Source organism: Orcinus orca, chromosome 13, assembly GCF_937001465.1.
Source record: "Orcinus orca chromosome 13, mOrcOrc1.1, whole genome shotgun sequence".
NCBI classification, from domain to species: Eukaryota; Metazoa; Chordata; class Mammalia; order Artiodactyla; family Delphinidae; genus Orcinus; species Orcinus orca.
In genome coordinates, this window is record NC_064571.1 from 87,473,500 (window position 1) to 87,545,588 (window position 72,089).

Here is a 72,089-nt window from a genome sequence, read left to right on the forward strand (position 1 = left end):
CTAAGGCTTTGAGTAATGAGCCTCAGAATCCAGGGGTCTTCCAGGGTCTGGTAGGAAGGCTCTTACCTTTCCAGTAAGAAGACGATGTGTTTAGATTTGCACTTCAGGAACACAAGCAGCAGTGGGATGCAGGTTACACAGCCTCTGCCCCAGAGGGTTGAGCAGCCTGTTGCTTTTCCAGTACAGCTGAAGACCAGGGCCCTTCTGCGAGCACTGCTGGGAGGGGAAGGTGGGTAGGTGGAGGAGGCTGGGTCATTGTGCAGCACTCAGAGATGCCCCGGATGTTCCTTGACAGATACAGCGATGGCTGAGTCATCTGGGTGCCCATGCCTCAAAACACCAATAGGAGAACAAAACCAGGGTGATGTAAAAAAAAGGAAGCCTTCTCCACTCACCTGGAATGTGCGAAATGAGCCAACGTTAGACCTTCCTGTTTTGACCCTGCCGTGCCCTGTGAGGAGGGGCAGCAGCAGGGTTGTGATGGGGCTGCCGTCAGGGAGGAAGGAGGGCATTGAGCCCCTTCTTCTCAGTGGCCACGGAAATCTCTGATAATTTTGCAGATCCAAAGAGAGCCTTGAGTGGAGGGAGCGGAGAGTGGATTGGCATAAGCACTGGTTAAGCCAGCCTGTCATTTTGTCATATTTTACAGCAAATATATAGATTTATGTAAAGGAGCTAAGGTTGCTGCCATGCTATCAATCCTGTTAAAAATAGAAGGCTTTTGGATGCTTTGTGTCACCCTGGAGATTACATTATGAGGCCAGAGGGTGCAAAGTCAGTGACCTTTGCCTTGGGAGAATTTCAGGACCATGACTTTTGTATGAGAGCTTTCACTGTGCAGTTTCTGGTGTCCTGAGAGTACCGTCGGCAGCTGGGGACGTCACAGGAGGAGCTGGCACTCATCTGGGCTCTCATGGACTCTGTGCAGTTTCACAGGTGAATATGCTGAGTCACAGTTATGACACAAGATGCAAATTTCAGCTTTGAGAATGATGAATGGTTTCCAAATCGTATCTATCAAACTGTATATAATATTTATAAACACGTTGAAAATGCATAAATGGAGTGATTGTGCTGGAAGTAGATTATTTCAGGTTAGACTGAGGAGAGATGTCATTAAAGGTTAGATCTTTAATGTCCCTAAAAGACAAATAAGCTTTTCTGAAACCCCATTTATTCTCAAGAGGAGACAGGTAACATCCAGACAGGTGATGTGACTTGCTGAGTGCTTACTAGGAAAGTGTAGTGAGAGGGTAACCAGTGGGTCATCCCCGAGGTACCAGTGGTCGTAATCACTGGGGGAACATACGCAGACTTTGTCATGTTTCCTCCTTGCTGACTTCAGAGGAAAGAAGGTCAGATGGAGAAAGAGAAGGGTAGAGGCGAGAAAATCATTACACTCGTTCTTGATCCTAAATTGTTCAGGCCTCCTGTCTACCATGCAGACTCTGAATCAAAACCTAGGCCAGTAGTCTTGGGTCCTCATAAGCCTCAGAATCTGGGGGTCTAAAACATATCAGAAAATGGACAAGAAAAAACCCAGAGATACAATAGATCACCTTTTCCGCAGCTGAAGATTGTTCTCGAAGTAAAGCTTTTGGAAAATGGAAAAAAAATGAAATGTCTAAAAGGGCAAGTGTCTGAGCTCCACCATTTTTCATTGCAGCCATGGCACCAGGCTTCCTTTAAAAACCATTCCAAATATCTGCTCCCAGGATCTCCCACAATTCCATCAAGGCTTTGCAGAACTGATCTTCATTGAACTCATCATTGTATATCCACTTCAGGTAGAGTGAGATTTTGCGATTATTTTAATGAAACAATTTGGGGCATATATAGGTACAAAGGCAGTATCTATATGGTAAATATATACATAAGTAATTAGGTGGCTGCAAAATTATATAGAATGCTGTTTAAAGAAGCAAAGTGTTCAAAATTGAAATGGAAGCCTGGTAAATAACCCATTATACCCAAAGAAATCCTGATTGCCTATTCATAGCTGGAATTTACATGAACCCTTGTTCATTAAAGAATGAATAGCTGCTAATTTGCAGCATTACCAAAGCAAAGTTCAGATGACAGAATAAAAAAAATAAATCCTCTCAAATCAGAAGTCTACCATCTGTCCCACATAAACACCACTGTAACTTTCTTAATATATGGGAGACCCTATTTTTAAATTCTACTATCTAATTAAAACACCCCAGAGAAAAAAGATGCAGATTGCAGAAATCAAAATTTAATAATAATGAAGAAAGTGGGAGGGAGAAAATCAATCCATTTGTTAAAACAATTTCTTAAAGTGTTTTCTTTTGAGCATTTATTTAAGCAGAAGAAGCTACCTGAGTATTATTCAAGGAAACGGGTTCAGGTTCTTATTCAGATCTACCTGTTAAGAGCTTAAAGCGGGGAGTGGGAAATGTGATAGGAGTGATCAAGACATGATTTCTTCCCCTTAGAAACTATAATCCAGGGAAGGAATCAGACAAAGGAGGGAGATGTGGCTTGGGAAGCATTTGGTGAATGTGAAATGCCCAGCTCTGAAGGGCTGTCACTCTTCCACACAAAGCCTCAAATCTCTGTGTGCTGGAATCACAGCTGAAAGGCACTGTCTGGATGGCAGAAATCAGCTACTCCTTTCTCCTGGTGAGGAAACCCAGGGCGGGCGTTGCTGTGACTTCTCCAAAGTTACACAGAAAGCATCAAAGCTAGAACCTGACCCACAGCTTATGATCCTTAGATGTTTACATTTCGCTTATAGGTAATCAGCTTCTCACAATGTATCATTCAAAGGTTAAAGGGCAAAGAATACACAACCTGCCCCTCCACCATCACCACCATACACAACTGGCAATAATCTTAAAATAATGAGATTTCACGAATCAATACCAAGTAATGTGAATACCAAGAAAAAGCACAGGCGATGTGATGGAGTACAAATAACACAAGCTCTAAAGTACCCATCAAATTGTGACAAAAGTTTATTAGTTCCCAAGAAAATGTACATTAAAATATAATACAAATTAAGGCTCATGTGTCACTTGCAAATTTGACAAAAATAAATTATGATAACCAATGTTAGAGAAGCTTAACAGAAAATGGACACTCTTTAACCTTGCTTGTGGGAAGGTAAATCCTACTGGCTTCTCTGAAGGTCAGTATGGGATCAGATATGGACAACCAGAAAGATATTCATTTACTCAACCAACTCAACTTCTTATAAATTTACCAAAGAAAATCATCAGGCAAGAAAACTGAGATGTGTGTATACAAATGTTTGTAATACTGAAAACTGGAAACAGCCAACCTAGCCAAAAATAAAGAACAATTAACTAAATTATAGAAATACAAAGTTTGTGTACTCCAGATTACTTTATTATAATCCTGTATCATATTGGAATTAACAGCTCTAGAGTTTGAGAAGATCCTGGCTCCACACAATACTCTTTGAGTGATGCTGGATAAGTTACCTAATATTTCCCTTCTTTGGAGTCCTCATCTGTACGATGGGGAAATACTATCACCTGCTTCAGAGGATTCCCATGAGGATTAAATATGTCAACACTCTTGAGTGTAAAACACTTAGATTAGACTCTGCTACATCATGTGTGTATTAGTCAAGGTTCCCCAGAAAAACAGAACCAATAGGAGAGAGAGAGAGACAGATTTAGTAGAAGAATACGTCAAGAAGTCCCACCATCTGCTGTCTGCAAGCTGGAGAAACAGAGGCAAGTCCTAGTCAGAAGGCTCAAGAACCAGGATCGCTGATATCTCAGGGCAGGAGACGATGAATGTCTGGACTCAAGCAAAGAACAAATTTGCCCTTCCTGTGCCTTTTAATTTTACTCAGGTCATTACATATCGGCTGATGCCCATCTATACTGTGAGGGTGACATTCTTTACTTAATCTACGGATTCAAATGCTATTCTCTTTCTGAAACACCTTCACAGACAAATCCAGAAATAATATTTTTTTCCAGCTCTCTGGCATCTTTTAGCCCAGTCAAGTTGACATATAAAATTAACCATCATGTGTTCAAAAATATGACTAATTAACTACTTTACTATTATCACATAGTCTCAATAAATAATATTGTCAGAGTAGATTTTATTTTCAAAATGCTTTCAAGCTAAAAAAGAGCCTAAGGAAGTAGACCAAGATATTAAAAAATGTTCATATCTCTTTATGCTTATCTATATTTTCTATTTGTATATAATTAATGCATTGTCTGTATATTAACATCACTTTAAGAACCCTACAGATATTTTCAAAAGTTTGCTATGCAAGCAAAGAGGACATGAAGTTCATGATAAAGTAATAATGTGTTGTGTGGTAGTTAAGAGCTTGCATTGTAGCGATGAACGTAAGTGTGAATCCCTGCTCTGCTGAACACGTACTTATTGTAGACCCTTGGGTAGGTTTATTTAACCTCTTTAAATCTCGATGCTATAACAGCAATAGAGCTGTTTGTGGATTAAATGAGATAATCCATGAAAAATTTCTAACACCAAATATGAAGCATATGTTCTACAAAAATATTAGCTAGTCTTACTACTCAGCACACATCTGTTATTATCAAATCTAATCATAAGAATTCTACACATATATTACTGGATTGAGCTATGCAGTACCTAGAACATGAAAATCATGTCAGAGGTGACAGACCAAGGAACAAACATCCAATTCAGATCCCACCCAATTGCTAATATGCCATAGAAATTGTTGGATATACCTCCTACACTAAAATATATAGCATTTTAAGAATATGATACAGAAAAATGTTTTGTTGTTTTCAGTTCTCCATAGGAAAACAATCCTCATGAGAACAAGACATAAAACTATGGAAACACATACGAACGCCGCTCATTACAGATACCATGGCCATTTGTTCATTTTGCTTTCATTACATTAAGTACAATTAAAACAACTGGCCGCCTGAACTAGCAAATGTTCTCATCCAAACTTACTTTAAAATGCAGCAAAATAAATAAATGAATGAATGAATACATAAATAAATAAATGAACTGGATTATGAGATGTTTAGGGAAGAGATAGAAGTTAGGCTTAAGATAAAGGAAATATAGTAAAAGATTGACCATAGAACGTAGATGGTGAGTGTATGGCTATTTATTCTACACGTTTTCTTCTTCATCATTCAATGCTGGGAAAAAAGAAAAAGTCCCATGAAATGCATGCATTGGACTCACTGTTGAATCTGGGAGTGTGAGGCAGTCTTTCTAGGAGGAGAACCACAGCTGTGTACTCCAAGCCTGACTGTTTTCACATCGTTGCCATAGACATGCTCTTTTTCTCAATGGTGGGTGGTGGTAGGAAGCTTAGCTTGGTGACTTTGTGGTGATTATTCCCAAAGCACATTTCCCTTATCAATCTGGAAGATAAATGAAATGGAACAGGCTTGGATTTTAATTAAAAAAAAAATGACACCATTGTTTTAGGGATTGTTTTTTTTCCCTTCTACCCTCTAAACTTATTCTTCTTTCAACTGACTTTTAATGGAACATTTCATTCTGCCTTTGAACTTTCAACATTTCAAGGTAGAATCAACTCTGGGCCTTGCTGCCAGCGTCTGGTACTGCCCACCTGGGAGAAATCATCTCCTAGTGGCCCTGATCCTTGGGATGCATGTTTCTTGAGAGAGATGCTTGGGGAAGTTTCATGAATAGGGTGGAATCCTTCTCAGGCAAACATTGGCCATTGGCCATTCGGAAATCTTTCCTTTCTGAACCTCCCCCTCCACCCGTGCGCACACGTGCACGCACGCGCACACACACACACACACACACACACACACACTCCCTCCATGGCTGTTTCAGTTATGCCAACTCCCCCTTTGGCTGACTGCCATCGTGGGCTCATTAAGAAACAGTGGCCAAACCTGTCTTCCCTGTGTTACTCTACATTTTGATAGAGAGGCTGCATGAATGACTAATGTAGTATCCACTGTGCTAATGTAGAAATGGCCTGAATATGATCGTTTAACAAATAAAGTACTCACTCGTCTAGAATTGCATGCAAGACAAGAGGTCGCGCATTACTCATGCTTTGATACCCTCCTCTCATGCGGTCTTCAAGCTGACTTCAAAGAGATCTCATGTGGGTATTCTGTGGGTTTCTAGGCTGGAGAGTGGACAGTGGTGCTGAGTGGCTCATTGCTCTGATGGTGACTGGAGTTGTGTATGTAAAGAACAATCAAATGTTCATATCAAAGGAAAACAGAAGAGCGTGGAATGAATGTAACCTGTCTTCCTGTCCAACCCCCAAATCTATGCTTTATCTTGAAAACATACCTATTCGATATAAATAATATTTTATTAAGGGACTCAAAATATGGTTAAAAATGTCACTATCACTCAAAGATATAGCTTTTGATTCTTTATGCAGTACATCATTTACACTTAGGGAAAATTATGACGAGGAAATTATATTCCATGTTGGGAAGTGAGCTAATGATTCTCATAAATAACCACTTACTAGGTAAATTGATAAACAGATCAACTGTACCTATTATACAGATTTATAAGAGTACCAAAGGATGACATAGGTGCTGCTAAGACCTGAAATCAGAGAAAATGAGCTAAAATGAAATGGAGATAATCACCTTGTGTAAAATGATGCAGCAGTTGCTGTCATTGCTTGCTCTTACCCCTGCCCCCTTGCCATTTGGTGCCCAGAAGTCACCTTCCAATGTCATCTCATTGGGATGTTGTCATCCTTCTCTGGGACCTGAAGGATGGGTCAGCACCTATTTTGAAAGTGGTTGATGATAGTAGAAAGAGCTTAGGGCCAAGGTGCTGGCTCTTTTTCCATCAGCGTCAGGTTGAAATCAGTGAGATAGTAACAATGAGAGAAACTGCAGGAAGCAACTCTGGCAGTCAGGGCTGGAGGTCATCAGAACCTAGACCCTCGGGGCAGTGCCCGACGGAGCTGAGATTCAGACTTTTGCGAGTGGGTGCTATCCAGTAGTTTCTGCAAGTGTGTGAAAATTCTGGAGACTGGAACCAACTGCTGTTGGAACAGTTGCTGCTTTGTGGGTAAGGAACTTTTGTGAAGACTGTGTTTACAGGAAGGATAAGCAAAGAGAGAGAAGCAAATCTCTTGTCCTGTCTCCTGCCCTCTGGTCTCTCTGATGTTCCATAATGGCATCACGCAAAGCACACTGGAGAAGTGAAATAGTTTGCAGAGTTCCAGCCCCTGTACCACAATAGGATATAGAAGGATAGTTTTAAAGCTGAGAAAACCTAACTCTTAAAACTGCTGACATGAAAAAATCATTAATCCACAATTTTCAAGCACAAGTCACATGGCTACAGCTAGGTTCAAAAGCGTGGAGAAACCAGATATTGGTCAACAGTAACAGAGTTTACTATACCAAGTAAGATCATAAAGTGAACCTCAGTCTTAGAACCACGAGCTAACATCAACCATCTGCCGGTTCTGCTAAGCCATTTTGAGTCAGTCATCCTGAATTTATTTAAACCATATGACGGCAGTTTATAGTTGTCATTTTGGCAATATTTGAAAGGAAAACAGTCAAGTACTTTATTAATATTTGTGAAAATGAGACTGCTTTTCAGGTTATGTGCTGTGGATGAAGAGGTTAGGGGAGAATAGGAGTCCCTTCCTTCCAGGAGTTTATCCAATAAGACACAGAGTTTTAAGTAAGAAGATGAAGCTCTTGACATGTAACACTGTGTAAGTGGTATGGATGAAGGGCTGAGGGAACATAGGAAACAAGGGGGTTTGTTTTAGGTGTTGTAAGTCATGGACAAGAAGGGTAAATGGGAAAACTTTACGGAAGCGGTCAGAAGGGTCAGAGCTGGACAGCAAGGCTGACTTTAGAATACTGGGGAGATTTGTGGGGGTGCAGTTAAGAATCTGGGGATTTCCTTCAGCTTTTACAAGTCAAAGAAATTTGGGGGGTCTATTTTGGGGGCATTAATGAATAATTCAATGTTTTCCTTCTATACAGTTTTCATAATTAATGTTTTTTTTTTTTGTTTTTTTTTTTTTGCAGTACGTGACCTCTCACCGCCGCGGCCTCTCCCGCTGTGGAGCACAGGCTCCGGACGCGCAGGCTCAGCGGCCATGGCTCACGGGCCCAGCCGCTCCGCGGCATGTGGGATCTTCCCGGACCGGGGCACGAACCCGTGTCCCCTGCATCAGCAGGCGGACTCTCAACCATTGAGTCACCAGGGAAGCACTAATATTTTAAATTTTATCCTCTATTCTTCCTCCACATTGGTATTTGTAAACAGAGGTGTTCATTCCTCTTATTCTGCCCTCCTATGACTCCCTTAGACTTTTGAATTGTGTTTCTCAGGCCCTGACCTTTCTTTACTCCAACTGGCCTTTCTTAGAATCAGCAAGCTAGATCCAAACCAGCATGGTGAGCACAAGAGAAAATTAGAGCATTCTTTTTATCTCCCACATTAGTCCATATGGGGTCTAGACATTTGGAAATTAAGAATAGGGCCTGTGTCATATTTCCTTATTAATGTTCAGTGCCATATTGGTAACCCATGGTCTATTCTATGATGGGAGGTAGAGGAAAACACAAACAAATTATGAAAAGCCAATTTACATTCAGGTTTTTCAAGAATATTTCTAATTGGTGGAATGAGACATGTCTATCAATAAGAAAATTCACCTGAGATTCCTTATGAAAGGTGTTTGACTCACTGGAGATTAGTTTTTATTTTTATTTAATGTTTTAATCTTACTGCATCTACAGCAGCTTTATCTTAATATTGTATCAATACTTAGTTATTTTTCCATGTAAGGAGATATGAGCTTCATGTGTCTTTTCTTATGCAAAATTTTATTTATTCCATAGGTAAACTTAAAAAAAAATGGTTTATTTATGTTTTTCTTCCTGGGTGAGTCTTTGAGAATGGGGACTGTACATATTTTTTTAATTGGTTTGACTGGAATTACACTGATGAGAAATTATTAATAATTCTGTTGTTTTGTGTTCCTAACCATCGTTTATTTCTTCCAATTATTCACCTGTACTTTTAATTATTTATTTTCAAGAGCCAATGGGTTATGGTTCAAACCAAATTATAAACTCTTTAAAGGTAGAAGACAAATTATATACTGAGGCATAAAATATTAGCAGTAGGAGAGACTGAAAAATAAAATTGAGCTGCCTTAAGAGGCCATGTGGATAATGTAAATAAATAAAGTTGATCAGATGTAAATAATAGAGTGGACTGTGGTAAATGGGAGAGTTTTTTTTTCTCTTTTTTATGTATTTGTTGCCCAAATAAAAACTTTGCAGCTTAGAAAAAACTCTGCCTGCCAGCTGCCCGTTGGTAGTCACAGATTCTAGTATAAATCCTCGATTTATAGGTTAAAAAGAAAAAGGGCCTGGAGAGATTAAGTGATTTCCTACTCAAAAAGCAAATTAATAACAGAGATCAAAACAAAAAGACCAGTTCCCAGTATGGAGATCTGTGCACCAACTATTTCAAATACACAGATCTGATGGGGCCTCATGGACTATCAACCTTATTCATACCTCACATTCTACTCTGTGACTTCTGATAAACAAAAATATTTTAAAAATTGCATGTTAGTTTTTGCAACTCACATCTTTAACCTAGCAGGTGCTTATCACTCAATACACTAGGAAGAAGAATCCTCTGCTCCAACGGGCTTTAGAAACAATATCGTAAGTCATTTTACAAATAATTCATAGAAGTTAGAAACAAAGGGATAGTAAAATTTAACCTTATTAGAAACTTTAATAAGAATTTGAACATAGAAAACCCAAATTTTTATTCTTATTTTTTCTGGTTTATATAATCACATGGGTAATGGTCTTTGAATGAAAGTAACCTCTCACCAATGGGCACAAACAAATAACATATTTGTCTTGTAAATAAATAAATCCAGCCTTCAATGCATTGTTAATGCTTCTTATTCTTGCAAAAATGTAAAAAATGTAAAAATCTCAAAAGAAAGGTTAAATTATAAAGTTAAAGAACTCTCTCAGAATGAGAAAGACAAAATGATGAAAAACAAGAGAAAAAGGATAAAAAATTGAGAGGTCAAAGCCAGGAAGTTTAACATCCAAATGACAGAATTCTTTTCTTTTTTTTTTTTTTGCAGTACACAGGCCTCTCACTGTTGTGGCCTCTCCTGTTGTGGAACACAGGCTCCGGATGTGCAGGCTCAGCGGCCATGGCTCACGGGCCCAGCCGCTCCGCGGCATGTGGGATATTCCCGGACCGGGCATGAACCCATGTCCCGTGCATCGGCAGGCAGACTCTCAACCACTGCGCCACCAGGGAAGCCAGACAGAATTCTTGAAAGAGAGAAGAAAGTAAATATAGGAGAGGAAGCCATCACTGAAATAATCAAAGAAATAATAAAAGACAGTTTACTAGAATGAAAAGTGCTTCTTGATTGGAGAGACCATCATATGCACAATAAAATATATGAAAACTGACTTAATCAAGTTATGTCCTTGAGACATTTGCTTTCCCTGAACACAAAAATAAAACTATATACATTGCTAAAGGAAAAAGAAGTTATAGAACCAGATCAGTTTTAGTCATGTCTCCAGAAATTAGGAAAGGGAAAATGCTAGAAGACAGTAGAGCAGGGTTATACAGGCTCTGAATAAATTTTCATGATATCTTTTCAAAAGATAAGCTACAGGAGACTTGTCATGGCTTTGGTCCAGGACATCTTCCTAGCCCTCTTCCAAGGGGGTGAGAGGATTTGTCTTTTCCCATTGCATATATCTCCACAGTTTTTTTAGACCTTATTTTAAACATCTTTTAAAAGCTTCAAAGAAGGCATGGAAGTAGAATAGGAAAAAGTTTATAAACCAAATTTTTTCAGAATTGACCTTTAAAGGTCTCTTCTGATTTTTAATATTTAGGATTTGGAGACTGAAAAGTGAAACAATATCCTCTGTAGTGTTTCCAGTTGGGATTCTATTCATAAACTGATTTAAAGTTAATAACCTCATAATGTGGAATATCACAAAACATTAATGAGCTATCAATGCACAATACGTATTTCTCCTAAGCGGTAAACTTGCCAGCTAAGCACAGCTGAGATACAAATTTTTTTCAAGCCAAAAGACCTTTACAAATTGTCTGTAAAATCCTCCAGAGTGTTTACGATATTTGAATACTTCATGAAAGGTAGTTTCATTCTCAAATGTGTTTAATGCCATTTTATACATTATTTGATTCTGTGATTGAACACAAAACATTGACAAAAACAATAACATTCCCCAGAAATGAGCAGCTGTTGAACGATACCTCACAGAGGATAGGCATTTGATTATTTCTGTTATCAGCTTGTAGTAGCAATGCTATCTTGTCTTCTCTCATTCTGTGACTGTTGTGGAAATGACATTGAGAAAATGAGAATTTTTATGTAGAGGCACATAGACTGAAGTTTAAAATACCCCAAATAGCTCAATCTACCTAAAATGTTCAGTATCTACCTGTTGTATTTAATAAAGCATTTTACTCTCAAACCACTGTCTTCTTCCCAATGACCCACAATCAAACAATTTTTCAACATACCTGGACCTGACCAACCATTGAGCCTGCCATGTTGCCCTGTTTTCACACTCTCTCACCTTCTTCTGCTCTTTATTTTTTGGTTACCCAGCTTAGACTCTAGAGTCCACCATTAAAATCTCTTCCTTGCACACCTCTTCTTTCGTTCTAATTTTCCTGGCAAAGCTCAAACCGTGGCTTAGTCCCCCCCACAAGTACCCCCAGCTTGCACTGTACAGCTGAGTGATGGAGAGAAGGACAAAAGAGGAGACTGATCTCACTTTAGCTGCCCCTAGTTTAAGTGAACTCCTAGGGCCACCACTGACTGTTACTGCATTTCCCTGACCCACCCTCTTTTCCACTCTCCTAAATGTCTAGTTCCAGCCTGTCCCTTCACAAACCTTTAAAACTTTGTCGTCATTGTCATGTTCAGCTGATGACTTTATTTCCTTTAACAGTGAGAAAGTACAAGTCAGCAGGATCGAAATCCCACATGCTCCCCTCATCCCAGCACAACATTCCCACTGCATCAACGTTCATACGCTTTCCTTCTCGCCCGGTGCTGTGTGTGTCTGTGCTCCTAAGTCCAGCTCTTGGCTCTGCATGTTTCATCCCATTTCTCTCTCCTCCTCAATATGGTCATTTCAGCAACTCTCCCCTCTCTTTCCTGTATCATCAACTTCTCTTTCCAAAGCCTACAGACATGCATTTAGAGTTCACACCTAAATAAAACAGAACAACAAAAGCAGCCTCTTCTGCACTCTTTCCTCTTTTCAGAAACATTCCAAGATGGAGTTGTCTATGTATAATCTTCTGCCCTCTTCTCTTCTTTGCTTGGACCTATTCAAATTAGGGCTTCATCTCAATTATTCCATCAAAACAGTCTTCCCTCTTCAAGACTCCCAATGACATCGGCACTAAACCAAAGAATCAATTCTCAGTCCTCATCTTAAAGGTATTTTGACATGGTTTGAGTACATCTTCCTTAAAATTATTTTTCCCTTTGTCTAAGACTACCTTAACTTTGTTTTCTTTTATTTTAATTTTTTTTCCAGATTTTTTTCAATCTGGAAAATTCAAAAAAGTAATTGACACATACAATTGTATATTTTCATTTTTCTTTTAACTTCCTGACTGTTCCTTCCCCCTTTGTTTTGTGGTGTGTCTCATGCCTCTAGCCTCGAAATGTTGGAATATGGCAAGGCTCATGTTCTGACCTCCTTTTTATCTGCCCTGAATGTCAAGGAGATCTCAATTTGTCTCTTAAAATATTATCTATAAGTTGACGAAACATGTGTTTATATCTGTAGCCCCTGAAGTCCAGACTCATACATCTGACTGCCTTCTTAGCATTCTACTTAATGTCTAGTATATAGTAGAAATTTCAGAGTTTAGTTTTGAGCATCTCAATTCGCTTTGCACTAACCAACAGCTGCAGCAATATCCCCCCCTCCCATTCCCCAAACAAAAACAAAACAAAAATATCGTTTCTCCCATATTCATCCACATCTCAGTAAGTGTCAACACTGCCTTACAGTTGCTCCGACTAAAAGTATTGGGCTCATTTATGTCTGTACACCTACATCCAATCTATCAGCAAATACTTGTCTACCTCCAACCTTCTCACCATCTCCCTGTGTCCACCACCCATGCTTGAGTCCATCTCAGTTCTGGATTTAATTCTTAATTGGTCTCTCTCTTCTCTGCCCTGGCTTCACTCCATGTAAATTTGCGTTCAGAGTAAAACCGAAATGCCTGCAAGTCCCCATTACTTGTGCCACTGATGCACGAGTCCTCCATTCCCTTCCACCATCCTCTTCTGTCAATTTGTTCTACTTCACAGTGACTTCCCGCAGGTCCTGAAAAGTATCAACCGTGCTCCCAACTCATTGCCTCTGCATTATAATTAATATAATATAAACAGTATAGTGAACATTCACTTAATGTATCTGGATTAATGAATTTTTTGAATGAATACTTGTAATCCCAGTATTGTTGAGTTACTGTACTTCCCACTTGCCGATAGAAAAACTGATTGGAGAGTTTTGTTGTTGTTGTTTTTTAAGCTAGTCAATGATGAAACTGGCTTTTAATCACCCAGGTGATTTCACAGCCTCTGCTCTGAGCAGGTATTCTGACGTGTCTTTGATGTGAGTTTATTTACACAGAGACCTCCCAACAGGGAGTGGGGAGGGGGCACATGGGTTGGGGACAGCTTCCTACAAAAGTGACTGTTGACCTGAATCCTGAGGACACAGGGGAGTGGCCCTGTGGAAAGGAGGGCAGGCCCAGGCTTCGTGGTTTCTGGAGGGAGGTGTGGAGAGCGTGCACAAACAGCCTATTCCCGGAGTGCATGTGGTTCTAAGGGCTGCAGCCTACAGGTGCGTGTGTGAGAGAGTGTGAACGTATCTATGCGTGCACTTACAGCCGAGCACCATGGTGACAAACGAGGCTGAATGGACAGATCAGGGCCACTGACTTGACTTATTTTAATGCGAAAAGTATGACTCTCATTTTTAGACAGAGCAAACGGCCATAATCTGAAAAGGGAAGCAACTACGGTTTATGTTTGAGAAGACTGGCTCTGCTTTCCTTGTGAAGGATAGTTTAAATGGAAAACTGGAGGCTTCTCCAGTGTTAAGTGCAATTCCTAATGATTCTTAGGTCTATAAACTGAGGCATTGTCACATGAAAATTTTGATTTAGCTTGGCTTCTTGGAGTTAAAAACAAAATACATGAAAATCAAACATACTTACCCTGTACTAGGGAATTATAATTTTTTTGTAATTCATAAGCATTAAATTATTTGTATTGTAGTTACTAGGGCTGCCATAACAAATCATCACAAACTGTGTGGCTTAGAAGAACGGAAATGTATTCCCTCACAGTTCTGGAAGCTGGCAGTCTGAAGTCATGGTATCAGGAAGGACTTGCCTTCACCAAAGACTCTAGGAAAAATAAATCATTCCTTGGCTCTTCCTAACTTCCAGTGGTTGTGGGCAACCCTTGGTGCTTTGTTTTTAACTCCTTGGTGCTTTGTTTTTAACTCCTTGGTTTGTAGACTTATCACTCCACTTTCTGACATCACATGGCTTCTCCCCTCTGTGTGTCTGTGTCTCTACATGGCCTTCTCAGTCATTTAAGGTCCACCCTAACTAATTACCTCCACAAGGACCCTACTTTCAAATGAGGTCACATTCTGAGATTCTGGGTGGATGTGAAGTTTGGGGTGGCCAAAATTAAATCTCATTTTGAAAAACAAGATAGGAAAGATTATTACAAACAGACAAACGTTTCAATTGACAGTGAAAAGCAAATAGAATCAAATTAATGATGGTCTAAGGATTCTTCATCCTCGGGATATTTCTCACCAAGTGGTATGTGTGTGTTTGTATGTGTGTCTCTGTGTGTGTCTGTGTGTGTATTTCTTTTTTAATATCCAAGGATGTTTCCAATTCCAGTGTTGTAGTTTATGTCATAATCTGTCACTGTAATTAACAGAGTAGCTATTCACAGTCAAATTTTCTCAGGTTTGTGAACATAGTTTTTCACAGCCACATTTTATGTCTTTTTCATCATAGCCTCATAAAGTGCAGCTGCAATTACCAAGTGTATTTTTATGGAAGCCACTTTTGAGCATGCGATCTGTGTTTGCTCTTATATCATCTTGTCTGGAAAAGTCAGGAGAAATTGTTGTGCAAAAAAAGATAGGATCAACTCATGAGTCTAAAGGTCTGAAAAAAAAATGCCCTACAGGAAAGATGGTGAATGTTTAGGAGCCATAACTCTCAGCTAGGGAGTGGTTTCACCTTTAAGAGGCAACAGTGAAAAATTAATGAACCAGGGGCTCTAATGAATGAGGCATGTTGACATGAAGACAGATTCATGGCATAAGTGCTGAGTAATGGATATGATAGAACTGGAATTGGCTCTGGGGGCCTATGAGAAAGGATTCCTGCACTGAGCTCCTGGTATGTGTTTAGTCTTTTATGGCTTTTCCTGAAGTTTTCTCTAAAGCGGAGGCTAATTTTTCTCTCGCATCCCATGTTCCTTAATGCCTAGAAGTGACATAAAACTCCTGCTTGCTTCCATTACACTTTGCAATAACTTTTCCTTTCTTCTTCAAAAACCATCTCTTTTTGAAGCCTGTGCTCCGTGCTTTTGTGTCTGTCCCCTGTTCTCTCCATCTCTCCCTTGCTTGCTGGAGACCACAGCACCTCCAGTGGTATGACTCTCCATCCCCTTTCTGCCATATTTCTGGGTGGCTTCCTAAGCCACAGGGACGACCCTGTCAACATTCCAGTCCCTTCAAGCTCCTCTTCTCCAGTGAGTCCACTTTATTTGTGCTCAGTCCTCATCACACCATGAATCTTGTCACCCCCGAAATAAACCACCATTCAAACCTGACCACCAGGGCTTCCCTGGTGGCTCAGTGGTTGAGAGTCCACCTGCTGATGCAGGGGACACGGGTTCGTGTCCCAGTCCGGGAGGATCCCACATGCCGTGGAGCGGCTGGGCCCGTGAGCCATGGCCGCTGAGCCTGCGCGTCCGGAGCCTGTGCTCCGCAACGGGAGAGGCCACAGCAGTGAGAGGCCCGCGTACCACAAAAAACAAACAAACAAACAAACAAAAAAAACCTGACTACTGATGCTCCATCCTTTGAGCTCATTTTTTTTATACTCTTAATTAGACACCACAAACATAGCTTCATCACAGGCTTATTTATCATGGTAAAATATTTGAAATGGTTCCATAAATCACGATCTATTTATTTGGAACATTAAAATGTATTACATGAAATTTTTACTAATACAGAGGTGTGAATAAGCATAAAGTATTACATTTTAAGAAGTTAGGAATCAAAATTGTTTGCTGGTGATGAGTAATGAGATGGCAGAAGAAAATGATGGAAAAGAAGTATAGCAAAATATTAGCAGTGTTTATGTCTGGTTCTTGGAGTTAGTACTTTATTGTATCTGAATTTAAATAAGTAAATGTAATTATATAGTAAAATAAATTAAAGTATTTTAACTCAAAAAGTATTTACTTTGGGACCATTATTTCTAAGCTCTCTGTTACCATTGGTGGCACAGAGATGAGTCCGTTTCCTATGAAGCTCTCGATAGAGAGATGAAAATATCATATAAGTAAACATTTTATATTGTAAGAGAAATCACATTTGTTGTTGTTTTATTTTATTTTTGTAATTTTTTTTTCAAATTTGTTGTTTTAAAGCACTAACTTTATTTAAGAAAGGGTAACTCTTGGGAAGCTGAAGCACACACACACACCTGTTTGTGCATGTGTTATGTTTATATGTTTACCTACATATATTATTCTTCACAATCAAAATTTGATTATCTCATAAACTTGGTGTAATAGTTTAAACTCTGACTCTTACAAAAAGGCATGGAATAAATTTGGATTTGGAATATGTATTAAAGCAGAGACGGGCCACCTGATCTGGCCCCAATTCATTCCTGAAAGACATTCATTGCAAATGGTGTTATTAACAAAGGAAGAGGCCAGGTGATGTTTCTTGTTTGTGGGGGGCTGCTCCCTGAGGATCACCTGACTGGCTCCATCCAGTGTCAGTTCAGCATCTGTAACTTGGGGAAAGGGAAGTTGAAAAACTAAAGTTAGATTTATCATTTTGGAATATTTTACAATTTTTATTTTATGTTTATATTGAAACTGGAGTAATAACCAAGTTATCACTTGGTTAATAACCTTTAAGATGTTTACTATTATTTTTTAATATTAATATCAATAAATAGTATATCTCCATTAAGGTAGTAATTTGCCTTATGATGAATAAAATAGTAACCAGTAAGAAAGTAAAGCTATGGTAAAAAGAGAAATGAGAATCTATGAGAAAAAAGTGAAACCAAGGGAAGCCTGAAATTTGCCCTTTTTCAGCCAGAAATTTCAGTAGCCCAGTTTTGATTAATTAAGTATTCACCATAAATCCCTAAACATATCCTGGTGCCTGTGTGTGTGTGTGATATTTATTCACTCATTCCACAGACATTCACTGAACACCTTCTTATAGTTTACATTTTAGCTTCTAGAGAATCACAGATTAAGCCACGACCCCTGCTACTTGGGAAGTTAAGAGTCTAGTAGGAGATAGAGGAATGTAAATATGTATGCCTCATGGCCTGTGGGCACAGTGAAGAGAGCAACACACAAATAAAATTAAATTAAATTAAAATAAAATAAAAAAGGAAAAAAGATGATTGTTAGGCGAACTAGTTAAGAATGTTGTCCCAAGGAAAATAGGATAAATTAAATATTGAGCTAAATAAGAGTTCCCAAGGTGGGAAAAGCATTCCTGGAGGAAGGGCAGCAGTGCAGAGGGAAAGAGTCCTAAGAGCACAGTCTGCTCTGGGAAGTACACACAGCCACATGGAGCTGAGCGTGAAAGGGCTAAGGATCCAGCCCAGTGTACTAACCCAGTCTGGAGAACAGGATGGCAAAGGGAACTTTACAGGTTCAAACTTTTCTCCATCATAAATGTTCTTGGTACTTTGTGTTTGATCTTGTTTATCCTGCTATGTGTGGTAGCATAACATTTTATAATGATGGTCTCAGGGCAGTGTAATATGTAAACACCTGGACTCCACCGCTTGGCAGCAGTGAGATTGTGAGCAAGTTCCCAAGGCTCCTGGCGTCTCCATCTGTGACTTGTGGGTCAGAATCATGCCCCAGTGGGCTGTGAGGATCCCAGGAGCCGATGCGCAGTTAGCAAGGTTGCTTCGCACATGGCTTCATGCAAACGTCAGCCCTAATTACCACTACTGTGCAGTAACTGAGTCAGGGGGTTATGCTGAACTCCACTCAGCTTGTATGGACTGGTGTCAGGATTTGAGCGCTGACCTCATGGAGCCCATGCTCCTTCCATCACTCTGTGCTCAGTGATGCTCAGGTGTGAAGAAGATGGACACTAACTGTTCTTCTGCTTCCTAAGGACAGGATAAAAGAAGAGAGTGAAATTGGGTCATGAGGGAGAATTAGATAGAACTCTCTACTAGAAGAGAAGGCTGTTTGCTGTAACAGGATGCTACAAATCATTAAGTTTTTCTTTGATGTTTTTTTTAAAAGTAAGAGGTGAATGCCAGCCTCTGACTCTTTTAAGACAAGAGAGTCCGAAAAACCTAAGCTCCTGCCCGGTGGGAGGAGCTGTAAGACAGGACGGCATTGCTTTGATACCATATGTTTTATAGAAGCGGGACTGCAGTCCTCGAGTGCAACAGCACAATACATTGACGAGGTTGGATATAAAATTTTGGAAAGATTTTGAATAAAGGGCAGGGAAAGAGTAATATTTTCTACTAAAGTGGAGGAAGAAATTTGAATAGTTATCCACAGGTATAAAAATCAATTATTTTCCTGAGAATAAAGATCAAAATGGTCAAAAGAAAATCTTGAAAATCAAAGCAGAAAACAAGAAAACTGCACTATCTTTAGTTTTTCTGTGCCCACCTCCACCTCCGCCCCAACTCTCTCTCTCTCTCTCTCTCTCTCTCTCTCTCTCTCTCACACACACACACACACACACACACACACACACACACACGAGTACATGTGAGCCTCAAACATACACAATAATGAAGAACTCTTAGATTCAAGCAAGTCATTATCACCAGTAAGCTAATTTTTTTCTTAATTAAAGGCTTGGAAGTCAGGAGGACCAAAAACAAATGCAACAAAATGTGCCGGGAAAACTAAATGCTCGACAGTGCTTTTTATGTCAAAGGCTCAGAATCTGGCTAAATGAACTTGAGGTCTTTACGGGACAGAAGCAAATAAAGCCATGCATTTGCCACACAGTGAGCATCTTCATTTTGAAAGCTTCAAAGGGGGGATATTAGGTGCTTTAAAATCTTCTTTGTTCTCTTCTAAGAAAATAATTACGGCACAATTTATCCTAATTCAGATTTTAAGCCTTGATTAGAGATGTGCAATCTTACCTTCAAATAAAATATAATTTTCCACAGAGCATGCATTCATTCACTCATTCTTCTTTCTAAATTACAGCAAATTGCTCCAATTTTAGTTTCCTTGTAGTGTGCATTTACGCCACTCTGAATCCTGCCTGCCCTCCACCTATGTGTGCGGTACAGTCGCTAATAGAGAATGTCATTTTCATCAAGAGGAGTGAATTCTGCCATTTGGCAGGGCCATTCAACACAAGCACACATCTCCATAGAAGGAGGTGGGAAGGCAGGTGTCTTGTGGAAGCCTCCTGTTTGGCAGATCAAGAATTTGCCTGTAGCTTTCTGGAGATCTCCCTTGCTGTAATCTGCTTTGTAACAGTTTTTTATCCAATAATGTTTAATTTATTTTAGGTCCACAATTGTGTGAGTGCCTCTGAAGAACAGGGGACTGTTTTTGGAGCCTGGAGAGGGTTCAGGTTGGAGGACACCTGATGAGACAAGTGAGATCCTACCCCGACTCATCATGTGAAGCTGAGGGGAGAGAGGGCAAATTAAGAGAAACTTTATTCCTGACTCTGTGATGAGGACAGGATGATGTGGTTAGCTCCCCTATTTATCATAACAGAACCATGTACCAGGTACTATTCTTATCACATCAAGTCCAACTTCCTGATGAGGAAATGGCTTGGTAAACAGCTGGTAAGTGGCAGCCCTGGATTTGAACTCAGAACTCTGAACTCAGAACCCATGGGTATAACCACTGGACTATCCTGAAGGAAGACTAAACCATTTGTGAAAGATCAAATAGTATGGTAATCAGTAGTGGGACTGAAACTAAACCCAGGCTTTTCTGCTTTATAATTGTTCATGTTTTCTGTTGCACTGGATTTCTGCAACAGACTCGAATTTATACTTGAAAATTGTTATTTCTTTGCTATTGTTATTGGCTACACAGATGGAAGGGTTGACTTATTTTAGGGGTGAAAACTTAGTTTTACAAGCATAAATGTCCAATGAATCCTTTTCAACCTTGTAATATTAATTAACCTATGTATTTATTTATAAAATGCATTACAGGTTTACGTGGTTTAAAATTCCAAAAATACAAAATTGTCAGTAATTAAGATTTTCTGTCTCTGCTCCCTATCCCTTTGCAGTCACCCAGTGCCCCTTCCTGCAAACCATCTACTTCACCAAGTCCTGTGTGTCCCTTGAGCTATGATATGTATATATGGACAAACAAACACATATATTTTGCCCAGTTTTATACAAACAATAGAATAATAGACATATTATTTGGGGCTATGCTTAGTTCACTTAGTAATAGACCTTGGAGTTCATTCAAATGAAAACAGAAATAGTTTCTTTGGTCCTTTTTGATGGCTTCATATTTTTCCATTTTGTAGATTTACCATAATCTATTTTACAAGTACATATTGTTGGTATTTAACTTATTTACAATATTTTGCTATTAGAAAAATGATGTAGCAAATAACCTCTCACATGTGTCATTTTATATACATGCAGAGGAATAAATTTCCAGAAGAGGAACTGCTCAGATAAATTATATTTTAATATTATAGAAATCATCAAATCACTCTCTAAAAAGGTTAGGCCAACTGCCTTCCCACTGAGCAACTGTGAGATTGCAGCATTTCCCCGCACCCTAGGAAATGCACTGCATTCAATTTATGTTCTTTGACAATCTAGGAGATGAACTTGACATTTGAGTCATTTTAATTGGATTTCTTTTATTATAATAATTGAAACATCCCTTTATACATTTAAATCAATTTGTTTTTTCCTTTCTTTTGAGCTATCTGGTAATTTTTTTTTTGCCATATTTCTATTGATTTGTTGGCATTTTTCTTAGAAGTTCTGTATGTATTAGGGACATTAATCTTTTATTGTACTATTCTTTTCATTATTTTCCTGTATTTTAAAATTTTGCTTATATTTTTCCACTTAGAAAGTTTAAGTTTTATGCAACAATTAGTCTTTTATAACTTCTGGGTTTTGTTTCACATGTATAAGGTCTTATTGTACTAAGTATTATGAAAGAATTCTGCAATGGTTTATTCTAAGTAGATGTATAGTTTGAATTTTTGTGTTTAAATCTTAGATCATTTTGTAGTTTATTCTGTTGTAAGTTGTGGAGTAGAAATCCAGTTAATTTTATTTTTTCCTAGATTACTATCTTACTGATTTAAAACAGTTTACGTTCTTTCTTAAATAATATATCGTTAAAAAAATAGAATGTTTTAAAGTATTTATCTTTCCCCAATAATTTGATATGACATCTTTGTCATATACTAAATCCCTTTATTTGTTTGGATTTATTTCTGAAATTTCTACTCTTTTATGTTGATGTTTCCAACTCAAGTGCCACTAAAATAATGTATAACTTAATATAATTTTATGGCATGTTTTGATATCTGAGAGGACTATGTCTTTGTTTACTTGGCTAATGTAATAAAATACCTTAGACTGGCGTTTTAAACAACAGACATTTCTTACAGTTCTAGAGGTTGGAAGTCCAAGATAGAGATGGTGGCCAGCTTGATTTCTGATGAGGAACCTTCCTGGTTCAGAGACAGCAGCCTTATTGCTCTATCTCCACATGATGGGCGCGAGCTCTGGTGTCTTCCTCATCTTGTAAAGGCACTAATCCCATCAAGAGGGCTACTTCTCAAGACCTCAGATAAACCTAATCAGCTCCCAAATCTCCCACCGCACCCCCCAAGTTTCCCCTTTGACAACCATAAGTTTTTCAACATCTGTAAATCTGTTTCTGTTTTGTAAATAAGTTCATTTGTTTAAAATTAGATTCCACATATGAGTGATATCATATGGTATTTGTCTTTCTCGGTCTGACTTACTTCACTTAGTATGATAATTTCTAGGTCATCCATGTTGCTGCAAAAGGCATTGTTTCATTCTTTTGTATGGCTGAGTAATATACCACGTCTTCTTTATCCATTCCTCTGTTGATGGGCATTTAGGTTGCTTCCATGTCCTGGCTATCATAACTAGTGCTGCAGTGAACATTGAGGTGCATGCATCTTTTTGGATTATGACTTTCTCTGTTATATGCCCAGGAATGGGATTGCTGGATCATATGGTAGCTCTATTTTTATTTTTTTAAGGAATCTCCATACTGTTCTCCATAGTGGTTGCACCAATTTACATTCCCACCAACAGTAGGAGGGTTCCCTTTTCTCTACACCGTCTCCAGCATTTATTGTTTATAGAATTTTTAATGATGGACATTCTGACCGTTGTGAGGTGAAACCTCATTGTAGTTTTGATTTGCATTTCTCTGATAATTAGTGATGTTGAACATCTTTTCATGTGTTTTTATAATCTCTTTCTGTTGCATCCCTTATTTTATGAGAGGGGAGAAATATTAATATCTTTCTTCTTGAATTGGAAATGTAATTAATTGATTTATTTTTCCTATAATTTTTGTGGATGTTTGCCTTAAGATTACATATTTTCAACTGGACATTGCTTTATCTGTGGCCCAGAGATATTGAAATACATGGTGTTTAATATTGTTATATTCCAGATATTTTACAAATTCAGATGGATTTTCTTTCCAGCTTAGAATTATTTTCCCATATCAAGAGTTAAGCACATTGTTGAGTTTTGGCTCTGTAATCAATTACTGGCCTTATCACATGGTAATTAGAGTATTCAAGGCTAAAATATATTTCAACTCTTTGAAAAGTATGAGTGAGTCTGTGTGTGTGTGATGTACTAGTGTCAATTTTTGTGAATGTTCTATGTTACTTGATATAAATATCTCTTCTCTTTTATACTATAGATTTTGATATATCTGTTAGATTTATGTTTTATTTAGACCTTCCATATTTTTTATCTTTTTTTGTTTGACAAAAAAGAAATCGGGCTTCCCTGGTGGTGCAGTGGTTGAGAGTCCACCTGCTGATGCAGTGGACACGGGTTCGTGCCCTGGTCAGGGAAGATCCCACGTGCCGCAGAGCAGCTGGACCCGTGAGCCATGGCCCCTGAGCCTGTACGTCCGGAGCCTGTGCTCCGCAACGGGAGAGGTCACAGCAGTGAGAGGCCCACGTACCACAAAAAAAAAAAAAACAAATGAATGAAAGTCTCCATTTTCTATTGTGCTTCTATTTCCCTTTTTAATCATCTGTATTTTACAGAATGAATATTAATGCTAAATTTGTTAGTGCTATAACTTTAATAAAGAAAATATTTACTCATATCATATGATTTATATATGATTTTTTATTTAAAGTCATGTGCTATTAACATAAAAATATTTATTTTTTATTTGGATTTTTCCTTTTATAATTTCTATATTTTCAAATATGCATAATTAATTGCTTTAGTAGTGTTTAACAAATACAGACTAAAGTTGAGTTTTGCTTAGTGATCCAATTTGAAGTTGTTGTTTTTTGCGTGTTTGATTTTAATGTTAGCTTAGCTTCTTAATACTTATATATTTATTGTTGCAGCTGATACAAATGGTTTTAATTCTGTCACAATATTATTTCATACTGTCTTTAAAAATTCGATGAATTTTTTCTCAGCTTTAACATTGTCAAGGAATGTAAAATATTCTGTTATATAACCATAATTTCTACAATTTGTTTTATTCTTATTCCTATAGTTACATATTTAACAGTCAGAACTAGTTTATTTTTTCCTAATTAACTCTTTATTAGTTGAAGTTTTTCTCTAGTGGTAGGAGCAATAACTCTGAGTTCTTATGTGTAAGGTATTTTGTCACCTTTTAATTGAATGAGAATATAACTGAGAAAAATTTCTTGGATAACATATTATTTCCTTAAATTATTATTTTTTTTCTTATTTCTTCACTACCTTTTAGTATTTAGAGTTGTAGCAGAGAAAACAGTTTGATGTTAGCTTTCTTTTATAAGTGATTTGCTGTTTTTCCAGAATACTTGAAGGAACCTTAATTTTGGTTTCTAGTAACTTTACTAGCTTACATTTCAGCTTAGTTTGTTTCAAGGTTCTTGAAGATACAATGTGTCTTCTCAATAAAAAACACTTAGTCTTTTTTTTGTTTTTAATTTCAAAAAGTTGTTTCATTAACACCTTCCTGCTTCAGAGGCTATCACTGTGCATACCTTGTCTTCTAAAATTTCTGTTTTCTCTCAAATCATGTAACCCCTAGATACAGTAGCAACAAGCCACATATGGCTATTTATTTATTTATTTTGAATTTTATTTTATTTTCTTTATACAGCAGGTTCTTATTAGTTATCTATTTTATACATATTAGTGTATACACATCAATCCCAATCTCCCAATTCATCCCACCACCACCAGTCCCCCCACCCCCACCCCCCCGCTTTACCCCCTTGGTGTCCATACGTTTGCTCTCTACATCTGTGTCTATTTCTGCCTTGCAAATGGGATCATCTGTAACATTTTTCTAGATTCCACATATATGTGATAATATACGATATTTGTTTTTCTCTTTCTGACTTACTTCACTCTGTATGACAGTCTCTAGGTCCATCCATGCCTCTACAAATGACCCAATTTCATTCCTTTCTATGGCCGAGCAATATTCCATTGTATATATGTACCACATCTTCTTTATCCATTCGTCTGTCGATGGGCATTTAGGTTGCTTCTCTGTCTTGGTTATTGTAAATAGTGCTGCAATGAACACTGGGGTGCATGTGTCTTTTTGAATTATGGTTTTCTCTGGGTATATGCCCAGTAGTAGGGTCACATGGTAATTCTATTTTTAGTTTTTTTAAGGAACCTAAGGAACTTCCATATTGTTCTCCATAGTGGCTCTATCAGTTTACATTCCCACCAACAGTGCAAGAGGGTTCCCTACATATGGCTATTTAAATTTAATTGTATATTAACTAAAATTAAAAATTCAGTTCTTCTATTTAACTATCCATTTTTCAAGTGAACAATAGTTTTATGTGTCTGGAGGATGCTGTATTGGACAATGTAGCCAAGGATATTCCCATCATAATAGAATGTTCTATTGGATAGTATTGATATTCCTTTAAAAGTTTTTCTACTTTTACATTTTATTTTTTTTACTTTATCATGTCTGTGCCATATTCTTATTATTATATTATCACAGAGTAAATTATATATTTGAAGACTTGAAATTTAAACAAGTAATTTTTTTTTTTTTTTTTTTTGGTAAATGAGGATGAAAATTTCAAAGCGGTTGTAGAAAAAATAACTGTTAAGGGTGTATTGGAGGGAAAAGTATGTCAGCTGTCACATCTTGCTTTTCCTTTAGGATTTTTGTCTTTTCTGAAACAACATGCCCAAGATTGTCTCAAAGAAAAACATTAAGTGATTTATGTTTGTCTCGGCAGCCCTCAGCTCTTCCTGTGTGTGTTTCTTTATATTACACATGGTTCTTTTGCTCTCCTATACCTTTCCTATACCTTTCATTTCTCTCTTATTTCGCCTTTGTATCAAGTTAAGAGCTTACATCAGTCATCTACATGTTAGTGCGAGCGAGCATGAAACACTTTTATTCTAAATCTCTTCTACGCATGGTGTGATATTTATTTTTATGTGTCAACTTGACTGGATCGTGGCGTGCCCAGATACCTGTTTAAGCATTATTTCTGAGTGTGTCTGTGAGGATGTTTCCAGAAGAGATGAGCATCTGAATTGGTGAACTGGGTAAAGTTGTCACACTCCCCTGTGCGGGTAGATGTCATCCAATCCCTTGAGGCTCTGAAAAGAACAAAAAGGGCTGAGGAAGTTTGAGTTCTTTCTCTGCCTGACTGCTCAGCTGAGAGACACGTTCTCCTGCCTTGTAGTCCTGTGTCTCAGGCCTTCAGACATGAACTTAAATCTATACCATCAGCCCTCCTGCTCTCAGGTCCCTGAACTACAGCATCAGCTTCCTTGGGTATCCAATTGCAGGGGGCAGATCATGGGCCTTCTTAGCCCCCGTAACTGCATGAGTCAATACCTTATTGTATCGACATCCTCTATATCTATATCTATATCCATATCTATATATATACCCTAATGATTCTGTTTCTCTGGACAACCCTGACTAATACACATGGGAAAATGAAATGACTTTAATCATTAAGTAAATGAGAAAGTGGGAAATAGGGTGATTATTATTCCTAAGGCCAATACACCTGTTCAGTATTTATTCAACCTCAAACACATTAAAACTTCAAAAATAAAACAGAACAGGTAGAGGGGATTTGTAGTAATACCATATAATTTGGGTTTTTGCTGAAAAATTGAGAATGAAGAGAATCCGTCAAAGTAAAGCTTTATTTGCTTAAACTTGTTGCCTACCATGTGGGCCAAGCATTCTGTAGAGGTGAAACAATGAATGAAGTTGTTTCTGTGCTTGAAGAACTCATTGTCCTTTAGCAGAAGCTAACAACTAGCACGGAATTTATTCCTTATGGTTCTTCTTACCATTTTTGATCAGACTGCAGATAAAGAATGTGTAACCATCCATTTGTAACCATGAAGCATGATCTTTGGAAGTTTAGAAACTATATGCAGCCATCTTTTTATTTGCCTTTCACTTTTGGCACAGATGTTCTGAAATCCTTCCTACCTTGTTACAACAGATCTCAAATGTTCATGAAATTGTGACATGTTGTCCCTAGTATGTGATATAGTCTATACAGCAAAACAAATTATTCAAATAAACCTCTCATTTCTTGGAAAATTTGGGGCTGAATTTCAAAGAGTTACCAAGATTTCCTGGAGAGAGCATGCTGATTTGTGTTTCTGGGAAATAATCAGAGTATTTAAATCAACCTCAAGGAGAAATCATAATCTCAGTGCAGAGTTTTATAACCCAAACTCTTCTCCAGCATAGCAAGGAAATGGATAAGGGCCAGCATACGGAGGTGAGTTAGGTGTTTCTCCTTGAGTGACTAAATGTCATATTTGTTGTAAAATGATAATGGCTCGCATTTATAGAAAACCAAATACAGATTGTTGTAGCTCATCCTATATATATATTTCTAACTATCCTGTAATATGATTTCCTAACTTTATTTAATAGATGAAGAAACTAAGGCTCAGGGAAGTTAAATGACTCATCTGAGGTCACAAAATTTGTAACTAAACTGCATCTATTTGTTTCCAACCCATATCCTTGTATTCATACTCTGGAGCCCTCAGATGTTACAGTGGATGCTGTCAGGACCCCAGCTATTCTTTTCCTTATTGTCTCTTCAAAAAGAGTAGACACTAAGATAGCAAAGATGTCTCCATTGTCCCTTCCATTGCCTTCTCCATGGTCAGACATTTAGTGGGAGGGGAGTTGACATTAAGCCAGAAGGCCCAGCCTTCAGAGCCTGAACTTGTAAATGTGATGTAACTTTACAGAGAATCGGTCCCCCTGTCTGTGAAGTGAGGTCATGGTGCATCTTGAGCTCACACATTCCTTAGAGCTCTGACTGGTCTCTAAGTCATTAGTACTCTTCCTTCATCCCACAGGCCATGCTCTGGGAAAGGGGATCATCTGTACAAAGGGCCCATCACTAGAGTGTTCCCAGCCATTAAAGGTGCTTTCTCATGACCCAGAGAGTGGACACCAACAGGCCAGTGAGAGATGTTTGGGCACAAGTATTTATTCTGATGCTCCCCAGCTCATGCTGTAAGGTCCCCAGGTAGAATCCTGGTCTCCATTCTGTGATGTCTACATTACAATTATTTGTTTGTGTTTTGCCCCTTGGTAGCGTTATGTGGGTGCTGTGTTTCTTAGTAAATTTAAAATATAACTTTGTTTCCCTAGAATATATGGTACCCAGAGAAATTCAATATCCTGTAGACCGATTAAATAGATTCACCTTTGCCAGCATTCCCAGTACAGTTAGAATTTGGGATTTCAGATTTTATGAGCATATTACTGACCCTCAAAGAGTTTATAGAATAGTGGCAGGGGCAACTATTTATCTAATTTATCATAATGCAATGTAGCAAAAAAAAAATACCATATATATATTCAATAAGCATAAAGGAAGTCTTCCATGTGCGTCACTATATGATGAGTTGTCTCTGAGCTCCAGTTTTCACATCCACGTTCAGCGCATCTTTTTTTTTTAACCAGTTTCTTTGTGTCCCATTTTTTGTTATCTGTAAATGCCTATCACTGAGGGCATCAAGCCTTTTTTCACTGGTCTCTTCTTAGGAAGAACGACTGTGACAGTTAGTTTTATGTGTCAGCTTGACTGAGCAATGTGGTGCCCAGATATTTGGTTAAATATTATTTTGGGTGTGTCTGTGAAGTTGTTTCTCAATGAGATTAACATTTGAATTTGTAGACTAAACAAAACATTGCCCTCTCCATTGTGTGGTGGGCCTCTTCCAATTTGCTGGAGGCTACTGAATAGAACAAAAGATGAGGTCAGGGAGAATTTCCTCCCTCTGCCTGTTTGCCAGCTGGGACGTAGGTTCTCCTGCACTTGGACTGGAATTTTCATCATTGCCTGTCTTGGGTCCCCAGTTTGCAGACAGCAAATCTGTTGGATTTGGACTTCTCAGCCTCCATAGGCATGTGAGCCAATTCTATATTATACATATATATCTCCGACTGGTTCTTTCTCTATGGAGAACCCAGGGTAATGCAATGATATTTAGTTTGGGCTCCAGGGCCTCCCCAGCTCACAAGTTTAAGCCAGTTCTTGGCAGCCCCACCCACTCACTTGAGAAAGAAGGGAAATCCAAAACTAGAGCTTAAAAGCACTGACTTAGACCCTTCTCCTTGTACCTCCAGTTACTAGCTCCATGACACTGGGCAAGATAATTATCTGTGTTTCAATTTCTTCCCCTGAAAAATAGAGATACTGACAATGCTTACCTCTTAGAATGTATTAAATGCATTGTATGTGTAAAGTGCTCAGAAAGATGGCTGGCATACGGTGACTACTAGGTATTATCAGATACTATTAGGAAAAGAAGTCCAGAAAAATAGTCTGGACCTTGAGGAAAGCCAACACTCAAAGGAGAGATTTGACAGAGGACCCAAAAAGAGAAGCCCAAAAAGAGAATAAATCGTTAAAACTACAAAGCAAAAAAGAATAAAGAACAGAGTCATAGTAACTAAGGGAATGAAGAAAATCAAGAAGAAAGAATGTTGTAATGGTAACAAATACTGCAAAGAGATACTCTAAGGTGAAGACTGGAAATAGCCCAGTGGATGGAGGAATACAGAAGACTTTGATGCTGTGGCAAGAAGATTCCAGAGGTATGCTGGGGCATTCATTTGTGGAGGGCCTGGAGAGGGAGGTTAGTTGGAAGTTAAAGGGGATCCCATAGTCAGGATAGGGCTTCTGATGATTATAGGCTAAGGAGGTGAGGCATGTGCTGTAGCAGAGTATGAAGAGAGGGTGGTTGTTTACTCTTTGTCTGCTCATGAACAGCAATTATGATGACCAATATCATACATGAACATATATTTGGACTAAAAATATGCAGGTGTGAGTTCTAAATCCATGTGTTCCTAAGAGTAACAACCAGTGTCTATCAGTTAATTTATTCATATCATTATTTTAAAAAAATATTTTTGAGTGCTCCCTCTATGCCAGGCACTCTTCTTGGCACTAGAGATGTATCGGTAAGCAAAGCAAAACCAAATCAAACAAATATCCCTGTCTATACAAGGGATTGACGATACCAAACTGAACAAAGTTCCCAAACCAGTAGAGTGATCAGGCATGTCTGAGAAAGTTTAAAATTTAGGATGGCAAGTGCTTTAATATTTGCAAGTACCAGGTGCATCATCAGACTTTTTCTTATCTGAAAATAAAAGGTACATTTACTTGCCCTCTTAATTTCCAAGGTTGTTGTTGACAATCATATGGAAAGGAATTTTTTGTAAATGAAAAAAGACTAAGTAAAGGTATTAGGTTTTTGTTTTATGAGACGACAATACTGAGAAATACAGCAGATCATATCCCAGCACCCATTGCTTATTGCATAGTGTGGTCTGGTGGAAAAAGGAACAGTTCAGACATTGGAACCACATTTGCAGTCCAAGCTCTGCCCATTTTCTGTGCGAACTTGGTTTAATGGATATTTGCTGTGCTTGGTGTCCAGCACTGGGTCCTCTTCCTTATGTTCAGGGGATTCCTTTTGGCGTGGGTCTCATAGGGATTCAGAGTCACCTCTAATATTAAAGAAGAAGTATTTCACAGGTCTCTCCCTGTCTAGCCTGCTCTGAGCCCTTGACACAAGTTGTCACTGGACTCCAATGGTCACAAGCGTCCACATCAGCCATAACTGCAGGTGGGTTCCAAGCAAGATGAGCAGCAGTGATGTTCAGGTGATGATTGCCTTAAGACCCCTGTCCTGATACATGTGCCCCAGAGGTGCAAACTGTGGAGCAGTGCTGGGCACCCCTCCCTCTGCACATCTGGTCAAGGATGCGGTGTCGGGTATGCTTCTCAACTGCACAGCCCTCAGACTGCTGCTTTCAGCCACCTGGCCATCCTGTGACCTACTGAGATTCTTTTAATAAACTTGTATTCTGCTTAAATAAGCCTCAGTCAACTTCTATTGATGGGAAATTAAAAACCCTCCTGAATGATACCCAGAACGATACCCTTGGATTCATCCTCATCCTTTGAGCCGCATCTTGTGAAGTGGGGACCATACTGGTAACATTTTTCTGGTAGGGATCAGAGATCGTTATATGGAAGGGCCTCAATATCCCTAAGTTTCTTTGTTAATGGAAGAGAGGGGTTTTGGTTTAGTTTATTTTTTGTTTGTTGATTGGAATTTTGTCGGGGTTTATTTTCCGTTTGTTTTTTTCAGAATTCTTGCTTTTCCTTTGTCCTGTCACGATGTGCAGTCAGGCTCTGAATCACGGCTGATGTAGTGCATTTGACTTCATCAGGATCATGTAAAAAGAGACCTTTTCTCAGCAGCTGCATCGAGTCCTTGAAGTTTCCCAAGAGAAATTCTCCATTTGGCTACTCATCCAAATCTTGTCTCCTTACCCTAAGCTGGGAAAGAAATTAGAAACCTTTGTTGTGAGATTCCCTGGGGCACATAGAGGACAGAGGCACTAAGTTGTGTGTAGGAAAGATAAGAGAGAAAGAGGACAGGAGTCCAGGTACCATTTCCTAAGCACTTAGTATATTCCAGGCACTGTGGCAGGGTTTTCTTGTACATGATTTTATGTATCATTCCCTTAGATGACAAGATCCATCTGAGAAGGGCCTTGACTATTTTGCCCACTGTCTCAATCCTTCCCACTGCCCTGGAGCTTATCGGAAAATCAAGCATTTGATTCAAGTATTTGAATAAGTGAATCATTGAAAACATAAATAGGCAGTATTTCGTGCTAAGGATTCCAACCCCCAAGCTGCAGAGAATTGAAAGACAATGTAATTCTTTGATGATCACAAGCTAGAAGGTGCAGGGAAAGATCAGAAAGGAGGCTGGCCTGGCTGGAAGATTCTGTACTTTTACGCTACCCCATAACATCCATCTAAAGGGCTATGAGTGGAAGAGCTGAATGTGAAAGACAAGGACAGAATGAAGAAGTATCGCCTTCCTTAGTCTCAAAATAAATGCGCAGCTTGAAGGAAATGCTTGCAGACACAGCTCCCCACCAGCCCCCATGTGCCGCGTGGAGGCGAGAGAAAGGAGGGAAGCACCAGGGCTCCGCTTCTTCCCTGATATGCTTCTTGCCCATCCTGGCCCAGCGCCAACTCATTTGACTTTTATTTCTCTCCTATGCCTTGTTGAGAGGCCATTTCATGCATTTATGCTTCTCTGCCTGAAAAATTTCTCCCAGGGTTTGTGGTGTAAGCTTATTTTTCTCCCTTCCCAACAATTCCTGCTTTATTCTTTTATCTCATCTGCACAGAGGCAAGATTATTGAATAGATATTCACGGCACTTAACTGTTTGTGTAATTCAATTGGGTCCCCTCTTGAACTGCTTCAATAGTGTTTTCTTTTGCTGTAACTTAGTGTACATACTCTGGGCAGTTGTACCTCTGGCCTTGGTCTCGGAAGGGGTCCTATGGTTACCATCATTTAGCAGAACTAGCCCCAAACCCCCAAAGCCTTCAGAGTCAGTGTATGTCAGACCTAGTGACTGTGAGAACTACTTCAAGGACACGTCAGTGAAGGGAGCAGAATCTGCAGAGGTACAACATTGTGAAAAATGTACCGTCATTCAGAAAATGTGAGGAATTCAATCTGGCTGACGTATATAACAGGTGAAAGAGTAAGGGTGAATATTAGTTAATGGGGTTGAGAGCTAAGGAAACCCATGATTCTGGGGAGTTAGCTTGAAGTCACATTGTGACTTAAATACAAAATCAAAGATGCTTTTAGGTAATTTTTTTTTTTTTCCAAAAACCATAAGGGAGGATGAAGACATACTGTAAGGTAAGAGATCTAAACAGAATGCAGTGGCAAAAATCTCTTCAAACCAATCAGATGCAAGAAAAATCATAGCCTAGTTATGAAATTAGGGTTAGACTTAGGTTTAGGGTTAGGATTAGGGTTAGGAAACCATTGTTTTTATTGTTGTTGTTATTATGATCATTAGTTCCTACCACCCTTTGCTTCCAATCACAGCTCATTAACTAGATCTAGACTTGTGGACTAAGTACCTTATGGGAAGGGGGGTGAGGGAGCACCCGGATACTTGGTAAATGAAAAAGAACCCCCCTACAGTAGGCAGTTTTACCTGTATTCTAACAGATAGAAAACAGATTCAGAAAGGTGCATAATACATTTTTTCATGAAAGATATTTAGATAATTCTGAAAGACAGTAATCATATGATTTGATATGAGATTATTTCACAAGATGTTTTCATTGCTAAGTTTGTGCCTATTGAAAGATGTTTTTATGCACAGAAAGATCAGTAGGTTAGTATATAGTCTACTTCTGCTAAAGAAAGGAGTTGGTCCAAATCAACACTAACATTTCATCTAGCCATTCATTCCTAATATCTTACAATTCCAAGAAAATCCATATGAATATCACACTCATTTGTCTAATTTATAGACACCTTTAGTCATAATGATTTGAGACTAATAAGTAATTGGTAAAATTATAGAAATCACATGCTCTACTTATGCATTTTCCATATTGTCATTAATAAATATAGGTTCAAAATGCATGGAATTAAGAATTAATGGTGTTTTCAATACCCAGAAAGTTAGTTCATGTGAGAATGGCATACAGACAACAATATTATTTTCTTAAGGCATCATGGTGTACTGGAATTAGCGGGGGATTTGGAGTTTTAGAGTTCTGCATTTAAATCCTAGCTTTTCCACTATGATATTGGGAAATTTCATTGATCTCTTTGAAATCCAGTCCATCATTCACTTACAAATTGAAGTAATCATATCTACCTTATTCTTTACAGTGGGAATTACATACTATGACCTCATAAAGAGCTGATCAGGACATAACTGGTCCATCGTGATGGGCACTTCCCACAGGCTCCCATGGATAATGCTCACAATACCCCTGTGCATATAATCTGCCATTCCCACTTGAGGAAACAGAGACTCCAGGAGTTTGAGGTATTGCTGAAGGTCACATCTGGAAGAATTGAGGTCTGAACCCATGTCCATATGTTCTCAAGTCTGTGTTCTTCCTGCTGTACAATATGACTCCCAGTATGGGTCAGTTGTAGGAGGCATTTGTCTCTTTCACCATGCTTCAGGGTTCACATTTGGGAAGCTAATCAGCCTAGTAAAAGTGAATCATTTCAATATATTTTTGAAAATTGATAACACTCTAAGAATAATATAAAGACCCATTGTTTTTTTTTTCCGTTTTGAAGTACTATTCAACACTTGAAACAAATATTAGCTGTCTAGAGTTAGACATTCAGAGCCCTAAGACCATGTGTTTCACTTTATGAAAGCTTTTGCATCTTCACCATAATTAATCAACGCTGAGAGACCTTCCAATGTTCTACCAGAGTTGCAAAAGCTCCATGAGGCAAGCTGGAAAATAAAAGTAGGTGTGGCCTTTGTGACCAGTCTCACACCATTATTCTGCACCCTTTTGGGAAATGTTGTCAGTTGGCTGAAGGAAAGCAATGCCCCCTTTCCTGAGAATCTCCCGGACATATGGCACAATGTGGCAACATGGGTAGACAGAGCAGTTAGCAGTTGCTGAGGTACCGCTGGCTTATTTCCACTTTACGGCTTCATATGAAGCTAAAATATCATGCTGGGGACATATGCTTGCCGGCTCTGCACTTGCTGCCTGCAGCTCCAAACTCCTGTATTCTAATGGTAATTCCACAATCTGTTCTTTGATGGCTCAGGGCCAGATGATATGCCCGCTCCTGACAGGGGCATCCTTTCATGAAACACTGGCTTCCAGGCACCTGAGTATGGGAGCAATCAGAGTCGATGCTCCACAAAATTGAGTTAGGCGGAGCCTTCAGAGAGTGAAACAGCAGACTGTTACTCAAAACCAAGGCCGTTGTCTGTGTTTGAAAGCCTTTCCAGGAGGGATGAAGCTTTCTAAATTCAACACTGAAGGTTTTTGGAGTGATTTTCTCTTCCCTGTTGATAGACCTGGAGGAAGTCTCCCCGGGAAGCCTGCGTCTGTGGAAGGTTCATGTTGTGCTTGCTCTGCTTGTCGGGTGGCCCCCAGCCCAACACTTGGTGAAGAAAGAGGACAGGGCAGCCCTGCAATGAGAAGCTTGAATGCCCCACACCCTTTGGGCATACTCTTTGTTCCCTGTTCTTGAATATTCTGTTCCCTGTTACTAGCTATTCAACAGTATCACTGAAAAAATACTTCTCTCTCTCTCTCTCTCTCTCTCTCTCTCTATATATATATATATATATATCTCATGTACATATTTTAAATATATATGTATATTTAAGTGTGCACACCTATACACAAATGTATATTTTCTCCAATAATGTTTAGCAGCAAAATACACACACATGTCTTAATCTTTATTTTTAAAAATATGCAAAGTAGATATGATCATCACATTTTGCAAGAAGGAAGCTGAGCTCAGAGAAGACGATATGGCCAATAAATCAAGTCAGCAGAGTCTGAACAGCCCCTACTACAAATTCCTTGAAATCTCAGATGGAAGGGACATTCTTTAAACGGCACTCTTAGCTTGTAAGAAAGACAATTTTCCATGTGTCAGACATGCATGAGGTGCAGAAAACCAAAACCCTAAGGGAATGATCGGCAGGCAAGGTAGGGCTACGGAGTGAGTAGCCTAAGGGTGTGGCTGTGAGTCAGTTGGTTGAAATCCTTGGCCTCTGTGATGTAGAGACGTGCAAAACTCCAGAACTTCTGAATGACTTTATTCCCAGGGAAGAGATGGACTAGAAAAAAAAAAAAAAAATCCACTCATGAGTACAGTGCGATGACAAGAAAGTTTGTCATATCCCAGGCACTGGGGAAAAATGAAACAAAAAGCAAAATCAATTTCCTGAGAAATCAAAATTCCAGCTTTCAAAGCACTGAGCTTTGGGTTAGAGTTCATAGTGTGCAGGTAGTCAGGGAATCATGAAGCTGATAAATTAACTTAAAAGTTGGTCCCAAGCTGCTTTTACCCTGGGGTGACCAGCGGAAGCAAGTGTAAACTGTTCTGAAGAGTCTCTGGCCCACTACCCAGGCTACAAAAGACTTTGAGAGGAAGAAACACGCTTGAATGGGATGGACATGAGCTCTGTGCCTGCACCTGCACCAGCAGGCCTCCATGAGCTGGAATTTGTCCCAATAAGTCCTGACTCAGGGTAACACTTCTTGGTTCAAGGAGTACAACAGAAACACAATGTATTTGCTCCCTAGCCTGAACTGCCTCTTCAAGAATTTCTAGCTTAGATATCACTGGAAGAAGGTGCTGGTTTTCCCTTTCACTCCAAAATAGCTCAGCAAGCTGTCCTTGCACTAGAGGTTGGGTCATTCTAGGACCAGTTTTGCTGCTCTGCTCCATTCAGGACCAAACTGATTTTGGGATCACGAGCTGGAAGAGCCCCTGGCAGGAAGCTCATCTGGTGGTCTCCCAACTTAACCTCTTCACCTCTCCTCCCAAACCTTCCTTAGTGTTTCCTTTGCTTCCATGAGACAAGCACCAAGGTAGAGAACTTGCTGTGCTTTAAATTAAAATGAGATTAGCCGATTAAGTGAGGCCCGAGATTTGCATGCTATAGCCATCTGAACTGGAGGGCTTATCCTGCCTTCAGGGTCCTGACTCCTTTTGATAATTCCCTCTCACAGAGGTCACTAGAGACAAGGACTCTGCCATCATGTGACTCCATATGAGCCACATTTCCCTTCTGGAAGGACAGGCACACCTAGTGATTCTTCCCCTTGTCTGGCCTTGATACTGGAATGAGTTGAAGCATGAACCACAGAAAAGTCTACATTTGCAGAGGAGCCCTGAGTACAGTGATTCTTCAGTCTTGGCTTTAAGTGTCTGTGGTAGAAAAGCACAAATTCATGCTTCTCCAAGGAGAGTGTCTGGGAAAGAGAAGAATGTTACTGTGAATTAGCTTCTATTTGCTGAGATTAGCAAAATATTGTAATACAGGAGACTTTGGACAAGAATCAGCTATTTAGAGAAGAAACAGAAACAACTAGACAGTCAAAATATGGAGCTTTGAAGGATTAGGAAAGACAAGAATTTCTGGACTCTATAAAGGAAGGGCAACAATTCAAAATGGTCTTGCATAATAAAAGTAAAAAAAAAATTCCAAAACTTAAAAATCTTAGTTCAGCAGAGAGACTCAATAAATAAGAAGAGGTTAGGTTAAGAAAATTGTCTTCCTGTCCAAGATGATTTTTCCAAGAGTCTCAAGGCAGCTGTCATCAGTGTGGAAGAAAGGGACTCAGGGAAAAAGAGGAAAAGCTAAAGCAGGTTCGGGAATCCTATCATGAACTGTGAGTCTGAATACTGACACATGGGACTAGCTAGAGCCAGGTAGACCAGAAGTCCACCATTTCTGAGAAAACTGTGTTCCCAAACAAACCATTATCCTAGCTTAAAGATCATTTATTGACTGTAAGATCACTCTTTGACCCTCCCAAATGCCACCAGCATGAAGATGCCTGTGAAGGCTGTGCAGACATAAGGCCATATGCCTCTCTGCTCACCTTGGATATGGCCGTGGAAGATAACCTCCTAGAAGGTGCATATATGAGCACAGAGAAAAATGGACCAGGAACTCACTGCAAGAAAGTAGATTGAGGACCTACTGAGAAATTTCCCCTACTGCTAGAATGAGGGTTTCTTCACAATGCCTCCCCAGGAGGGTGATGAATTTCTAGAGACCATGGCTGCTATGTTTCCCATTTTTCCACTTTGTAAATGGAGAGGGGTCACTGTGGTTGTCCTGCAGCAGCTCCACCATCGATAGTGGTTACGGGTCAGTGAATGATGAGGGAGGTAGGTAAATTTTCCTTTTGTTTACAGGTCACCAGATCATGCTGTGATGTAGAAATGCACAGATGCACTCCCCAGTTTACCACCCCCATATTAGTTTGCTAGGACTGCCATAACAAAATACATAGACTGGGTGGATTTTTATTTTTCTCATAGTTTTGGAGACTGGAAATCCAAGATCAAGGTACTGACAGGTTTGTTTTCTCGTGAAGCCTCTCTCCATCGTTTCAACTCTCAGAACCCCAGTCCAAAGGGAAAAAAATAATTTACAAGGTTAAGAGGTTAGACAGGTATGAGAATTCTCAAAGGCAATATAGAAAGGTAATAATGGAGCATAATTTTGAGAAACTTAAAACATAAAATACCAACCAAGCTGTACTTGAAGTATCAAGGTTATAGGTAAAGAGTTCTGATAAAACAACAACTCAAGGAAATTGTAAACACATGAGCTTTCTTAAGAATCTACTGAAGGAAGAGCTTCATTAAACCAAGCAACAATTTGGAAAAATCAGTAAAATTGTTCATGATGACAACATACATAGATAATTTTAGAGCTAATAGTAACCTTATGAAGCCATAGCTAGAAGAATAGCACATAAAAGTTGTATATCTCAACAAAGTAGAAATGATGCAACTAAAAAGATAGGAGGAAATGTAATGTAGCAAATGTAGAATAGCACTGATGGTGAATACTTGACAAGTCAAAGGACAGCATTTAATATGGACCAAGTGAGAAAATTGTTATATAAGAAAAAAGGTGATTAAAGGTACTTTCAAATTTATAAGTGCAAAGATAACTACTAAGACAGAAATAAAAAAATATTTTTTAAATACCAAAGGAAACACACAAACTAGAGAAGTACAATAAATATACCATAGTATACACAGTTTTTATAAAATAATGTGACAAAGTAGAGAGCAAACTTACCAGTCATATTAATAAAAGTGAATAAACTTAACTCACCTAATAGAAGAAACATATTTAAACATTAAATCAAAAAATTCTGAAAATGCTTCAATGTTCAATTTAATCATAATAATTTTATTATTTTAAAGTTTTGCAATAAATACCATTCACTTCTTGGAAGCCTAAAAAAACAAAAACACAAAGCAACACTCTACTGCATTGTTGCATATTTGCAAAAGACACATAAAATGTAGTGAATTTAAAGGCTTATAATAAAATTTTGGACAAAAATATACCAAAATGAGGCAAGAAGAAAGTGGAGATTGCAATACTGAACACAGGCAAAAGTTAAATTCGTGGTGAAGGTGCATGATGTATTCAACCTAGTCTCTAACAATTTGAGAGAAAAAGAAACGAGTGACGCAAACCATCAATCAAAATATTAAAAATTCATGAATCTGCATCTTCTTGCAAATTTTATTTGTTTGATATTATTTTAAAATTAAACCTGAAAGTAGTGGGTTTTTTCCTACACATTTTGCTATATTGGCAAAGGGATCTTTTAGAATTTGTTCAGCATGATGAAAATTAGGGATTTGGCAAATCTAAAACCCTATATCTCAAATTTATTCTTCGAATTTGACTAAACAGTTAAGAAAATCCCTAACCCAGAATTCTTGCCATTCTTTCAAGAATTGGCTCAACCTCATTGTATTTGTTTCCCGTTGGTGCTGTAACCATTTATGATAACCTAGTGGCATAAACCATAAAAATGTATTACCTTGCAGTTCTAGAGGTCAGAACTCCAAAATGGGCTTCACTGGGCTAAAATCAGTGTGTCAGCAGCACCAGGTTCTTTCTGGAGGCTCCAGGGGAGAATGTGTGTCCTTGTGTCTCTGCTTCCAGAGACTGCGGACCTCCTTGGTTCCTGGTCCCTTCCTCCCTTTCAAGGTCACCATCAGTAGGTTGTATCCTTCTCACATTGCACCTCTCTGACCTTGCCCTGGCCTTCACATCTCTTTCTTTGACCCTGACCCTTCCACTTCTAAGGACACTTCTCAGTATGTTGGGCCCACCTGAGTAATCCAGGACAATCTAGTTTTAGGTCAGCTAATGATCAATCTTAATTCCCTTTCTCAGGTTCCAGTTATTAGGATGTTGACATACTGGGGGCCATGATTGTGTTTTCCACACTCACCTATGAAGCTTTCCCAGAAAGTCACCCAGAAAGATTTAAGTGCTTCTTCTTTTGTTTTACTAGGACACCTTTTATATCTCCCCAATGAGGTTAGTTTCACATTTTGTTGGACTGTCTCCCTGGTAACTTACGAGCTCTGAAAGAAGAGGAAACTTGTTTTTTCATCAGATACCCTGAGTGCCTTGCACAGCTAATTATATAATACTGTTTCCACATGTCAATTTATTTATGTATTTGTTTGTTTGTTTGTTTTTGGCTGCACCACGTGGCTTGTGGGATCTTAGTTCCCTGACCAGGGATTGAACCCATGCCCCCTACAGTGGAAGCGTGTAGTCCTAACCACTGGACCGCCAGGGAATTCCCCTCCATATGTCAATTTATAACCATGTTCTTGCTTTACAAGGACCACTTTTCATAAGAAAATATTCTCGTCAATTGTAAAACCTGATATTATTTTTCGTATTTATATGTTTTCAGTATATGTTGCCTGAATCTCTCAGAATTAACTTGTAATTTAATGACTATAGAAGGTCATTTTAGGATCTAGTCCTTGTCAGTGTGTTCAGCCTTAATTTACTAACTTCCTACACATTGTTCTATATTTTACCATAAAGAGCTACTTAACAATACGGTTATATTTGGGAGTTTTCTATATGCTAGAATTACATGCTTTGTCTAACATCATTGCTTAAAAATCTCCAAACTTCTGCTCTTTCACGCCTCCCTTTGTTGGCAATGCTGTTTTCTAGTTGGACTGGATCTTGTTTCCTCATTGTACTTCAGTTACTTCTTTCTGTATATGTGTGTTCTGCTGTTCAATTAAACATTTTTGAGGGCAGAGACCCTTTCTAATTTTGTCTCCTCATGGAGTACAGCAGTACTTATCACATCATATTATCTAATAAATATTCATGTAATGAGAAAAGAGACCATGTTCCATGGAAGTATAAACTGAGTAGGGATTAGAATGTGAATGTTTTAAAGAGTAGCTCGACTGTCAAGGTTGTGAGGAGTCAAAGGGCCTGATCCCTGGGTCTTGAAGAAATCATACTGGGCAACCTGATTAGTGTCACTGAGCCTAAGTGTCCTCCTCTGTAAAGTAGATACAACATTATGATTTCTCCTTATACAATGTTTCAGCTCTGTGCCAGCATTTATTATAAGAGCTAGAGATACAGAGGTAAACAAAACACAAATAAATACAATTAATGCCTGTCCTGATAGAGCTCACATTTTAGTGGGGGAAAAACAAGGAAGAATATATACGTGTGTGTGTGTGTGTGTGTGTGTGTGTGTGTGTGTGTGTGCCAAATAGTAATGACGGCTGTGAAGAAAAGACATGCAGAGCAAGGGAACAAGGAGGAATCCAGAGGCAGGGGCAGTGGGTGCAGGATGGAGATGTTCATTAGACTGGCTGTGAAAGGTCTTCCAGGTGTGACTCCTGGGACAGTGTTGGAGCAGAGACCTAAACAGCATGAATGCATGAGCCTGAGCAATACACTGTGGATCAGCATTTCAAGCAGAAGGTAGAGCAAGTGAAAAGATGAGAGAATGCAAGTAAATTTGTAGAGCGCCTGGAAAATAAGCAATATAAGCAGGCATTGAATGATATATTTTTCTTTTTTGTATGAAAAATGTTGTTTTAATAGAATTAAATGTACAAAGTGTCTGGAATATAATTAGGCAATCAAATATCACTGCTTCTCCTTTATTTAGAAGGTACGCTCAAAGAATATTTGTAGAGGACCTACCATCAGACAGATTTTCTTTTATTGTGTTCCTTGGTCATGGAGAGCCACTGGGAGTGGATGGGAGGAAACATGTGGTGATGATGGTACAGTTAAGATTCTGGATTCATAATGTGTTTCTTACCTCTTTAACTTTGCATCCATAATACATTTCTAGGGACTATCCTCAAAATAGCTAACATGGCATTTTAAAGAAATGTAGTAATTCAGTTCTGTAACTACTGGAAACAAAGACACTTTCAATGTGCAGATAATTTGTATGGCTAAAGCCCATTGCTTAAGTATTTCAGTGTGTCCAGGAGATATAAATATCACTAGGCAGCACTCAGTGAGTTCTGGGAAATAAGAGCCTGATATATGGGGCAGCTGCTACTAATAAGCCATGTTCCCGCCTCCCCTTCTGCCTGTGGCCTCAGGAGAAAGGGGAGATGAGATTGCAGCCTTCCTTCCCTCAGGGAGATGGCCCCTCAGCTGTTAGCTTGCTGAACAACAGCAGAGGGAGGGTAGACCAGCTGGCCGGGGACAGACCTTCTTTCACTGTGACCCCCTCTTGGGAGATGGGCTCAAATAGAAATGCAGAAGAGCGAGTCAGACCTTCCTAGAAGCAGTGAACTGTGCACAGGGCTGAGAAAGGCAGGCTGTGTGCTCCAGTAAGACAGGCACAGGCTGGGGCGAAGCAACTTGAACTCTGGCATTGGTTACCGGACTTGAGTAGTAACTTTCCAACTTTTCTCTGTTTTTTCCTATCAATAAACTAGAAGTCTTTGGACAATCTCCTTATAATCCCCTCCAGCTTTGAAAAATGTCTCCTGTTTTAAAAATAAACTGAGATAACAGTCATGATACTGTCAGAAAAGAGAAGCAGCGTATGAACACATGGACGTTTTCACTCTGTTCTGTCCGTGGCCCCATGTTCATAAGCACTTTCCTTATGGACAAGCTGTCCTTCCTGGAGAGATCATTGACGATCCTAACGAAGTTATTACCACACAAGGGGACAAACATTTTTTTCAACTGTCATTCACTCACACTTTCTCTCTCTTTTGCTTTCTTGCTTTTCCTGTAATAGAAAAGTAATATATAAGGGACTTTTTAAAAATATCAACCACATATGTACCAACATAATGTAATATCTGCTGAAAAATTGAAAAAGAGCTCTGAAGAAAAGCAGATGAACCTGGTTTTAGAGACACTCTAGCCTGGCATGAAATCTCCGCTCAACCTCTAATTATGGAACCTACTGCTAGCTTCTTAAGCACTTTTTTTTTAATCTATAAAATTATAATAAATCATGTCAATGGACATAAATTATCAATAATAGGTGTTTTTCACTGATGGTTTTCCCTTTTCTCTCATCCATTCTTACTTACAATGAATGTGTGTAAAATTTATAATGATGCTTTTTTTTTCACCAAAATGTTATTGGATGGGATATATTTAGTTGCTCTCTTGTGTTTGCGCCTCAAAGCAATTTCCATTAGAAAGTATTGTTGAAAGCAACTTAAGTGTCCATAAACAGATGATTGAATAAAGAAGATGTGGTACAGATACACAATGGAATACTACTCAGCCAGAAAAGAATGAAATAATGCCATTTGCAGCAACATGGATGGATAGACCTAGAGATTATCATACTAAGTGAAGTAAGCCAGACATAGAAAGACAAGTATCATATGATATCAATTATATGTGGGATGTAAAAAAATTATACATATGAACTAATATACAAAGAAACAGACTCACAGATAAAGAAGAAAAAAGTATGGTTATCAAAGGGAAAAGGAGAGGGGAAAAATTAGGAGTTCAGGATTAAAATATACATATTACTATATATAAAGTAGATAACCAACAAGGACCTACTGTATAGCACAGGGGACTATATTCAATATCTTGTAATAACCTCTAATGGAAGAGAATATAAAATATGTATATATATTTATATATATGTGTATAACTGAGTCACTTTGCTGTACACCTGAAACTAACACATTATAAATCAACTATATTTCAATAAAGATTTTAAAAATATATTGTTTATAATCACTCTGTGAGCATCTTCCAATGTGTGTGTTTTGTTTTTGTTACCTTGCTACTTCCCTAATTGTGCCCAATGTCAAGGCCATGGCCGTGGACAGGTGTGTCCATTCCAGCACAATAGCTAAGCCCTGGGCACGTTATTCTAAAATGACTCAACACAGTAACAGGTATAAAATTCGGCATGCTTTTCTTTTGCTCTTAATTTGTATTTTACTTCATCACTCTTTAGGCTAAACTAATTCTTGAAATGGGCTTGTTTCTTATTTGTGTGAAAGCAAAATCAGAGACTCTTGTGACACATTGGCAGAAGACAAGGACAGGGTGTAAGGGTTACCTTCTATTTTCTTGGACATCAGATAAATCCCCAGAAAATGCACAAGCTCATGCTCTCCCCTCCTCAGAAAGAATATGCTTGGATGGCATAGTTCTCTAGTACCATGGGGTCAGAAAAAGATGGGCCTCTTGATGACAGGCAACAGTAGGGAGGAATTTCAAAGAACTGAAAATCAAAATCATGCTTCCTTGGATTAATGGCAGAGATAAGGTATTTAAGCTGCTTTTCAGAAAGCTCCTTTTGTATTGAGATTTTTTCACAGGGTAATGATACTGCATTATTTAAAATAATCAATAGTTCTTTTGACAAAATAATAATCATATGTAGAGAGATTTGAAATGAAAAGATCTCATAATAAATGTATGACAAGTCTAAGCAGTGGGACAACCATTAACATGGCTGTCTAATTCTAAGGTAGCAAAGAGTCTGTTGAAAACCTTATTTTCCGCCCTGAACATATTCAGTCCTTGTAAGTCTATCATATCCTCCCCACAAATCTCAAAAAATGCCCTGCTATTTTCTTCAAAGAATCTGACAATAACTTTGGCATCTAATTGTGCGTGGGCTGGGCTTCACTGTGTTCATGCTTCAGAGGAGATGGAGACTGTTTTCTGACTCTTGGGAAATCATATTTATTAATTATCACCCTTCTTTTTTTAGATTATTTTTTTAACCAGTTGTGCCTGGGGCTCTGCACTGGAGAGAAGTTTGGAATCCAGACCTGGCCAATCTCAACCACTCCCAAAGAGAGTGGGACAGTTAAGGGGTTCCACTAGGTCTGAAGTGTCCTTCAGGGAAGGATCCAAAACTTAAGGAAAACAGGCAAGTGGCAGCAAAGGGGTGAAGACCAGGGCCCTTAGACTGAGAGAAGGAACCGGCAGAAACAGCCTCACGACTCTGAGAAATGACCATAGCAGTGTTCTCTCCAAAACAACCCAACTTTCTTCTTTCCATGGTGTTTGCATTGCACCAGTCTGGCTACACCCCAAACTTCACAGAACCCAGCATTCCTCTTTGCACACATAAGCACTCAACACTCTATGGCTTACTTAATCTGATTACTGCCATCCCTAAAACATAATTATTCTAGAAATCAGAATATTTGCATCAGCTGTCTCAGCTGGTCCTCTTTGGGTAGGTCCACTGACAAGGGAAGACAGATAATAATTAGGACCAAGGGGCTTAGATGAACAGTCCAAACGTTTTGTAGCTCAGTCCCTAAGAACCTGATATTATATCATGTGTCTCTGCAGGATAGAGTCATTTTGTCTCAGAGACTAGAGCTCCAGGTTCAGGGACCAATTATAAGAAGTCAGCCAGGGGCTTCCCTGGTGGTGCAGTGGTAGAGAGTCCACCTGCTGATGCAGGGGACACGGGTTCGTGCCCCAGTCCGGGAAGATCCCACATGCCGCGGAGCGGCTGGGCCCGTGAGCCATGGCTGCTGAATTTGACCGTATTTTCTAAGCTTCTTATTAGACCCAGCTCCTTTCATAGTAACCATAGATGCCGTAGATCTCCTTCATATAAGCAAATACTTCAGTCTTGTTGCAAATAAGTTTTGACCTTTATCTCTAGGTGATTTTGCATGGCCCTGCTTGATCCATTATGTGTTGATTTACAGTTTATCTCCCGGTGGACAGCCTTATAGGTCTGAGTTATTTGTTACATCTCATTGTCACCCACTGTACTGATGAGAGGATTTTCAGCACATCCACCAGTAGACCCGTATCTGAGTAGGAGAGCTTGAATTCTGTCGTCGAACTAGACCCTGGGGATGCAGGGAGCATGCAGACCTGTGCCCTTCTCCATCCCCCAGTGACTCTCCCAGGTGATGCTTGGGTCAAGTTGAACAGATTTTCTAGGAAGCTCTGTTCAGTGAACCTCCTGTGACCTACCTCCTGTCACTGCGAGTTCTCTGAACAGTCTCCATCCCTGACCAAAATTTACACTCAACATCAATCCTGCTGCCACACACTGTCTTGGGAGAAGGAGAAGATATTGGGAAAGGTGAATAAAGGGTCACAAGGTTATTCCCACAATTCAGCCACCCTGTCTATACACAGCTGTGACATGTGTGCCCAGGAGGTGGTGGTCACTCCCAAGGCCACAGAGATTTGCAGGCAAACTTCTTAAAAGGAGTTAGGTCTATTAGCTGTTGGACTTTGACAATGTCTGTTTTTCTCTCTGAACTTCATGTGCGAACCAGCATGACAAAATTTGTCTTGAAGTATTGTGACTGCATTAGGCTAATGTTTATTTCAGATATGTTTTCTTATGCAGAGGTTTTATCTAACCCACTGCATTTGTGGGTTTCAGTTTCAAGAAAGGGCAGCCACCAGCTAGTATGAGATACTTCTCAGCATCGACTGACAAAAATAGTGTTTTTAGAGCTTGAAGCAAGCTCTAAAAAGAAGAGAAAGAGAGAGTAAGAGATCCTTTAAAAATGTTTTCTTTACTATGTCAAGAATCAAATGTGAAAAAGCCAGATGGTAGAAGTTTATACATAGTGTGGCACATTCCCTTATTTCTGCCTCTGATATTTCTATCTCTTGGCCACGAGGTTTAGTGGAGGACAAGCAGTTGTCAGGGAGAATTCACAGTCCCAGGTACCACTTCTTCCAGGGTGGTTTGATGGGTAGAGAAAGGATGCAGGGGAAGAGAGAAGACTCCGTGTTTCTCCTATAGCCCGGCACGATGGGGGAAGGCGGCCTGAGCAACGTGCAGATGGGCACAGAGGAACTTGAGAATGGGAGGGACCATGGAGTAATGCCAGGTGTGCTGAGGGACAGCTCAAAAGAGTCTAGGAAACTCTTCATATGGCCACTCACCACCTGCATGGTGAATGGCCCAGCACCTGCAGCAGCATCTGGAGATGTGAGGCGGAGGCCGTTCTTCCTGCTTTTTGTGGTCCGCGTGTGATGGACCTTCCTGTATTCCCAGGTCAGGGGACACAGGCCTCCCAGGGCACTTGCAAAGCATCGGAGCCTGGGGTCAAGATGAAGAGGCTAAATAGCTTGAGATGTCAAAACTGGAGGCAAAATGCCAGGTACACGTGCTCCAGCAGTGAATCCTTAAAAGCCAAAAGGCCAGACAGGCCACCTGCAGTGCAAACCAGTGATGGTCATACTAAGTTTACTGAATTGGACTAATATTCACTTTTGGTAGATGTCCCTCCTAAGCAGGCTGTGAGAAAGGTCAAGAAATTAGAGCCAGGCACCAAGAAATATATTATTATTATTATTTTATTACTAAATAGAAAATAAACTACATATAAATGATATATTCTCTTTGCATTGAGAAAAATGTGGGGATTCTACAACATGAAGATTAAATAAGATGAGGCAAATTAAATGTCCAAGAATTGTCCTCTGGCCCATAGTAGGTAAGGGGTTTTGTATCAGGAGTTTTCACTGTGAGGTCTAGGAGGGGGACCCCGGGGTTAAGAGTGATCTGAAGGGTTCCTGGCTTCTACGGCTGAGTGATTGGTGCTGTCTTTCACCCAGAGAAGAAAAAGCAGAGCAGAACAAGTCTCAGAAGGAAAGATCAAGGGGTCACTTTTCTGGAGCTGCTTTTGAAATCCTAAGAATAGATGCTGAGTATCTCAGTGGAGAGGCCTGATCAAGAGATGTAGTTTGTGAGATAACTCTGTACAGACACTGATTATAGGCATGGGCAGGGGTGAGATTGCCTGGGGTACAGAATAGAAAGAAAAGTCTCAGGCCCTGGCCATGTGGAACATCCACGTCATGAGAATGCGGCCACTAAGGGCCAGAGAAGGAGAAACTAATGAGTCCTGGTCACCAAGGCAGAGGATACTTCAAGAAGGGCAAACATCTTCAAGGATGCTTTGATGGTTCATCTTTTATTCCATCTCCAAATAAAATCTATGTAGTCTAGAAAATATATCTGGTTATCTTTTAATGTAATAAAACTTGTGTATCTAACGGGAAGAACTCCATTTAATTTTGGGGTCTCTCAGTGTCAAGCTGAGCAATCTTTAACAATTGCCTAACTGCTCCAAATCTCATTTTTCTAAAGTACAAAATGGGATTTTAATAATCACAAGGCTGTTGCAGAACAAATGAAATCATGTAGATTGAAGTGCTTTTGTTATTAGATGCGTGTATGTATGTCAGCGTTTTTCACCAGCCATAAGTTCCTCCAGCTCAGGGGCTTCTCTTACAAAGTTGGTATTTAATATTTGTCTAAGTAGTGAATGAATACATGGACCTTGCTCATTAAGTCTTCTTTCAAAATGTGTGATTCAGGTACAAAATCATGTTTATACTTTACAGATATTCCAACAAATTGCAAAGAAAGGAAAAATGAGCTTTTGTTATAGATGGTGTGCCCAAAAGTCATTTCCAATAGTTTCTCCTTTTTCCCATTTCAAGTAATTCACACAGTCCTATGTTTCAGCAGAAAAGGAGACCTTTCAGTACTGCTTCATAACTGAACTAAGTGAACAATTACAAATACATTTTTACTTAGTCAAGAAGTTAACTTCTCTAAAAAAAAATCGCACCATTTGAAACACTAATCCCCATGAGCCAAACTTCCAAGCTCTCTGCTTTATATTTTGTTTGCAATTTTTTTCTGATTTCTTTTTACATTCTACTTGAAATTTAGTGATTTATATCTTTATCAATCAATCATTAACAAATTTTTCAAATCTATTGACCTACCTTTATTTACCTTACTAGACTATAAAGACTGAAAGAGAGATATCATGAATTCTTTCTTCATAATCTACCCTAATTTTAGAACGTTCCCTACTACTTCACACAACAAGCTTGTTAAAGAGATGTTTGTTCAGTGAATGAATGAATAGATCAATGCCAAAGTAAGAGAGAACTTGTATTAATTTATAGTTTTCCTGTTTTTCAGATACATTGCAGGCAATAAAACTAATATGATACACAGCAGTGTTTATATATCAATCTTTTTTTTTTTAATTCCAGGTCGAAGAAGAGATGTATTGAAAGAAACGCCCCTAAAGTGAAAAGCCATTACTCTCTGTTTTTTTCATTTTCATTTTTCATTAGGTATGAAACTCAAAATACTCAAGAATTCATGTTCATACATGGCCCCCAGGCTATATCTAAAGCATGTTGTTTTGCTCCAAAATAGTTTAACCTCCTTTTGACATGTGAAGATCAAAATTTAAAGCCTTTTAATTTCTAAAATTTAGAATCATGTCCAGTAAACATAACCCCATCTGACAACATGCATTCTTTCAAAGCTTCTCTGTTTTTGTCGGAGGGAGAAGCATGCCACAGGTTAGCAATTTGCCTGTCAGGGACACCTCAGCCTGCTCTCGCTTATTTGAACTGAATCCAAGTAATTTAGTAAAGGTATTAAATGTCTTTTCATTTCTTTCTGATTTGAAAAAAACATAAAACCCTATAGGGTCTTTAATTTTGAAAAGACTTATTTTATTTTATATGTTTTCTTGAAATTTTATATCCTTAAATAGTTTCATTTCACTCCAGATTTTTTTTTTTTTTTTTTTGCGGTACGACGGGCCTCTCACTGTTGTGGTCTCTCCCGTTGCGGAGCACAGGCTCCGGACGCGCAGGCTCAGCGGCCATGGCTCACGGGCCCAGCCGCTCCGCGGCATGTGGGATCCTCCCGGACCGGGGCACAAACCCATGTCCCCTGCATCGGCAGGCAGACTCTCAACCACTGCACCACCAGGGAAGCCCACTCCAGGTTATCTTAATGCAGCTCTTGATGTGAAAATCTAATGAAATTCTTTAGATGGATGGCAATTATTTATCTGATTTGCATTTTCCAGCCTAAAAAGAGGGATAATTCTTGACTATAATTAGTTAATCTTCTGTTGTATACTATTTTAAAGTTTTTTTACAAAAAATATTTCACAACATTAGCTTATTTGGTCTGTGGTAAGAAGAACAGAGATCAAATATCCCACATTATAAACAGGGAAATAATGTTCAGAGAGGTTAGGTGACTTTCCTGAGATCACACAGCTATTGGCAGAAATGTGACTGAAACATAGCTCTTCTCTACCTCATTCCTATGCCTGCTGCACTGAAGAGCTTGAACAGCTTTCAGCTCCCTGGGGCCCCAGAGAGAAAGAGCAAAGATGCTTCTGCTCCAGGTCTAATCCTATGTGAAGTTGGGATACACTGAACACCCTTAAGGTTCAGATACCATGCACTCCTATAATACATCTTCTGTAATTAAAGTAATTCTAGAGGGTTTCTGTCACTTGCACGTTTATGATCTTTATCATAAACACTCTATGAAATTTAGTGTTTTCACTAAATGTTCTCATCAGTAATATCTACCTTTATGAAGCCGTGCAGGGGGCTGGAGGTGGAGATTAGGTGATGGATGTTCCTCCAACCAAGACAAATACACTTGGAAGGAAAATCACACGCTGGTCCCTATTCTAGGAGATGTGGATAGTAGGGAGCAAGGCTGAAAGGGTCCTGCTAACATGTTCTACTGCAAAGACATTAAATGTAGAGAATAACATGAATATTCTTTCTTCTCACATCAGGGAGACCTATGGTTCATTTTTTTTGCAGAGTCCACTTGGGGCTAGACTATGAATGTGTTAGGACATCATGCTTCTGATTTCTTTCTTCAGTTGACTCTGAGATTAAGATATGGAAATCCATCGGCTCCCTGTCTTGTGTCTAAAATGATGTGTCTGTGATCATTTCCAGATCTTCTGTTCTTTTTGTTTTGTTTTGTTTTTGTTTTTTTGTTTGGTTTTTTTTGCGGTACGCGGGCCTCTCACTGCTGTGGCCTCTCCCGCTGCAGAGCACAGGCTCCGGACGCACAGGCTCAGCAGCCATGGCTCACGGGCCCAGCCGCTCCGTGGCATGTGGGATCCTCCCTGACCGGGGCACAAACCCATGTCCCCTGCATCGGCAGGCAGACTCTCAACCACTGCGCCACCAGGGAAGTCCACCAGATCTTCTGTTCTGATATCCAAGTCTCTCTTGGGGCAGAGAGGCCGGGTCTCTGAGAGCAGAGCAGCCCTTATGTGCTGAGGCTTCAGGGTTGCTGAGGAATCCAGAGGGAGGCCCAGGAGGGAGATTTTCCTGCAAGAAATGGCCGTGTGACCATCCTTTTCTCAGTACTCAAAGTTTCCTTTGCTTTCCAGTTCAGGGTCGGGGCGAGACTGTCCCCCAGAAGCTCATTCTCATTTCTCTCAAACAGAACTCAAATAGGAATCACAAGATGATGAAGGGGTGGGGAAATAGGACTCCAGGGAGACTTTTAGGTAATGGATTTTTTAGCCTAGAGAAAGAACAGCTGAGGGTGACTTCATGAAAGTCTAAATTTGCAGCAGGTTGAAGAACAAGTTCTTGAACTATAGAAGGGATGGTCTAAGGCGAGGGGAGGCATCACCAGTACGTAGCTCTTGGAGGCGGGTTATGCGCATCCTGAGAGGCAGGCACGGCTAGCTGGAACTGAGCCCCCTGTTCTTGGACTTGAGCTTGAAGCCTCCAGCTGAGAGTGAAGCTTCGGTACCTCTGATGCAGTGGGGTCTTCTGCTCCATGCGCCATCAGGAAGGTAAGCCCAGGCTCCGGGAAGAAAGAGACAGGTACTGCTTCTCTCTGAGGAGCATCTGTAGGTATCAGACACCCAAGTCCTATGTGTTATGTGTTTTCTCTATGCCGGCCATCAACAATTCAAATCACCAGACATTTATTGAATTCTTTTTATGTTTCATGTTATCTTTATTTTTTTGCAGTCTTCTTCAGGTTTTCTGAAAATGTTTATTCCTCAACTGTAAAATAGAGGAAAACATCCTGATTCACTACCTTAGGGAGTTATTGTGAGTATAAAAAGAAAAGATAATCTGCATTATTTCAGGGCACCTCACAAAAGTTTGTTATTAGGTCAATAAAGGGGTGCTGTAGACTGCTGCTGTCGGCTCCCACCTGCTCATGAGGGCCAAAGTCAAACACAGTCAAATATTTAGGAATTTTGTGAGCCGGGTATTCATCTGTTGGTAACTTGAAATTGGCCTTGGTGGGAGTATTTACAATGCAGAAATCGGAGAAGGCTACAAATCAAAGTTTCTTCTGCTCCCCTGGAGAGCCAGTTTACTTAAACTTCCCTGGCTACAAGTACACTAAATAAGATTTATATTTATTTATGTTTGATTGGGAAAAGAAGACAATACTTAAAAATTATATATAGGTATTATAAAGTTGAAATAAAATGATGTGCATTTTTTAAACAAAATCTAACATGCGGCAAAAGTCTTTTAACCAGGTGAAAGCTGGTATTTGTGTGTACCTATGACACAGACTTGATTGTATGAACAAGTTCATTAGCTTCTACTTTTTCACATCAGACAGAAATTGAAGCTCAGGGGATTCTTGACCACCCAGTCTCTGACTCACTGTGCATCACGGCATCTGCGTGGTCCTTGGTTGAGCTCCCCCTTCCTTGACTCTCCTTGGTGCCAAAGTAGGTCCCAGGGAAGAGCTGGCTTCCAGCCTGGGTACCACAATCTTTTTGTGGCCTTCTTGACCTGAAATCAGGGGCCACGGGGATCCTCAATAAGTGTGTCCATGTGGATTTACACATCTCTTAGCTTCATTAGATGGAATCTGTGTCACTCTCTCTTGTCTTTGCTTTTGTTACCATTTTTAGAGAGTACCATGTTTACCATTTTGAAAATTAAATTTAGAAACCATTTTATTGAAAAAATTGAATTGTTTTTTATGTTATCTATTTCTATATGGTCATGATATTTCCAAAGGATGGATGCTTGTTAATAAAGCAAACTTCTTATAATCAACACTGGAGGTTTTCATCAGAGAAAGAACATGACTGACAGGTTACTCCAAGATTGGCTGCACAGGAGCTTGTGTATGTGCAGGGGGCAGGATTGCGGGTTTTTTTAGCTGAATGATTCCAAAGCATCTGGGGATGTAGTAATGCATATAACTGTGTAATTATTATATGCGGTGGATAGGAGCGAAGACAATTAAGACTGCTACTCAGCTCTTTGCACTCTGAATGCAAGAACATTATCTATTATTTTTACTGTGGGATTCTCAGCACCTAGAATAGTGGCTGGCACATGGTAGATGTTTGACCCATACTCACCAATGGGTAAAAATAAACAACACTGAACAAGTCATTACTTCCCTCTGGAACAAAATCCTCCCCATTACACAATTTGGAAGGCAGTTGCTGTGGTACTTTCTACCACATGGATTTTGAAGTCAGTCAGACTTTTGTTAAAATCCTTGAAAACATAATAGCATGGATGAGCTGTTTATTAGTTTTGACATTTGCTTCATATGAAACAGAGATCATAACTATATAGCAAAATTCTTGTGACTGTAAATCAGAAACTATATTTGAAGTACTATACAGTGTTTTAAATATAAACTATATTTATAGTATTAGCACATTACCTATCACACAGGATGCTTAAATAAATATGAATTTCCCTGTCTCTCCCTGGGAATCTAGGACCCCCTCTCAGGGAGGATTGATGTAATGGGTGAGGGGAATCACTTGATTCGGGACCCAGGTGGGTGGAGCCACAGGTGCTGCATCATTACAAACATCTGGGAGCAAGTAGAACTTGCTCATATGCTCGTGTAAACTGCTCATATGTTTTATTTTAATGAAGCTTTTGCACTCAGCAGAAAAAGATGTGCTGAATACAGTCTGCTTTTCATCATCATAAGTTCACTTTCAATGATTATTAATAGTAGCTTACTGAGTATATGGAATAGAAATGGATACACATGAGTCCAGAATGCGAAGCTTTATTGCAAGTGGAGAAAGTGACCCCAATAAGCATCCTGCTCTGTCTTGATAGCCTTGATCAACGGCTGCACACATTAGATGATTAGACCTTTCGTGGCAGCCCTGTAATTTTGTCCTCTTACAGAATCTTACCAATCAGTATTTCTGCTTCACACTTTAATGTTTGGTGGGTCTGGCTGTAGTTCTACAGGTACTTAATAACTTTCCTATTGATTTATTTCTCAGTGGAGAAAAGTAATTTATTCAACTCCATTTACTGATCTTGTACATGGTGTCAGGCACTGTGCTGAGCTCCAGGAAGGCAAAAGTATAGACAACAGATTCCAGTCTTTCTGTCTGGTGAGGGCTGGAGACATGCAATCCATTCATCTCACCGAAATGTGCTGAGTGATCCAGGGGCGATGTGTAGGAAGCGCTAGGAGAATCAACGGGGTAGCAAAAAAAACCTTTTAGAGAATTGGGAATGGAAATAGCATTGGCCTGAGATTTGAACTACTTCAGGCTGAGAGAGCAATGAGCCCCTCAGCAGAACCTGGCCTCTGGAGTGCTGATGCTCTGTGTGCCACGTGACCCTCTGAGATGCTGGGACCGGAAAGGGCTCATGGCTTCACCTTGGCCATCCCTCAGGCTTGACGACCTTTGGTGCACTTCCTTGAAAGCTCCTCCTATAAAACAAGCTGGTCACCTCTACTGCAAATTTGGGCAGGACCTGTCATCCTAGTCATTCGCATCTCCACATTCTGAATTCTTTTCAGAGATTCTGTGCCTTAAAGATCCTCCTTCCTAAGAGGAGAGGGAGCTTGGTTTCGGAAGTCTATTAGAAATGATGGCTTTAATGCTGGAAGCATTTCCTGTAAGTAGGCATGCCTCCATGTGAACTCCTGACAGTAACAAAATTAATAGCTTTATTTACGGTGGCAGCAGCACTGAGCTGTCGCCCAGCTGATGACGCGTGAGTGCAATGCATTACTGCAGTGAGGGGTTTTCTGATGTGGGTCTCAGAAGGTATAAGAAAAGCTTCAGTAGCAAGTTAATTAAGGAGGACACGTCAAAGAAGAGTGAGACTTCAAGATGAAGATACAGATAGAGGAGGGTTTTTTTGTTGTTTTGTTTTGGTTTTACCTGTGGGCTGTTCCAAAAAAATGTTGAAAACTAAATGTAATGCCTCTGACTTCTTAGAGAATCAGCTTACCTACCATTAACTGATTAAGATGACCACTGTTGAGTTTTCTCTGTTATGAAGTCCACGGGAGATGCTTTTAAATTATTAAAATTACGTCATTCATGCTGAGTGCTAATAAGACTGGATGGTATCTTAGGAACATGAATATGGGAGAGAGTCAGATCTTAGTTCAGTTTTTGGCTCTGCCACTGCATGACTTTGAAAATAGTCTCTACCTCCTCTGACCTTCAGTTTCCTCTCCAGGAGATCACAGTCCCTACGACGTCAAGTTGTTCTAAGTTTGAGACAAAATCTGTAAAATGCCAACACAGGGCATGCATACAGTGGATGCTTCTTAAATGGCAGCTCTTATTTATACTATATTAAATGAAAAATTAATATTCCCAACAGAAACTGAGACAACTTATGTAGACATTTCTTATAAGGTCTTTAGGTATCTGTTATCATCAGTCGATTACGTTTATTTATTTTAAAAGAATAAAATGCAATTATCCATAACCAGGTGGTTATAGGTTAACCTTCAGGTTAAAAACAAAAAAACAGATCAGTAAAGAATTCATAACATCTTAGAATAGGGGATTTTTTCCACTTTTAGAGCGGCTTTTGGTGAAAATGCAGAGTTTTGTTGAAATGGGGAGGAACTTGTGGTTGAGAGACCTGGTTGGATCCTGTCACTTCTTAGCTCTGTGACCTTGGGCAAGTCATTCAACTGTCTGATGGCCCCAAACCCTTTTTACAGCCACAGAATAAGAATGGTAAGATTTACCTCTTTGCAATGTTTTAGTAGTTTAATAGGATACAGTTAACATTTCTGATCAGTGAAGTTATAAAATTTACACTGGTCCTGTTTAAGCTTTGCAAGATTACAGGTCACTGAAAAAAGGCTGTAAATCAGACCAGAACAAGCAGCATGAGTCTGGGGAAGGACATACCACCCACAAAAGAAGACAAAACTCAAACATCTCTGGATCCCATAAAGAGAAGGAACTTGATGGCCTATAGAGAGTTGCTAGAATAATGCCAGAGGACAGAGCATGTAAGGAAAGCAAGTCAGAGCAGTAAGATGAATGTTGAGTAGGTGATCACAACCTGAGGACTGTCCAGAATTCAGGGTTCAAGACCGAGCTGTGGGGCAGTGACAACCAGCCATGAGAGAGAACCAGGGAGGGAGATTGCACATGCGAGAACTTTCTACAGGTCCAAGCTGCCTTCCCCAAAAATGACCCGAGCACTGGCTGCACTCACTTCTTCTGATGTGTGTATCTTTTATAAAATCACATCCTGCGGGCCTGATATTCATAGGGCTATAAGTGTCATCGGAAGCCTGGTCCCATTAGACATAAAACATGTATCACGTTTGGCCTGTTCATACCCAAGAGAGGGATATCACATGTTAAAAAGACAATACCAGACATTGTTGGAAAGTTGGCTTCCATATATCAAGAAAATCGGGCTTGGGTCTCCTGTTTGGGTGCTCAGACAAGAATGGAGCTCTTGCACCCATAGTGTCTATTGAGTGAACAATCTCCTAAGGTTGTTAGGAATTCTAGTACAGCAATGACTGAGAAATCTTTTTTTTTTTTTCATGCTATTCCCTCCATGCTAGAGGCTAGGATTACTAAACTCTATTCCAGGTGCAGTACTGACATTCATCTTTCTATCTACCGTCCTCTGATGTGAAAGAGATCATTTCTACTCAAACACTTAAAGCCCGTGTTCTCTGTCACATTTGATGATAGGATTTCCCTTGCCTTTATTAGGTTTACATTATTCAGATACTGTATAAAAGAGCCATTGTTTTACTAAGTTAGAAAAATAAATTAAGTCTTTGAGTGGTGGATGACTTTGATAAGAAACTCTATTGGCGGAAATATAGGGAGTTGATATTTGTGATGTCTGTTTAACTCAAGGTATTTACCTGGGACGGCTCCAGCTAGGCAGTTTCTATGCAGGCAGCCACTGGCTCTGCAGGTCGAGCAGCTTTTCTGCTCCTTTTGCTAAATGGGGTGTTAGTTTGCAGTACACTGATTTAAAGCATGAGCTCTCTGTAGGCAATCTCCCTCATGTGTGCTCTGAGGATTTCAGGTTGGATTCCTGTGCCAGATGAAAATCAAAACTTTCTTTTGTGGAAAATAAGTTGCTAGCACTTTGGGAGGGTTCTAATGAAAGAACCTGATCCAAGGTTATTCAGAGAAGGATGTCACTACAACCCGAAAATCATTGGTTGAGCACTTTGTCATGGAATAAGTTGATCTCAATTAAAGAACTAGAGACAGCAAAAGAAATAATTAAAAACAAAGTTAAAAATAACATTTATTGAATGTCTACTTCAAATTAGTTTCTATGCTAAGGATGTTACATGGGTATTTATTTAATCTTCTCAAACCCTCTTTTATAGATGAGGAAATTGTGGCTCAGATAGATTAAGCAATGCACCCAAAGTCATATTCCTAGAAAATAATAAAGCTGACTCCAATGTCCATGCATCTTCTATTAGCTCGGCTTAACTCTGTGACTTTCATTTTCTACTGTCATATTATACAATACTACTCATGACGATTAACCATGAGTGATGGTGTTGCTTGACTATTTAGATTGGTAAGTGAACCAGTCACAAAGGTTTACTTAAAAATTGTTTAAAAAACAAAAGAGATATTTATATATGCCTATATTTGATACTTGTATGAATAAAATATTTTATGGTGTAATTATTCTTTTTAAAAATTAATAAACATCATTTTGGAAATGAGTGGAGTTTTTAAGGCTAAAAATGAAAGAAACTAATATAAGGTCTGTAATCTACTTGATAAAGTTGTTTCTCATGATGGTACATGTTAACAATTCTATTACCACTATATATGTATACTGGAGTTGAACAATTAAATAAATTAAGTAAACAGCAAATTATCAGAGTCCAGTTAATCACTGTTTGAGTAGGAAGTTATAGATAAGCAAGGAAAGAAGGCTAGAAGGATTCATCTGCTGATGGATTAGAGTTAAAAACATTAAAAAACTCATAATTAGCTTAATATAGACACAGAAGGTTACATACAGACATATTTATAGATGCATGTATACACACAGGTTAGCATACACACATATACACACACATATCTCTTCTTATTCTGTCAGCCAAGAGGGACTAGAAATAATGACACCCCTGTAGTAATGAGCACACTTAATCCTCATTTCTTGGTTTCTAATACCATTCTCCAGTATAGTGGACCCAAACTCCTTGGAGAGTTTCCTTATTCTAAGACAAGAGCAGAAATTTTGCAAGATGATCCTGGAGCATCTTGGAGCACCAGAAGATATAATAGTGAAAACACACACACACATACACACAATGATGGGACACAGGATTCAACTGAAAAAGCTTCTGATGGCCAAAGCTGGAAAAAATTGAGCAAAAAAACAAAGTAGTATTGAACTGTAACCCAAATCATAAAATACCTACGAGTCCATTCACTGGTGTGAATAAATGACTAAATAAATACATGGAAGAGAACAAATAGTCCATACAGAAAATTCCCCAATAATTTAGATACTCTGCTCTCGGGAAGATGAAGAATAATTCAACACAAATTAAATGTGGGCTTCAGAGTGATCTGCTTCCAAATATTATTGTGTAGAAAACAGGGGGTGGCAGGGGGAGAGTAACTTTACAGCAGAGAAACCTGACAGACACCTCAGGCAGGTGGTCACAGTCAGCGCCAACAAGGACAAGTCATATCCATAGTCTGTCCTTTATGTGGGAAGATGAGAATGGCACCTTACCTCTGAGGTCTTCTCCAAGGCTGAGAAAAACATCAGATAATCCAAATCGAGGGGCATCTACAAGATATCTGACCAATGGTCTTCAAAACTGGCAAGGTCATAAAAACAAGGGGTCTGAGAAAATGTCACAGAGGATCTAGAAGTGTCACGACATGAAGCTATAAGGTGGTATCTTGGAATAGAAAAAAGACATTTGGTAAAAACTAAAGGAATCTGAATAATACAGAGCCTTCATTAATTATAATAGATCAAGACGGGTTCACTGACTGTAACAAATGTTCCATACTAAAGTGAGCTGTCAATAGTAGGGGAAACTGTGTGTGAGAGGCCTGGGAACTCTGTACTACCTTTGCATATTTTTTTCAAAAATCTATAGCTGTTCTAAAGTAAAATTTTATTTTAAAAATCAATAAATAATTTGAAATGCCTAATAGATGAAGTAATTAAATACATTTTTAAACTCAGGATCACTGCATTTTTTTAATGGTACAATCAGATTTACAGGAAGAACCAGGTAGAGATTATATTGTAGGGACAGAGAAGAGAACCTAGGGCTTTAAGTGCCTGCAGGTGGCGCTACACCCTGATCACTCTCTTAGCCAAGGACCCTACTAACCACGTGGCCACAGATGTTAGGCTTCCTCTCACACGTCTCTTCCTGGGCTCTGAAAAGCAGAGGGTATGCCTTGGACCTCCCATAATAACCGAGCCTCTGGACACTGGAGCAGGAAAGGTATAGGGTAGGTGGGTGTGATATCTCCTGTGTGAAATGACACAGGGGTCCATAGCACCTGTCAGAGGTCATCAGGGTGGGATTTTAGGCAAGCGTTCTGGCCTGCGTGTTTTACTTATGCCTAAGTATTTGTATAACCAGAGTCAATTTTGTCTTCTTGCTTCACTCTTAACTGCATTCTAGCTCCTGGACTAGAACTCAGATGAATTGAAATAAACCTCACTAATCGGCTGACACAATATTTACAGGTTTTATCTCTGTGTTCCTGAAAAGTTTTCTGTGGCTTACAAAGTTATATTCAATGATTTTGAGAGAAATTGAAGACCAAATACCAGGTGAACAATAAAGGTTGTGAGGAAGATATAAATAAAACCATGAGTGGGAGATTACTACATAAAAACCTGCTGTGAGGTTCTGACATTTGCTAATAATGGACCCAAAATATGGTTCTGGATTTTCTACCCAGCAACATATGAAAGGAAATATTATTAGATGTATAATTCACATTAAGATAAACTTGGGTCAGTTGGAACAAGTACAAAGGAGGCTTTCAGGGTTTTGGAAATATTCTGTTTCTTGGTCTGAGTACTGATTACACAGGTGCGCAGGTTGTGAATGTTCACCAGTTGTATACCTCTATTATGTGAAACTTTCTCTATGCATATACTACCTCAACATGTTTTTAAGTCAATAAAAAGGATTCAAGTTGAGAAGAAATTGAAAAATATTAAAGGAGATACTCGATAAAGTGCATTTATTCAGAAATTAGGAGGCAACGAAATATCAGTTGTTTCAGTTGCTTTTTTCCAAGTTCTTCTGAGGAGAGCACCAAACAATATGTTCAATAATGCACACCACGCAGAAGTCTTATCTTTGTCTGTTTGAAATAAATACATTAATACATTAATGATGTTCATAGAGGTGTTTATTTAAGAATCTCAGTGAAAACCAGTGGATTCACAACAAAGTCTTACTTGTTACAATTCTAAGAAAGTGACTCCAAAATGCTATCTTATGGGACACTTGGTCTCCTCCTGGTCTCCAGCAGTAGCCGTTTACCTGTCTCACTGCTAATCTCTTGCCCCAGCACAGCTATTTACTCACAGCAGAAAGAATGTGACTCCCAACTCTCAGTATAGAACCTTCCAGACCCTGCAAGATCCATCCCTGCCCACCTTGCTAACATCTTTTCTTGGTATTGTCCCCTCTGTCCCAAGCTTTGGTCGCACTGAGAAAACACTTGGCTCTAAGCCATTCTTCTTTGCTGCCTTTGCACTTGCTGTGCCTCTGTTTGCGATACAGTTGCCCCTTGATATCCGTGGGGGATTGGTTCCAGCCCCGCCCCCCATACCAAAATTCACAGATGTGCAAGTCCCTTATATAAAATGGCCTGGTACAATGAGCCCTCCACATGCACAGGTTCTGCATCTGCAGTTGGTTGAACCCGTGGGATGCGAAACTCGAACTCAGATTGTTCTTTTTTTCAGATATTTACTCTTAGGCTTCCTTCCAAAGATTCAGATCTCAGCATAAAGACCATCCGTTCAAAACCCTTCCCAGATAATACCCCCTTTGTCATTTTCCCACTCTCCCTCCATTACTTTTAGTTTTCTTCATAACATTGATTAATATTTGAAATCACTATATTCTTTTACCTATTTAATGTTTCTTTTCCAATGAGAATATATATTTCTTAAACATAGAAATGTAGCCTATCGTTTTACTGCTAGGTCCCAAAATTCTAGAATGGTGCCTAACATATGGCACACAAAATAAATGTCTGTTGCAAAAACAATTGGATGAATGAAGAGAGTGTGTAAATTAAGGGATCCGATGCATCTTTCTTGTGATTCCCCCTAAACAGTGTTATTCTCAAATAAGCTTTTGGCAAATATGAAATTGAGCACTAATTTCAAAGCTATTCTGGGCAATTGCCTAGGAATAGCTAGTCTTGGTTGCTGGGTACTTATAATGTTCTATAGTTACTTAGTACACTGGCAGTAATACTAAGTAATACCATTCCTTGGTATTACCTTTAAACCACTCTTAAGTCAATAATATCTTGCTACAAGTAACCCTGGAGTATTTTTAGAGTTTTCCTGTAAAATCCTGCTTGACTGAAAGTCCTCTATACTTGCGCATCAGTCCACTTGATTTTTGTTTTATAGCTTATGTTTGAACCCATGCTTGTGTTTTTTTGCCCTAGCATCTTAGCCATCTGAAAGACATCTCAAGTTATTTCACCTTTAGTCCCTCTGAGGGAGTGTGCATCTCTCCTGTGTCTTTCCTCCTCCACCCCAGGGTTTTCCCCAAGTAAATTTAGTAAATGTCACAGTGTTCGCATTTTACTTAAGATCACTCCAGGTATACCTTCAAATCCAGAGATGATCCCCCCAATTGTTTTTCTAAGATGTGGTAACAAAACACCGCCATAAATTGAATTTTTTTTTTTTTTTTAAAATATGTATTCCTACAGTCCTGGAAGGCAGAACACCAAGCCTGGAGGAAATGTGTCTGGCTATTTAGAATCCTGTACACAAGTTTGCAGCTGGAGGCTGAAAGACTCCAGATGCTCTCGGATGTGAGGAGCTAATACCTCGACTCACCTGCTACTGAAGAAAAGGAAGATTTTTATTATCTCACCTGAAGTAGGGTGGCTCCAGGATAAAATGCTTATCTGTGTCTTGGGCATCTACCTCTCTGCTCACCTCTTCTCAGGTGAGCCCACCTTCTGGCTTCAGGATACAGGCTGTGATGCTGGACCACATATTCACGCTCGTCCACATCCAGCAACATAAGGGACCACTGCTTCTTGTGTGTCTGTTTTCTCTTGTTTTGTTTTAATTAAGGTTTTTCAGTTTTTCAGTCGACCTGCCCTTACATCCCTCTGGTCAGAACTATACCACACAACCCACGACATAAACCAAGTACTGGCAAGAAGAACGGAATTATTATGATTGGTTTCGACGAGTGGGGATTTATTGCATTGATTCAAGTGAAGGGCCATTTTTTTTTCCTTTAAAGATGGTTATAGGCACCTAAAAACTTCTTTAGGGGCCTGTTAATAGAAAACAAATGGAAAATGGATGTTGTGTAGAAAATCAACCAGGGTTAATAGGGAAGGTGGGCAAGACAGACGGAACATGGTTGAGGATTGCTTGCCAATGCCCACAGGCCAAGTCAGCTTCTGGGGGAGCCACATGGGTGGAGGTCTGGGGCAGGTGTCTCCAGGGGAAGGAACAGCTGAACTGAGAGGGGACAGGTTGAGCACTGAGTTGGTCGCAAAGACAAGGACTCAGGTGGAGACAGCAGCCTAATTATCAGACGTGGAGGGACGCCAACGCAGGCTTGCCAACTTTCCAGACTCCTCTCCATCTGGTCAGCAGCCAGGCCCTGCTCACCTTTCCCCTTCGACCTCTCTGTGTTCACACTGTTCAGTCCGCAGTGAGGACCTGGCTGCTTGTCTTCCCTGTGCCCTGGATCCTAGTAAATGCCTCCTTCTTCATCCCACATTGGCTCATTCTCCCTCCATCACAGCCCGTGTCCACTACATTGGAGCCTCGGATGACTTCAGCCCCCTCACTAGCCCTGATCCTTGAAAGCATGCCATGTATTATTTTAGCTCTGGAAAACGTTCTCATGCCTGGGATTATAGTAGACACTCATTAAGTTCTCGCTCAGCTTAGCTCTTTTAACCCAAGGGGACAGTTAGTCCAGGAACTGGAATCCTGCCACATGTGCATTCTAGGGACCAAATGGTTCTGCTTGATGAAGAAATTCCATTATAAAAAATCTGGGAAGCAAGCATGACCAGCTTCTTATGGATATATGAGATGCTGTATTTTTACGTATTTTAATTTTTTCATAGCACAACCAAGTGCTTACCTTACAGCTTTGGAAACCCAGTTTGGTTGAAGTTCTAAACTTTAGAGTCACTGTATCTTATATCATTACATAAAAGATTTGGTTTTTAACATTCGACTTTGCTTTGTGAATCCATGGAATTACCTTTCTGTTACTTTACAGCTTGAATTCAATTGAAAATAATATAATATACATTTAAGGAAGATTGAGCAGAGGGGTTATTTCAGTCTGAATACACGAGTGACTAGCTATTTCAAATAAATATCCAGTAAATAATAGTAATCTGTATATGAATCTTATCAAAATGCTTTAAGGCAACTATGGTTAATGAGTTGATCATTATTACTTTTGAAAAAAAAAAAATCATAGCTTTCCAGAGAGAGGACTGTCTTTTCTGAGTAAAGCTCTTACAGTCTGACTATACGCAAAACGCACTGTTAAGTGGTTTTGTGAGGTTTCGTTTTAAGTCTTGATTTAAATAGGAACTCAAGATTACTAAGATAAAAATTTGGAGCCACATTTTTGGACATTTTGTAGCCGTGTGACCTCTCTGAGCCTGAGTCCATTCTTAAATTGGAGTTAATAACATTTATACATCCTCTCTCAAACTGAATATGGTGATGTGTGTGAAGTGCTCTATAAGAACTGAAATACTGTTGATGTTGTTATCTTTGGTAGCATTGCCATAATACAGAACTTAGAACAAATTTGATAATGGCCTCAGCATGGAGCTCGATTGAGGGCGTAACAGCCAATTCCAAAACAATTGTAGGGATTTGGGAATACCATTCTTGGCTCTTCAATCAGAGTGGATCCAGGAGTCAGGGGTGAAGGAGGGGACATTATTATTATTCCTGTTAGCGTGCCTCTGTCTGGTTTTACCTATAGAAGAAACATACGTGCCTCCATCATTTATGAAACAGACAAGATACGTGAATATTTACCCCATTATCCATGTATAGCACCTGAGAACATGAGTTGTAATGTCACCACGTAAGTTTTAGTTGATTGCCACTGCTCACACACAGACAGCAAAGTTCCAAGGAACTGGAGGGTGTGAGTGGAAGCAACTTGATTAGACACACAATGTTCCCAGGGCAAGAATTCAGTCAGTACAGCTACGTTAATAAATTCCTCCTCTGTCTCAACTTAACCCTACCCACACCCCACACATAAGCAAGCCTGGCCCCAGTCGCACAAAACGTGTGTCATCAACTGTCATAATATTCTCACTCACATCTTCCTACATTCATACATGCTGTTCTCTTTGCCTTGAATGCCCTTCCTTCTCTTCTCCACCTTGAAAGTGTATGTTTTTCCCCTGAAGATAAGCACAAATGACGTTTGAGTCCTCTTAAAGAGTTCCAAGTACAGCTAGTGACTCGCTATGTTTTATACTCTTAGCGTACTGTTAAATGACCTCACTTATGGCATTTTTCACACCTGTATACATTCTTCTTGAAAGTCAGATGGATGGAAATCTTTTTTTTTTTTCCCACTGCAAGAGACACAGTACTGAATAATTGTTGAAGACGTAAATACATGACTATATAATGTCCTATGCGCTTACAAGGAGAGCATAACGATGGAAGATTTGAGAGGCTTTGGCTCCTGGAAAGACTCTTAGCATTTGGATTCACCTGGAGAACTCTTTGAAGTGGAGAAAAACCTTAGCATCCTCTATCAACCTCTTTTCAAGACGCAAAAGCAAGTAGGATGGGACAAGGGTTGTTGCTGTCACTGTTTTCCACACTAGCAAATATTGGTGGATCTTGTCCTAAAAAATCTAATATTTTAAAATAAAATATTTCTTTTAATTCTCCTTTTAAAAGACCAAATCTTCTTTGAACACAAACCACCAACCTTCATGCTCTCTTGTTGCTGTCACCAACCAAATGCCCACTTATTCTTGATGAGCCATTAGCTCTGTTTTACTCTCCATCACTTCTCCTGGTATCTTTCCACTTGAATATTAGCATAAATGATCCATTCAGTCCTCTAGAATTTTACAACTTCCTCTCCAATGATCATTCTTCCCATACTCAGCTCAGCTACCCACTGTCATGGTCATACCTGGACTTTGCCAAGGGGGTTTGCAGTACAGTAACCTTCCACTTTTATACTCTCCACTGCCCCTGTTCATCGTCGTATCACATAGTCTATTTAGTTTAGCTCAGGCCTGTATTTGGAGTTGGGGAAGCACATGAAAACACGTGGCCCACACCTTCGAGGAGCTCAATCTAGACAAGAGTTGTGAATAAACTGAATACTGCATGGTGTCTGCTCTGGGAAAAAGGAAATAACTCTTCCTGGGAGGACTAGAGCAAAGATTCAACTAAGATGTAGAGGAGAATGGAAGTCCAGCAACCCGAGAAGACAGAGGAGGAGACGTTTTTCCAGGGAACAGAAAAGGAGGTGAGCTGTGCACATGGTTTCTCCACAGACCCCCGTGTCTCTGGTGCACAGCTGGGGCCTAAAGTTCTAGAAGGAAACGGCAGAAGGTGAGATTGGTCAATGACCTCACACTTAAAAAAAAAGTTTTACCAGTTTATATCTTCTTCTGATCATTTGTTTTGCTTTAAATGCATATTTATTTATTTATTTATTTTAAATTTAGATGTGTTAATTTTTTTTAACATCTTTATTGGAGTATAACTGCTTTACAATGGTGTGTTAGTTTCTGCTTTATAAAAAAGTTAATCAGCTATACATATACATATATCCCCATATCTCCTCCCTCTTGCAACTCCCTCTCTCCCACCCTCCCTATCCCACCCCTCTAGGTGGACACAAAACACCAAGCTGATCTCCCTGTGCTATAAATGTATATTTATTATATATAGATAGATTATTATATATAGATAGATAGATGTATATATAGATTATATATACATTTATAATTAAAATTATATCTATAATGCACATATTTATGATACATATATTTTTATATATAAAGTTTTAAGATAGAGTTCTTTTCCAATCCATTACATATTTATTTTTTGAAATCTATTTAAACTTAATAAAAATCATGCACACAGTTATTTGTGAGGTCTTTTCAGCTACAAAGACACTGCACTGTTGGGAGTATCTGAAGATTGGAAAACAGCTTCATCAGCCCCTTCACACTGCAAGCTTATTGCCCTGCTCAGCACCTGAGGTTGCCGAAGACCCAAAGGTAAGCTCACCAGAATTCTTTAGAGTTTTCCTCCAGAGAAAGTTTAAAAATTTCAAGGAGAAGGACCAGATGAATGGTAAGGCACTCACCTTTTTACAGAAAGGCCATCTGGAGAAAACTTGTGTCCTCACTAAGCACTGAAGCTGAAAATGATCCACAGTTATAAACCTGGGAACTGAACCTGGCCCCTGTCACTCAAAGCACAAAGAAACCCTCTTCTGTGATTGATGCTGAGACAGAGGCACCTCATTTTGACCGTTTGGCTCTCCCAACCCTCTGTCCCTGTAACCAGAGCTGGCTCAATTATGCCCCATCACAAAGAACAGATAGCAGGAAGGTCAGGTTCAGGGAGGGGGCTATAATTTTAGAAGCACTTCCTGTTATGAGTCTGACTTTTGATCTCCTGTGATCACTCAGACCAGTGAATTGAAGCAAATGGTATGCATGAGTCACTTTCTGGTGGGATCACTCCTGGAGTGTGGTCAGACGTCTGGAAGGCTTTTTTCCCTGCTGGCTTTAGGAACTACTTAGCCAGTCCACTTTGCCCTCAAGTATGTAGCTTGGGCAGCATTTGTCAGGAATACATATGTAGTTGAACTGAAATTTATGAGATAACAATAATGTCCTGTAGCATCTTTCTACTTAATCAGAACAGAATTGCTCTTAGGAGCTACCTTCAAACTTTTCATTTGGAAGATGAAAAAGAATTTTTCTGAATCAACTTACTAATTAAAGACAGGACTGAGACCAGAACCCAGTCTGTATGGCTTTCAAAATAAGCACTTTGTGTGTTTACTAGATCAGACTTTCTTACAGTGCCTTGTCAATCAGACATCTCTCAGGTCTGATGGGATGTGAATCACAAGAAAATGGAAGCCAGGGTAGACTTTTTGAAGCAGGCTGCAATAGAGTTGAAATTCATTAGATATGAAGGGCCAGTAATTGAGTTTCATAGTTAGAATTCATTTTCCTTTTATGTAAAATAAAAGGTAATGGCTTAATTTGTGGTTTCCAGGCAATGCCATCTTGTTCTGAATTGCCAGAGAATGTTTTAAAACTTCAGATTTCTGTGTCCTATCCTAGATCTTCCAAATAACTACTTTGAAAATGATACCAGGATTTTCTCTCTTTCAGATCTCACAAAATTCAAATAAGCAGTAAGATTTCCCTCAGAAGTCTGATTCAGCTTTCATATTCTATGATATTAAATCAGTATTTCTCAAAGTTTGCTTCTACTAAGAATGCTTTTATAATCAAGGTTGAGAAGCAGAAGGACAGATTGGGAACAGAGTCCTTATCTTTGGAAAACTGACCTTGCATCCTCAAACGTGAGGCTTTAAGAAGTCTTTGACTCACTGAAATTTGTTTCGCTCAAATTTCCCAAATGTACACAATAGTTACTAATATCTTAGGAGCTAGTCATCTTCAGAATACCCTTTTAAGAAAATCTAAATTGTTAAGACATTTATATTGATACAAATAAACAACCTTGTAGTTTTAAGAAAGAATATTCTCACATCCTCAAAACCAGTTGAGAGACTTGAAGTGAGCTTACAGACCAATTTGTTTAATCATCTAAAGACAGATTTTCTCATAAAATGATATTGCTATTGCATATGGTGTTAAGAATTGAATGCTCACAATTAAAAATTGGTATCCGAGGTGTCTGACTCTTTAATCCAAGTTTGCACCACCTCCTGTTTCTACTGTGAGAGAAGCTTCTCCAGCCATTTCTTCTGAAGAATTCTTTATTTTCTCCAGTAGTCAGAGTTTTACAAATGAGCAGTCTCTCCAGGCACACCTTCCTATTGGAGCTTTGCTTCCTTTCTGCAGTTTATCTCATTGGGTTTTGCAAGTTTCCTCTAACTTAGATGAAAAATTAACTTGAAATAAACACCCCCAGATGGCCACAAAGCCCTTCTGTGCAGAGCTCCAGCACTGCCGACGGATTCTGAATTGGAGTCAGACCTGAGTACAAGGCATTTGGGGTCAGCACAGAATGACCCGCCTCCTCTGGTTTCACTTAAGCTCAAATTTTCTCCATGGAGATAGCACATACTTCTCAGATTTGGTTACTTACTCCATGAAGGGGTCTCGTTTGTTCTAATGTAATTTTTAACCTCTCAAAATGTTTTAAACTTAAATTTCCCCCCTTTATTTTTAACAACATATATTTCTTAAAAGAGGCCTCCTACAAGGGAAGTTAGCCTACTAAAAATCTGGTAAAATGTAGAAGTACTAAATAATCAGATTCCTAAAGATCTGATCAAAACAACTGGTCTTTAAAAAAAAGAAAAGAAAAGGAATAAAAGAGATAGAGGACTGGTATTCTGCTTTTGGCATCACATCTGCATTTGCTCATGGCGCCTGCAGAGGTCTTACAGGTTCTCCTTTGGTGCCCTCAATCTACTTCTCTGTTTGAAATCAACCTCCTGGTTCTTCTCCCAAGTCTTTTCACTTATTGCTGCTAAAAGCTATAATGGCAAAAGCTCCAAAATAATTAAACCTCTTTTTTCCTTTCTTCCTCAATTCCTTTTATTCTCCTTCCTTCCTCCCTCCCTCCCTCCTTTCTTTCCTTCCTTCCTTCCTTCCTTTTTTTTTTTTTCCTTTTTTAATGATCCATCAATAAATTCTTACTGCACACTGAGTTCATGTCGGATGCAGTCCTGTAGTTAGGGATACAGAAGGGAAGAGCACAGCTGTTGCACTAAAAAATTGGGCTAGTCCATGTTACTGAGTTGGAAAAAAAACATCAACAATTACAAAATCCTAAATGGTGAGAGGCCTGTGGGAGGACCTGCAAGAGTGAGCACAGGAGAGCCTTACTCCAGAGGCTGGGTAAAAGGGACCCCGTGGAGGGCAAGAGTGGAGAAAACCAGTCCAAGCAGAGGAGCCCACATGTGGAGCATCTTAGAGATACACAGCAAGTCTAGCAGAATTGAAATTGGTGTTGCCTAAGCATAGTGAGCTTCTGGGCCAGGGGTAGATGGGGTGTTGGAAATGAGCCATCCTCCAAGGGCAGTGTGCCCGGTTGGGAGGCTGGACTTCATCGGATAGGCACTAAGGAGAGATGCATTTTACTTATTTATTTACTTATTGTATTGACGTATAGCTCATCTACAATGTTGTGTTAGTTTCTGGTGTACAGCAAAGTGACTCCGTTTTACATATATGTATATTCTCTTTCATATTCTTTTCCATGATGGTTTATCACAGGATATTGAATGTAGTTTCCTGTGCTATACAGTAGGACCTTGTTGTTTATCCATTCAATATATAATGGTTGGTATCTGCTAAGGTCCAAACTCCCAATCCAACCCTCCCTCATCCCCCTACCTACTTGGAATCATATTTTAGATTCCACATATAAGTGGTAGGAGTGATGCAGCTTTAACATTGTAACACGGTATGGACAGCCACCATACCACAGAAAGTGATGTCCAAATATATAAAGATGTGTGCTCTATATACATAATTAAACTGCTATGAACTGTCTACACTATGCATTATAATGACCTCAAGTAAATGCACACTGTTACATGTACCATTTGTGACTACATAGAGACACATTTGCTGATAGATGATGTGTCCCCATGTATTCAAAATAAATTTAACCACACTTTACAAACACTGATTAACACAGTGACCAGAAAACTAAGAATAGAATCAGTCGAAACATTTCTTCTAACTTTGTCTTGATCTTCCCTTTTTACATTTTTGTTGTCCATTTAACCTAACAAAATCTCTTTTAATGCTTAATGACTTCTTTACCATCTTTTTTTTCCTAAAAGAAAGAAAATAGTTTCCGTGAAATAATTTCTTTTAACGTTTAATGACTTCTTTACCATCTTTTTTTTCCTAAAAGAAAGAAAATATTTTCCGTGAAATAACTTTAGAAACTTTTATGTCTCATGCTGTTAACTTTCTCCATAGCATTAAACTCATTTTTTTTGAGGAATTGTTTGTTTGTTTTTGTTTCTAATTAAATGCATTTTCTGGTTCAGGGCTTCTGACAATGCCATCCCCCAAAAAAATGTAATTAAAATCACACTGGTCACAAAAGGAGACTTTTGGCAAAAGCACTTTTTTATTCCCTTCCTGAAAAAACATATTCAGGACCTTGGCCGACCTGATTTTTATCTAACCGGCTGAAAGGCCCAGGAGCTGTAAGCCGTCCACCCTGCTTGTCTGCCTGCCAACCCTCCGGAATTCAGAGGCCTCTTCTCAAAAGTTCAAAGACCGACTTCACATAGTCTAAAGCTTATTTTGAATCTGCCTGAGGGAAGCACTTTGAGGTTAATCCCATGGCCTAAATCCAAATGAGAGGCAAATGGAAAGCTTTTCCAAAAGTCTCGCCTCAAATCAGCATCTCAAGGTGCTCCCCAGAGCGTCCCTTGCCCCGGGGAAGAGGGGCTTGCTGGAGCAGGTTAGGAGGGGGGAGTGATGGACATTTACAGGGGGAGGGCTGAGATGGACTTTTTAGAGAAGAAAATAGAAGAAGCGGATGGCTGGGCTTGTTTCCTTCCAAAGATCCCGAGGTACGGATGTTATAAAGTCACATTATGTTTATTTTGCTTAATGATATGATGATTAAAGCATCACACTTGGCAAATTTCTATCTTAATGCCTCACAAAACAGCTGGAAACTTTGCTAAAATATCCAGACAAACCTGATAAGGAAATGTTAGTTTTCCCTTTCGGAGAATTTCTTAGAATGTAAGTAAAGGTAGATTGAGCCGCATAAAAATATATGTGAGGATGTGAGAGGAGCTTCTCACAAAGTAAAGTATGTCCAGAGAAAGGTTTATGATAAATTGTTAGCTCTGGACAAGAAAGAACGGTTGGAAGGACGGAAGGAGGGAGGGAGGGGAGGAAAGGGGGAGGGATAGGGGAGATAGAGGAGGGAGGGCATGTGAAGGTGGATGAAGACACAAGGGCACGATCGTGGAATCAGGAAACTTCACTCTTACCTTGATCTTTCTCTCATTTACTGGTGAACCTGAAACAATCCCTTTTCTCCCTGGATCTCAATTTCTTTGTCAGCATAAAGAGAAGAATTGGAGTAGATACATTTCCCCCACCTTTACTGAGAAGGAATTGGCATATAGCATTATTTAAGTTTAAGGTGTTCAACATGAGTATTTAATATAAATATATATCATGGAATGATTACCACAGTAAGGATAATTAACACATCTGTCAACTCACATAGTTACCATTGTGTGCGTGTGTCTGTGTGTGTCTGTGGTAAGAAAGTTTAAAATCTACTATCTTAGCGACTTTCAAGAATACAGTACAGTATTGTCAACTATAGTTACCATGCTATGTATTACATCCCCAGGACTCATTCCTTAGAGAGATAAGTTTTAATGTATGTCTCTTCTCTCTCTAAAATTCTCTTGAGTATGTATGTGTATGTTGCAAATCACACTTACAATTAAGCAGGTAGCGGAAAGAAAATTTCTGGAAGGGA